The 72,089-nt window shown below is 43.4% G+C and overlaps 2 pseudogenes; one reads left to right on the top strand and one right to left on the bottom strand.

Annotated features, from left to right (window-relative positions):
- Positions 1-15,646: 15,646 nt before the first annotated feature.
- LOC125534706 (uncharacterized) lies at positions 15,647-19,646 on the bottom strand (annotated as a pseudogene).
- Positions 19,647-39,012: 19,366 nt separating this feature from the next.
- LOC125534718 (polycomb group protein EMF2B-like) lies at positions 39,013-54,717 on the top strand (annotated as a pseudogene).
- Positions 54,718-72,089: the final 17,372 nt, after the last annotated feature.

Raw genomic sequence — 72,089 nt, forward strand, 5'->3', positions numbered from 1 at the left:
ACTTCTAGAGCCTTGTGTTTTTCAAATTTTTGATTTATTTGACGATTTAATCTCTAATAACCCCTCATCACTGCTCAAGTGTGGAGCACTCATTCTAAACCATCTAACTTCCCAGCCGGTCACCCATTCTCTCACTACTCCAGCCTGAGCACGGTTAACATCCGAGTTCCATTTCATTTTATTCTGTTGTTGGTATAGCAGGAGCCAAGAAGTGGCTTCAATGCACAAAATAGAAGGAGCTATACCTATGCTTTCTGCCTCTTAAAGTTTATTACCTCACCGCTTGATCCAGATTCCGAGGCCCCACACTCAAAGTGGTGGTGCTACTGTGTTGCCATTCATCAAGAAGGCAGTTATGCTGTCAACGTCCATTGAGATCATGGGCACTGGAGCACGGGGTGATGCTACCACTGGATATGCAACTGGTGATTGGCCCAAGGACTCGAGCATACTGGAGGACCAAGACTGCAATGATCTAGGTGAAGAGAAGGAAGGACTTGGCATTCCTAGCAAGTGGGTTGACATTGTTCTGCTCATGAGGTGGTGGTGTTCTACTGTCTTCTTTCTATAATTGGTCTCTAAGTGGTACTCTCCTGGGCTATAGACTATCACCCGCTTCAAGGTATCCTGCTTTAGCCATAGTTGTTTGCCCTGACTGCAAAATGCTTGCATCTGCTGGTTTCTTTTGCTGTCTACTGCAAGTGAAAAAGGCTAAACACAGTAAGTAAATTGTGTAAGGGTAAGCATAATTGCTAATGAAGCTGGTTACTTTACAATGTTATCAACAAAAAGGAAGTATTATTTGAGCTATTAAGGATGACATGTTTTGTTGACAGATGTAGCTATTCAATATATCTAAAAAAATACATAGAATTGCAGCAAAAGGAAGAGTTGATCTTAATATCGCTTTTACCAACCTTTTATTACCACCACTGGTTGGGGATGCATTGCCAGTAAAATTGACGACTTTAGTCTGCTTTTCACAATTCTGCAACTGATATCCTGCACTCATCTTGGCTTGGCAAGTTTTATTCCTCTCAAGAAGAGGCAGGAAATGATGTATGTATTTTTCATACTTGGGGAGATCCACCTTCAAACCCTCGTGCACATCACTCTTCTGCAACAACATTAAATTCAGTATCCTTATGATTGATTTCTTGAAATTTGCTTTGCGTTTGTATTGATTAGCTTTTGCTTCAGATAATGATTGAAGTTTTATGGCATTCACATTTTTTGTTAAATAAAGCAGCTGAAGTACCTGGAATCTGAGAGTTCTGACAAAGCAAAGTGCTCTGTGGAGCACCGGGAATCTGTTGTACAGGTGGTGTCATTGGCTCAGTTCACATGCCTTGAATGGCGTATATAATAGACTTGTTTGCCTAGCACCCTGCTGATTATTCCATCTTGTAAGCTGACCAGGCTGCATCTTGGAGACATCAGTTTGTTGTGCTCCAAGCATTTGGTACGTTTGCATGCCCATCTCTTGTTGGTTGGCTCTCAAAATTTGATTCAACCTTGTCATCTGCGGCTGTCGCACTCCTATAGCACTATCATTTTTGCCAAGTAGGTGATTTTGCTGAGAATTTGTACCAATAAGTGGCTTGAACAAACGGCGGTATGTTTGTGTGCGGATTTTTGGAGGCCGAGCTCCACGGAGCTTGGTATTTTGAAAATATCAGAAAGCATATTTAGAAGTTCAAAAGATCTGAAAAAATCCATGGAAACATATATGTATTCCGCAAGAACGTTTTAAATTTCATTTAAAAATGTTGTGATTAGTAGGCTGTACAAAAAAAAGTCCAGCCCAACAACAAAAATGAAATGCCCATTTAAAAATGTGTATTTGTCTTTTTTCTGTATGCCACATGTGAAAGTATAATGCTATGAAATTTTGCGCATACATAGTATACATGTGTATGTGTGTTCACGAATAAATCCAAAATATTTGCACTTTGGAAAAATGAAATTTGAAAACGAGCTCCCGGGTGCTCAGCCTCCGTTGACATTTTCCGCGGTATGTTCTTCCTTCCTTGCCTTCTCGAGAGATCACTTGTGTCCTGATCCTACCGCTATTGAATTTCTGTACCTATATTCCGGAAACAAGACAGATCTTCCTGAAGACCTCCTATATTTGAATAAGATCGGACATTTCCACATTGAGGTGAAATGACATCGAGGAAAATAATACTGAGTTGAGCGTCTAGGCTCTAATACCAGATGTGGTGTCCTCTAGTCATGCATTATGTTTGCTATACCAAGGGTTGATGCGGATATGGATTAACGGAGGGATCTTGGAGAAGAAAAAGGGACGAAAAGATAGATATTTCCCTTCACGCGGGCCCAACAATGTGCACACGACTAACAAACAAGGAAACGCCATGCCGGTGGCCCAAGCACAGGCTACACAAACCAAGTTTTGACAAAGAAAGGATCTGCATCCCTGAAACACTATAGAAGGGCTCTGTCTAACTCACGTGTTACATCAACTTAGACAACACAAAAGTGAGAAGCAGCCAAAGATCCACTGTCGAGTGGACGCCTCAATCCTGGCTGCCTCTTGACCTAATGCCCCTGCCACTAACGGTCGTGGGTCATAGCCGACCGTTCTCCCAATTCACCCTCCAAAATCTTGATCGGGTATGATCTTCCTAATTACTCTCTACATTTTTAGATCCATAATTCTACATCTGTTTCGGGAACGAAACTGGATCCAGATTCTCGCTTAAGGATGAGCCCTATATCACCGATGCCGCGCCGGCTCTCTTCTCCTTTGTCTGTGACTCTTGTGGCTTGGCGGCAGCTGTCGAAAATGCCTTGATCAGAGATATCTCAGGTGTGATTTTGTTGTGCAATTATTCAGAGTTTGGGACCTTTCTCAAGAAACTGTTCTCTCTCGCTAGCGCGTCCACATGATTGTCAATGGTGCTTGTTGCCTCTTCTTTGCGGCCAGTCGTTGCTTCGCCTTTGCTAATGCGATCTGCAGGCCAGTCGAAGGCAACTGCTAGGTTTAAGTTCTTCATGTGCCTAGTTGTTCACAAGCACTGCCTCACCCCTGACAACTGGCTTTCTGAGCAACTCATCCTTCCTGGTCTGCCTTGCTGCATTGGTGTCCCCAAAACGTGCACTCACATGTTCATGCACTGCCTCTTCACGCACCAGGTCTGGCAGTGTTTCCATGAATGGACGACCACAGACTTCCCTATGCAAGAAATGGACTCCAATGATACTGAGAATTGGTATCTTAAGGCCAAAAAACTCCCTCCAAAGAATATGTGACACAACTTGGATACGATCACTATCCTAGTCCATTGGAGAACATAGAAGGAGCATAGTATGAGGATGTTTGAGCACACAAAGAGCAGTGCCGCCTGCCTAATGGCTCTCGTCAAGGAAAACATCCAAGCCTGGAGGGCCGCTGGCTGCATCATCACGAACTACACTGTTTTTGATCTGTCCTTTTGACAGTGGCCTTTTTGTGGGTGGCATCTTGTCACCCCTTTGAAAAAAAATATCTTCATAGGTCGACCTATCGCACACGGTTGTTCTGTACCGTGTGCTTTGCAACCACCTATCACACACCACTGCAAGGCGACAGTTTGAAACTGTGTTTGTGACAGTGGTTTTTAATCGTGTGTGATGACCCAATCTGCACTGGTGCTCGTATCAACAATTTCTCTCCACGTGGCCCCAACAATCACATGGCTAACGAACGCGAAAATGGACTGCAGCCCACACACAAGTTTGGGAAAGAACCGGCATCAGTCTTCTAAAAAATGACGAGGAAGCAGAAAAACCCTTGAACGCTATATGACTCCACTTTCACATGTTAATTACACTGAGTAGCAGAGCTAAGTACCAGATCCAGCGTCAAGATCGTTGTCTGCCCTAGAAGCTACCACCAACGCCTCAATACTGGACGCCCCTGTGGCGAATGTGCGTGGCTGCCCATCGTCGTTCCTCCTATTCACTAATGTCCACAACCGTTGCGTCTTCAAGGACCAACATCCGTGACTGTTGTGCCTTAAAAGTTGAGCCTTCAAGGTACGACTTGCTCATTACTCTCTAGATTCATAGATCCACGATAATTCTACATCCGTTTGGACACCTAAGGATCACCAAAAGGAAAATTATTGGTACTTTCCATTTCATTTTACTCCCTTCATTTACTTATACGAGTCCACTATGGAATATACATTTTGCATCTATACAAGGCCGCCAACAGTAATTGAGGCAAAATTAATGATATTTTCTTGTACTAGCAACATGTTTAATGCTTGCATGCATGTATTCATAATGAGAGCCAGCTACTTCCCCCCACTCAGATTCCTTGCATGCATGTGGCGTATTAATGACGCAAGTAGACGAAAACAAAAACTAACTTGCAAAGCAGCCATTAAAATTTATGTTGGTACTTGTAATCTGAGTTTGTGGCCTTGTATATAAAAATGGAGGGAGTATTGTGTTGGTTCTATAGCAGTATCCAAGAAGTATCTTCAACACACACAATAGAAGGAGCTAAGAGGTGGCTTCAATACAGAGTGGTATGTTCTTGCTTCATCGCCTTTCTTGAGATATCACATGTGTCCTCTTCGACTTGTAAGCCATACTTTTGCTCAAAACTCACTTCAGCGTTTGTATTTGGAAGGTCCATAAGCTGCCTACTCTTTGTCTATCGAGATCGAAGGATCACTAAGAGGAACATATCTTTGTGATAGAAATGCCATTGCCAATATGATAGCATCCTTTTCCCTTGGATCATATTCTCTAAACCAGTCAACAAAGACCATGGCTATTTATTCATCCGATTCATAACTTAGAACCAATGCTGAACTCCAAACTCTACAGTTCTGTTTTCCACTTTGTTTGCCGAAAATTAATAGGTAATTCTTACTCTTTTCTTACTTAATCAAAATTGCAAGTATCGTGCCTCGTTAAAAAGAACTTTACAGTCAAAGGTAGAGAGAGGGAAGCTATTAACAATATTAATGTATCTCTCTTGCATATGAGCATGCCATTATCTTTCGCAACTGTTTCCAGTTCGATGACTGTTGCACATTTTGTAAGTATATGTTTATCTTTTCACTGGTTTGGATTCGTGTACAAACAATTCACTATTGACAATTTTCATTACCTATTTACATCATCTTTTCTGTAGCAGGATGGAAGAAATGGCCTCAACACACAAGATAGCAAGAGCCAAGAAATGGCTTCAACACAGAAGTTGTGCTCGACTCGAGTTGAATCAACTATATGCATACCCATCATATCTTGTCTCAAAATATTTTAGAAACAAATAAATATGCAAGTATATTCTGCTCTCTCTCTGATCCCTCAAAATGAACCCGAGCATTTGTAGAAACTCCGTTCATATAATCCGTAGGTTTAGACTCATCACAAGTCCATCTTCTGTGCCAGCTAAAATTAATGGTCATGAATCTCCATTGAATATAGCACTCTTGCTTTCAAAACAAAGAACATGTCAAAGTTAACATGAGTGTTTATAATGCTTGACTTGTTGCAAATAGTTTATGACAAGATCAAGGAGTTGATTATGACGAGATTGTCTCATCATAATAATACTTAAAGTCAATTTGGATTAAATTAGCAATTATTAAATATTTTAGTTATGAGATATAATAGATGGATGTCGAAATGATTCCCATGAGCTGGAAATAGAACCAAGGATGTACATTTGATACGGCCCAAGGTAATTTTGTTGATCCAGAGGATGCTAGTAAGTGTGCAAACTTCAAAAGATCCTGTGATGATCTGAAATAAGCATAGTGGAGTTGGAATATTTATTTTGATGAATTGATCAGATAATATGATTTCTTCGATAGAAACAAAAATGCTTGTACTTACAAGAAAGTAAGTATGAGCATGATAATATTTCTAAACACTATGTGTGCATGACACATTGTTGATTGGAAATTATATAAATTTCTTGACACGGATTAAGACTTTATTGAAAATAGTTTTTCAGCAAAGTACTTAGGCAATATAGTCCTTTTATTATACATAATAATCTATGAAGATGATAGTGTCTGAACGGGCTTAGCCTAAATACATATTGACCAGAGTACTAAAGTAGTTTAGTATGAAAAATGTCAAGAAGAGTTTTCTTGTCAAAGTCACATGGAAAGAGTTCTTAGCAAGAATCGATATCTTAAAATACTAAATAGTGAAATACATGATTTCAATCACACTTGTGTTCAATTCAATGGTTTGTAATAACAAGATATGTTCAAGTACTCCAAGTAAGTTGTGAGTAAATTTACTAGTATGGGAAAATTGTTGATCATAGGACAACAATGAAGATATCGTTAAGTATTAACGACATGTTTCTCCCATATGGAGAGAATAAAGAGATTGTTGTAAAGAGTTACATGAATACATGTTTGATGTAAGTAGTACATCGACAAAAACTTCAATTGGTGCTCCAAGCGAATTTCAATTTCAATTAAATGATTTATGGTGGCACAACAAGTTAGAATTTGTCCAAGAAAGTTACCGTGGTGAATTCTATAATAGAAGGCTGAGTATATTGTCGCTTTAGAAGCAACAATAGAGGGTGATGAATCAACAGTTCATATATGAACTTAGTATGGTTTCTAGATGATTACGCAAATAGAACATTGTTCTCATATGGTGGTCTATGCCTTAATCTAAGGAATCAAAGGTCTTGCCAGTGATTCAATATATACTAAGCTTGTTTCAAATAAATTATGTATTCATGTGAAAGCATTACGGATGCATAGAAATGCAAATGATACAAACGGATCTGAAGTTGTCAGATTCGATAGGACGAAGTCTAAACCACAAGCAAGACATGTACTTACACCGGAATGCCATTGGTGTAAAAGTTAAAAGTACAAAATAGATTATTGACTCTAGTGCAAGTGGGAGACTGTTGGAAATATGCCATAGAGGCAATAATGTTTACATTATTATATTTCCCTATTCATAGTTAAGATTTTATATTTCATGCTATAATTGCTATGATGCTGTAATATGTGATTCAGTGAAAAATTCATAGGCACGTGTGCAATGATAAACGATAAACAATAGGTTCCCGGTCTCGCCTCTAAGACTGGCTCAAGTGTTGTTGTTAATCATGTTTTTCGGATCAAAGGATATCGGTAAGTGTAGTAATAGTCCTAAAACAACATTTAGGGGATGACATTAGAAGAACGATCATATTGAATCGACCCAATTCTTGTTTGTTATACTCTGTGATTACATCGTCTGAAATCATCTGTTACAACACAGAGTGTTAGCATGTGCTTTAATTCCTCTGGCCATGAGAGTGTCTCGATCACTTCCTACCGGACGGTGGGCTTTGGGGTTGCTCAAACATCATCTGTAACAAGGTGATCATAACGACTACTTTCAGGTACACCGGGAAGTTTGACAAGTGACCGGATAGCTCGAGGGTGGGATTTGCTCCTCCGGCAATAGAGAGATATTCTTAGGGATCCCTCGGTGTGACTGCATCCATCATCGTCTGGTCAGATAGTGGTGACTATGTCACGGGGATGCCTGAACACGTCAACGAGAAACAAGAACAAACTGGTAACGGGAGCAACAGTATAGTGAGCATGGTGACGACTCAGGAGGATACCGATGGACACCGAGTTTTGTAAAGTATCACGGAACAAAGGGAACATCACATGATAACCAAAGGTTCACTCGAATATCATTCGTGTAATCATAGGGACCGATATGGATGTCCACGGTTCCGCTATCGGTCATTGAACGAAGGGTTTCATTCATGTCTCTGATTTACCGAACCTACGGGGTCACAAGCTTAAGGTAATCATGATCTGTTGAGTGTTAGTAGGATGGGAGTGATGAGAATATATATGTGAAATTGTTTCATTAATATTCAGAATAGTTCCGAGAGGTTCCAGAAGCGTTCCGGGGTCACAGGAAGGGTTTCAGTGAATATCGAGTAATACCGGGTATTCCCGATTAATTATATATAGGTGAAAAATGTTTTCGGGGATGTTAAATTAAATATCAATGGGTCTTAAAAGACCAAGAGGTGAAACTCAAATGGGGCCACGAAGTGAAACATAGCCCTTATTTTTTTGACAGCCAATGAAAGTTGATGCTGGTTATACTAGTATAAGTAGCAAAGGGCTCACTGATCCAGGGTGTGTTCTATATATTTCACGGTGGAGGAGTTGTCCATCAAGTGTGCATTCATCATGTTCATTCAAACATGATCTAGTGGTCCAGGATGGTTCGGAGCATTGTATCACAAGAAAGACGGTATCCCTTGATATGTTCTCATCTGGTGTGTGCTCGTGAGGAGGTGGATGGGCAGTACCGATTGCTCATTCCACCACCAATGGTCCAGTTCTTTTCACCCGATTAAGGAGAATCATGGTCTCGATAATCATAAGCCCCAAAAGAATTTGATCTGTTTCTTTAGAATAGCGAGAATCAAACCAAAATTGGTAGTGCAGTCGAGAAGCAACAATCTGGGTCGATTCCGTCGGTTAGAGCATCTCTAGTAGACTCCTTATATCGCGGACCTTAAAAGTGTGTTTACAGTTCGCGGCATGCCCCGGATACGGGCCGAAAACAGCCGCGGCAGAACATAAACATTAGATGAACCAGTAAATTTTGAAATCAAAACTTCGCGTGAGAAATCGAACTACTCCAGTAGAACTACTAGCGTTCATAGTTACTTGATCATCATACAAAAGTCATACATAGTCGATATTTTACAAACTAGATCGGAGGAGCAACGGCCGCCCTAACCCTAATGCCAAAATTTGGCTCACCGGAGCCATCCAGTTGCGGAGGCGATGCTGTGGCGGTGGATGAGCTCAGTCCTCATCGTCGTAGCCGAGGTGGATTTAGATGTCGTCCTGCGCCTTGGCTTCGCAGTGCCATACTACCAAGTTGTCCTCGAACTCCTGCACCTTCGTGAGCCCCTGTTTTTATCGAGGTCGGTGTCCCATCGACGGCGCTGCTCCACCTCCTCCTCCCCCCCCCCCCGCACACTACGCGCGAGGATGGCGGCCTCGAAGGCGTCCGCCTTTGTCCCACCGCTCCGGCTCCCTCTTCACCGCGCGGAGCGGTAGGAGCTCCTCCGGCTCTTTTTGCACTGGCATGAGCATCGTACGGGAGCTCGACGCACCTGCGAAGGAGTTGCCTGTGCCGGAGGACAGAAGCGCCCGGTCCTACTCCTCCGTTTCATAACAGAGGAGCAAAGGCGATGGCTGAAGGCCTCGGTCGAGGAACCTCCGGGCACTCCGTTTCCTCGCGGCGTCAGCGACGACGCATCACTTCCGATCGGGGTCATCGCCACCGCCGGCGCCGCGGCCCGAGGACCATGTCCTACGCCACATGGTGGAGTTGGGTGGCGGATTGGAGCCGGCGGCGGCGAGAAATTGAGAGGGGAGAGAAGGGATTGCAGTAGCGCGGGGATAGGGTTCAGCCCGTATATCGGCCACAAACGCTTAGTTATACTGCGCGAGGGGGGCTGTTTTCGGGCCAATTTACGGGCCGGAGCGACTATAAAGGCTCTGGTCTGACCAAAAAAGGTCAAACCCGTAGAGTCACCGGAATTATACGGGGGGCGCGGTTAAGAGCATCTCCAGTTCTTCGGCCCCCCAGGGCGCCGAAAAAGAGCGGCCTGGGGGCGAACCGGCGCTACATTTGCCCCTGTGGGTGACTCCATTCCCAGTCGTCGGCCCGCAGGTCGCCGCGGGTTCGGCGATATTCCGTTCCAATTTTTGCAAACTCGATGATTTTTGCACGAACTCGGCGATACTTCATTGAAATTTGTACAAAAAATAAAAAAGACATGCAAACTACGCCTAAACTACGCCAAACTAATAAAAGCCTAGCCACCGCCGTCGCCGCCGCCATCGTCTACATGCCGAGAAGTCTGTAGAAGCGGGTGTAGCCACCGCCGTCGCCGTCGTCATCATCGTCGCGCGCCTCGCCTGCGCCGCCGCCGTCCCTGCTGCAGCCCTGGCCAGGGTCGCTGACATGCGGCGGGGCGCTGGACGGCCCGGCCTCATCCTCCTCGTCGTTGTCGAGGACGATGATGCCGCCCTCCTCGCGGCCGCAACAATGGGCCTGGAGCTCCAGGTACGCCCGGCGTTGGTGGTGCACCTGCTCGCGGACGTAGTCCTCCTTCGCCCACTTGAGGGCGGACGCGTTGTCGGGGGCCATGATAACCCACAAGTATAGGTGATTGCAATAGTTTTCGAGGGTAGAGTATTCATCCCAAATTTATTGATTCGACACAAGGGGAGGCAAAGAATATTCTCAAGTATTAGCAGTTGAGTTGTCAATTCAACCACACCTGGATAACTTAATATCTGCAGCAAAGTATTTAGTAGCAAAGTAATATGGAAGTAACGGTAACGATAGCTAAAGTAATATTTTTGGGTTTTGTAGTGATTGTAACAGTAGCAACGGAAAAGTAAAATAAGCAAAGAACAATATGTGAAAAGCTCGTAGGCATTGGATCGGTGATGGAGAATTATGACGGGTGTGGTTCATCATGTAACAGTCATAACATAGGGTGACACAGAACTACCTCCAATTCATCAATGTAATGTAGGCATGTATTCCGAATATAGTCATATGTGCTTATGAAAAAGAACTTGCATGACATCTTTTGTCCTACCCTCCCGTGGCAGCGGGGTCCTAATGGAAACTAAGGGATATTAAGGCCTCCTTTTAATAGAGTACCGGACCAAAGCATTAACACATAGTGAATACATGAACTCCTCAAACTACGGTCATCACCGGGAGTGGTCCCGATTATTATCACTTCAGGGTTGCCAGATCATAAAACATAGTAGGTGACTATAGACTTGCAAGATAGAATCAAGAACTCACATATATTCATGAAAACATAATTTGTTCAGATCTGAAATCATGGCACTTGGGCCCTAGTGACAAGCATTAAGCATAGCAAAGTCATAGCAACATCAATCTCAGAAAATAGTGGATACTAGGGATCAAACCCTAACAAAACTAACTTGATTACATGATAAATCAACAATAATGCTTATAAGAGCCACTTCAACATTTTAATCATGGTCCTCTCCTCTCGACCCCCAAAGAAAAGAAAAGAAACAAAACTATTTACACGGAAAAGCTCCCAACAAGCAAAAGAAGAACGGGAAATCTTTTTGGATTTTCATTTAACTATTACTACTACAGCATGAAAATAAGCTAGCTAAAAGCTACAACTAATTCTTTTTTAGTTTTTCTTAAGGTTTATCAAACACACAAGAAGAAAGCAAGAAAAGGAAAATAAACTAGCATGGATATTACAGTGAAAACTATGAGCACCGACAACTAGCAATGAGTGTGTGCACATGAATGTAATGTCGGTGAGAAATACGTACTCCCCCAAGCTTAGGCTTTTGGCCTAAGTTGGTCTATTGCCACGGCTGGCCTGGCGGATATCCATAGTTGTAGTTGGGGTCGTACTGTGAAGAACCCTCGGATTGCCACTGGTTGGCAATCAGCTCCGGATCCCACTGGTAATCAGACTGTCGTGGAGGATCAAATTGTGGTTCCGACTCTGGCTCTAGCTCTGTAGGGTTCCGGTAAGCCTGGATGGCCGCCAGTGGAACGAGATACTAGCCTGCAGATAAATCAAACAAGGAAGGAGCAGGCAAGGTAATAGTCTCAGGGTGATTCTTATCAAATAACAGTTTGTATTTAAGCGACCTTTCCCTATTCTTAACAATAAAATCATTGCGCTATCATAATCTTGTAATCTAGATAAACAGAAGGCAACAAGTTTTCTTCTTTCTCATAATGCCTAATAGGTATGTTATAGTATGCAGCGAGGTGTGAGGCGAAGATGCCTCCCAAGATGGGGCCCTTATTATGGTTAAGATTTAACCCTTTGCAACAATAGCACCCACACTAAATGTGTCATCACGAAACAAGGCATGGCACAAAATAATAATATCAGGGACACTCAGGTTTCCACAGTTACCGCGACCAATTAAGCATCTACTAGCAAATATAGCAAAGTAACGTAGAACAGGAAACCGTATGCTAGTGATTCGTACGTCGGAAACCTTCCTCGTTTCCCCTACAGCAATTGTATCAATAAACCCCCTCCACATCGTTACGATGTGGTTCCTCTATGAAACCCGGAAAAGGTAACTTGCAAACCTCACAGAATTCACGAAGGGTCATCTCCTTATACCCATCATATAAATAAAAATCCACTGTAGGTGGTGACCTCCTAGAATGGAAATGAAAATTTTCCACAAAGGTATTGGTGAGTAAGAGATACTGTTCGCATTGGTCACGGAGGAAATCGACGAGGCCTGCATTCTCAGCCAACTCATAAAAATCATCATAAATCGCGGCTGTTCTCCAAAAATCATCGCAAGGCCATTCACGCGGCCGAACCTCCACGGTACGAGGCAGATTATATTTGGGCCTCTCTTCTTCTTCACTTTGCTTATCCTTCGAGCTTCGGCTCGAAGAGCCCCTCAAAAATCTCTTCATCATTTTCTGAAAATTTCTGAAATTTTTAGTAACTTCAAATAAAAGTGAACCAAGCTCTACAAAATTGATAGCAACTACTCCTACAAGTGCCTAGAGCCTATATCATGCATTAGAACTACTTGGAACCATATAAATTTGACATGCAAGCTCAAGAACATGGTCACCTAGGAAACACAAATTTGCAATGAATAAAGCACTAGAACAAAAACTAATTGGACCATTGGAGGAGTCACATACCAAGGAACAATCCCCCAAAGCAGTTTTGTGAGAGGTGCTTTGAGCAAGGAGATCGAAAATTGCAGCAAAATTAGCTAGAACTCGTGCTTGAGCTGGTTGGTGATTTTTTTGGAAGGAAGAAGGAGTGTGTGGTTGCTGGAATAAGTGGAGGGGAGCCACCATGGGTCCACGAGGCAGGGGGCGCGCCCAGGGGGGTGGGCACGCCCTGGACCCTCGTGGCCATGCGCTTGCTCCCCCTGTTGTGTTCTCAGTGCCAGATATTCTCAAATGTTCTAGAAAAAATCATATTTCATTTTTGGGACATTTGGAGAACTTTTATTTTTGGGGTATTTTTTATTGCATGGATAATTCAGAAAACAGACATAAAATACTAATTTTACTTTATTTAATCTAAATAACAGAAAGTAAAAGGAGGGTACAGAAGGTTGTGCCTTCTAACTTCATCCATCTCATGCTCATCAAAAGGAATCCACTAACAAGGTTGATCAGGTCTTGTTAACAAACTCATTCCGAATCGCATGAAACCGGAGAAATTTCGAATAATACTATGTTACCTCAACGGGGATATGCACATCCCCAATAATAAGAATATCATATCTCTTCTTGACAGTAGGTAGAGGAAATTCAAAACCTCCAAAAATAATAGATGAAAATTTTCCAATAGAATTGATACTGTGGACTTGAGGTTGTTTCCTCGGAAAGTGTACCGTATGCTCATTACCATTAACATGAAAAGTGACATTTCCTTTGTTGCAATCAATAACAGCCCCTGCAATATTCAAAAAGGGTCTTCCAAGAATAATAGACATACTATCGTCCTTGGGAATATCAAGAATAACAAAGTCCGTTAAAATAGTAACGTTTGCAGCCACAACAGTCACATCCTCACAAATACCGACAGGTATAGCAGTTGATTTATCATCCATTTGCAAAATATTTCAGTAGGTGTCAACCTATTCAAATCAAGTCTACGATATAAAGAGAGAGGCATAACACTAACACCGGCTCCAAGATCACATAAAGCAGTTCTAACATAATTTCTTTTAATGGAGCAAGGTATAGTGGGTACTCCTGGATCTCCTAACTTCTTTGGTATTCCACCCTTAAAAGTGTAATTAGCAAGCATGGTGGAAATTTCAGCTTCCGGTATCTTTCTTTTATTTGTAACAATATCTTTTATATACTTAGCATAAGGATTCATTTTGAGCATATCAGTCAAACACATACACAAGAAGATTGGTCTAATCATTTCAACAAAGCGCTCAAAATCCTCATCATCCTTTTTCTTGGATGGTTTGGGAGGAAAAGGCATGGGTTTCTGAACTCATGGTTCTCTTTCTTTACCATGCTTCCTAGCAACAAAGTCTCTCTTATCATAACATTGATTCTTTGATTGTGGGTTATCAAGATCAACAGCAGGTTCAATTTCTACATCATTGTCATTACTAGGTTGAGCATCGACATGAACATCATTATTAACATTATCACTAGGTTCATGTTTATCACCAGATTGTGTTTCAGCATCAGAAATAGAAATATCATTTGGATTCTCAGGTGTGTCTATAACAGGTTCACTAGAAGCATGCAAAGTCCTATCATTTTCCTTTTTCTTCTTTTTAGAAGGACTAGGTGCATCCAAATTATTTCTCTGAGAATCCTGCTCAATTCTCTTAGGGTGGCCCTCAGGATACAAAGGTTCCTGGGTCATTTTACCCCCTCTAGTCATAACTCTAACAGCATTATCATTTTTCTTACTATTCAATTCATTGAGCAGATCATTCTGAGCTTTGAGTATTTGTTCTACTTGAGTGGTAACCATAGAAGCATGTTTACTAATGAGTTTAAGTTCACCCTTAACTCTAGACATATAATCACTCAAGTGTTCAAGCATATCGGAATTGTATTTCAATTGTCTACCAACATAAGCATTGAAGTTTTCTTGTTTAACAATAAAATTGTCAAACTCATCTAAGCATTGTCTAGCAGACTTATAACGAGGAATATCACCTTCATCAAATATATAGAGAGAATTTACCTTTACTACCTGTGTCGGGTTATCAAGACCATGTGTTTCTTCAATAGCTGTTGAATTAAGACCATATATTTCTTCAAGAGGCAGTAAATTAAGACCATGTATTTCTTCAACAGGAGGTAAATTCATAACATCTTCAGCATTAATACCCTTTTCTTTCATAGATTTCGTTGCCTCTTGCATATCTTCAGGACTGAGAAATAGTACACCCCTTTTCTTCGGAGTTGGCTTAGGAGTTGGTTCAGGAAGTGTCCAATTATTTTCAGTGTTGGCGTTAAATACGACCGCTGCGTTGGTTGGCCGGCCGACATGTGAGGCTGCGGCGGACACCGAGGGAACGAGCCGTGCGTCCGCTTCGTTTCCACGCCGGCCCAAATTTGGGCCTGAAATGCGTCAGCACGGACCCCAAGCGGATACATTTTGGGTTTGGGTCAGTGCGTTGTGCCGGCGTTTTTGTTAGTGGCTACCCAAGCAGACATGAGCAGACTAAATGAGTCGTCTGGTTGGAGTTGTTGTAAGTGTTTTGAATTGTGGCCGAATTTCGGCCATCTTGGATGGGCCCGGAAAATGCCATTGTCAGCCTAATATTTAGGCCCAGTTTGAATTTGGCTGGCCCGATCGAACTTCTAGAGCCTTGTGTTTTTCAAAAATTTGATTTATTCGACGATTTAATCTCTAATAACCCCTCATCACTGCTCAAGTGTGGAGCACTCATTCTAAACCATCTAACTTCCCGGCAGGTCACCCATTCTCTCACTACTCCAGCCTGAGCACGGTTAACATCCGAGTTCTATTTCATTTTATTCTGTTGTTGGTATAGCAGGAGCCAAGAAGTGGCTTCAACGCACAAAATAGAAGGAGCTATACCTATGCTTTCTGCCTCTTAAAGTTTATTACCTCACCGCTTGATCCAGATTCCGAGGCCCCACACTCAAATGACATGCAACCGCCATCCATGCTACCCAGTGGTAGTGATTAAGATCGCGACCCTGTATGATTGAAAACTCGCTTCACTTTGTTCACAGTATTAGATCCACCCTGCTGTTGCAAGGAGGATTTGGAATCCAACATTGTGCCGATTTTCCCATGTGGTACAATGTCAGTCATGCCGAGGAAAGACCAAATTGAATTAGCAGAGCTGCGTAGCACTGGAGGTGATGAAGATCTTATCTGAGGTTACATATCAAACAAGCACAGAACTGTCAGTACAAGTGATTGCAACAATTCATGAACTGTGACTGATCTCAGCATGTGGTACACTCACCGCATCCATTAGGCGGTTGATGGGCTTCTTAGTCACCGGTGTTCCGTCTCCACCTCGCGCCTGAACCTCTCCATGATCAGCTTCTATGTCTTCCTGAAGTGATGAGGCTGGTGTTATTGGTTCAGTAGGAGTTACTTGGTTAGAACCATTTGCTTTTGGTGGTGGTGGTGGTGCTGCTGTGTTGCCATTCATCAAGAAGGCAGTTATGCTGTCAATGTCCATTGAGATCATGGGCACTGGAGCACGGGGTGATGCTACCGCTGGATATGCAACTGGTGAGGGGCCCAAGGACTCGGGCATACTGGAGGACCAAGACTGCAATGATCTAGGTGAAGAGAAGGAAGGACTTGGCATTCCTAGCAAGTGGGTTGACATTGTTCTGCTCATGAGGTGGTGGTGTTCTACTGTCTTCTTTCTATAATTGGTCTCTAAGTGGTACTCTCCTGGGCTATAGACTATCACCCGCTTCAAGGTATCCTACTTTAGCCATAGTTGTTTGCCCTGACTGCAAAATGCTTGCATCTGCTGGTTTCTTTTGCTGTCTACTGCAAGTGAAAAAGGCTAAACATAGTAAATAAATTGTGTAAGGGTAAGCATAATTGCTAATGAAGCTGGTTACTTTACAATGTTATCAACAAAAAGGAAGTATTATTTGAGCTATTAAGGATGACATGTTTTGTTGACAGATGTAGCTATTCAATATATCTAAAAAAATACATAGAATTGCAGCAAAAGGAAGAGTTGATCTTAATATCGCTTTTACCAACCTTTTATTACCACCACTGGTTGGGGATGCATTGCCAGTAAAATTGACGACTTTAGTCTGCTTTTCACAATTCTGCAACTGATATCATGTACTCATCTTGGCTTGGCAAGTTTTATTCCTCTCAAGAAGAGGCAGGAAATGATGTATGTATTTTTCATACTTGGGGAGATCCGCCTTCAAACCCTCGTGCACATCACTCTTCTGCAACAACATTAAATTCAGTATCCTTATGATTGATTTCTTGAAATTTGCTTTGCGTTTGTATTGATTAGCTTTTGCTTCAGATAGTGATGAGAATTGTTCCTGTATGGAGATGGAACCAAGGGTTTAAGTGACAGAGATGTGCAAAATCATCAATGAATGAAGATTTATCTCTAGGAATAGGACGAGTGACCTCTGTTAGTGCTGGAAGAACGACTCTACGATCCAGTTCCAACAACTGAGGAAAATAAGCATCTTTCCAAGTCTTGATCTGCAATGAAATATTGCAACAATACAATTTGGATGAGCTCTGCAAATTTAACAAAAAACCATCAACAACTCATCAACTTGATTTGGTCATTCAGCTATTAAGGCTTCTGCATTGAAATATAAGTTCAAGTAAACACAATATCCCATTACATATACAAGAACCTTAATTACTAAATTGGCTTTACTAAAGCAACTATGCATAACTACCACATATTAGGAATATACTTATAGATATAAGAACAAATAATACACATATAGTCCTACGTCATATATTTTGATGCAGAGGGAGTATAAAATGAAGGATTCTCTCACCTTACAAAATAATTCCTCCTTGAGATCATATTCTCATACACTGCAACATGAGAAAAACCAACGAAGTCAAAGGAAAATAATGATTGAAGTTATATGGCATTCACATTTTTTGCTAAATAAAGCAGCTGAAGTACCTGGAATCTAAGAGTTCTGACAAAGCAAAGTGCTTTGTGGAGCACCGGGAATCTGTTGTACATGTGGTGTCATTGGCTTAGTTCACATGCCTTGAATGGCGTATATAATAGACTTGTTTGCCTAGCACCCTGCTGATTATTCCATCTTGTAAGCTGACCAGGCTGCATCTTGGAGACATCAGTTTGTTGTGCTCCAAGCATTTGGTACGTTTGCATGCCCATCTCTTGTTGGTTGGCTCTCAAAATTTGATTCAACCTTGTCATCTGCGGCTGTCGCACTCCTATAGCACTATCATTTTTGCCAAGTAGGTGATTTTGCTGAGAATTTGTACCAATAAGTGGCTTGAACAAATGGCGGTATGTTTGTGTGCGGATTTTTGGAGGCCGAACTCCACGGAGCTTGGTATTTTGAAAATATCAGAAAGCATATTTAGAAGTTCAAAAGATCTGAAAAAAATCCATGGAAACATATATGTATTCCGCAAGAACGTTTTAAATTTCATTTAAAAATGTTGTGATTAGTAGGCTGTACAAAAAAAAGTCCAGCCCAACAACAAAAATAAAATGCCCGTTTAAAAATGTGTATTTGTCTTTTTTCTGTATGCCACATGTGAAAGTATAATGCTATGAAATTTTGCGCATACATAGTATACATGTGTATGTGTGTTCACGAATAAATCCAAAATATTTGCACTTTGGAAAAATGAAATTTGAAAACGAGCTCCCGGGTGCTCAGCCTCCGTTGACATTTTCCGCGGTATGTTCTTCCTTCCTTGCCTTCTCGAGAGATCACTTGTGTCCTGATCCTACCGCTATTGAATTTCTGTACCTATATTCTGGAAACAAGACAGATCTTCATGAAGACCTCCTATATTTGAATAAGATCGGACATTTCCACATTGAGGTGAAATGACATCGAGGAAAATAATACTGAGTTGAGCGTCTAGGCTCTAATACCAGATGTGGTGTCCTCTAGTCATGCATTATGTTTGCTATACCAAGGGTTGATGCGGATATGGATTAACGGAGGGATCTTGGAGAAGAAAAAGGGACAAAAAGATAGATATTTACCTTCACGCGGGCCCAACAATGTGCACACGACTAACAAACAAGGAAATGCCATGCCGGTGGCCCAAGCACAGGCTACACAAACCAAGTTTTGACAAAGAAAGGATCTGCATCCCTGAAACACTATAGAAGGGCTCTGTCTAACTCACGTGTTACATCAACTTAGACAACACAGAAGTGAGAAGCAGCCAAAGATCCACTGTCGAGTGGATGCCTCAATCCTGGCTGCCTCTTGACCTAATGCCCCTGCCACTAACGGTCGTGGGTCATAGCCGACCGTTCTCCCAATTCACCCTCCACAATCTTGATCGGGTATGATCTTCCTAATTACTCTCTACATTTTTAGATCCATAATTCTACACCTGTTTCGGGAACGAAACTGGATCCAGATTCTCGCTTAAGGATGAGCCCTATATCACCGATGCCGCGCCGGCTCTCTTCTCCTTTGTCTGTGACTCTTGTGGCTTGGCGGCAGCTGTCGAAAATGCCTTGATCAGAGATATCTCAGGTGTGATTTTGTCGTGCAATTATTCAGAGTTTGGGACCTTTCTCAAGAAACTGTTCTCTCTCGCTAGCGCGTCCACATGATGGTCAATGGTGCTTGTTGCCTCTTCTTTGCGGCCAGTCGTTGCTTCGCCTTTGCTAATGCGATCTGCAGGCCAGTCGAAGGCAACTGCTAGGTTTAAGTTCTTCATGTGGCTAGTTGTTCACAAGCACTGCCTCACCCCTGACAACTGGCTTTCTGAGCAACTCATCATTCCCGGTCTGCCTTGCTGCATTGGTGTCCCCAAAACGTGCACTCACATGTTCATGCACTGCCTCTTCACGCACCAGGTCTGGCAGTGTTTCCATGAATGGACGACCACAGACTTCCCTATGCAAGAAATGGACTCCAATGATACTGAGAATTGGTATCTTAAGGCCAAAAAACTCCCTCCAAAGAATATGTGACACAACTTGGATACGATCACTATCCTAGTCCATTGGAGAACATAGAAGGAGCATAGTATGAGGATGTTTGAGCACACAAAGAGCAGTGCCGCCTGCCTAATGGCTCTCGTCAAGGAAAACATCCAAGCCTGGAGGGCCGCTAGCTGCATCATCACGAACTACACTATTTTTGATCTGTCCTTTTGACAGTGGCCTTTTTGTGGGTGGCATCTTGTCACCCCTTTGAAAAAAAATATCTTCATAGGTCGACCTATCGCACACGGTTGTTCTGTACCGTGTGCTTTGCAACCACCTATCACACACCACTGCAAGGCGACAGTTTGAAACTGTGTTTGTGACAGTGGTTTTTAATCGTGTGTGATGACCCAATCTGCACTGGTGCTCGTATCAACAATTTCTCTCCACGTGGCCCCAACAATCACATCGCTAACGAACGCGAAAATGGACTGCAGCCCACACACAAGTTTGGGAAAGAACCGGGATCAGTCTTCTAAAAAATGACGAGGAAGCAGAAAAACCCTTGAACGCTATATGACTCCACTTTCACATGTTAATTACACTGAGTAGCAGAGCTAAGTACCAGATCCAGCGTCAAGATCGTTGTCTGCCCTAGAAGCTACCACCAACGCCTCAATCCTGGACGCCCCTGTGGCGAATGTGCGTGGCTGCCCATCGTCGTTCCTCCTATTCACTAATGTCCACAACCGTTGCGTCTTCAAGGACCAACATCCGTGACTGTTGTGCCTTAAAAGTTGAGCCTTCAAGGTACGACTTGCTCATTACTCTCTAGATTCATAGATCCACGATAATTCTACATCCGTTTGGACACCTAAGGATCACCAAAAGGAAAATTATTGGTACTTTCCATTTCATTTTACTCCCGTCATTTACTTATACAAGTCCACTATGGAATATACATTTTGCATCTATACAAGGCCGCCAACAGTAATTGAGGCAAAATTAATGATATTTTCTTGTACTAGCAACATGTTTAATGCTTGCATGCATGTATTCATAATGAGAGCCAGCTACTTCCCCCCACTCAGATTCCTTGCATGCATGTGGCGTATTAATGACGCAAGTAGACGAAAACAAAAACTAACTTGCAAAGCAGCCATTAAAATTTATGTTGGTACTTGTAATCTGAGTTTGTGGCCTTGTATATAAAAATGGAGGGAGTATTGTGTTGGTTCTATAGCAGTATCCAAGAAGTATCTTCAACACACACAATAGAAGGAGCTAAGAGGTGGCTTCAATACAGAGTGGTATGTTCTTGCTTCATCGCCTTTCTTGAGATATCACATGTGTCCTCTTCGACTTGTAAGCCATACTTTTGCTCAAAACTCACTTCAGCGTTTGTATTTGGAAGGTCCATAAGCTGCCTACTCTTTGTCTATCGAGATCGAAGGATCACTAAGAGGAACATATCTTTGTGATAGAAATGCCATTGCCAATATGATAGCATCCTTTTCCCTTGGATCATATTCTCTAAACCAGTCAACAAAGACCATGGCTATTTATTCATCCGATTCATAACTTACAACCAATGCTGAACTCCAAACTCTACAGTTCTGTTTTCCACTTTGTGTGCCGAAAATTAATAGGTAATTCTTACTCTTTTCTTACTTAATCAAAATTGCAAGTATCGTGCCTCGTTAAAAAGAACTTTACAGTAAAAGGTAGAGAGAGGGAAGCTATTAACAATATTAATGTATCTCTCTTGCATATGAGCATGCCATTATCTTTTGCAATTGTTTCCAGTTCGATGACTGTTGCACATTTTGTAAGTATATGTTTATCTTTTCACTGGTTTGGATTCGTGTACAAACAATTCACTATTGATAATTTTCATTACCTATTTACATCATCTTTTCTGTAGCAGGATGGAAGAAATGGCCTCAACACACAAGATAGCAAGAGCCAAGAAATGGCTTCAACACAGAAGTTGTGCTCGACTCGAGTTGAATCAACTATATGCATACCCATCATATCTTGTCTCAAAATATTTTAGAAACAAATAAATATGCAAGTATATTCTGCTCTCTCTCTGATCCCTCAAAATGAACCCGAGCATTTGTAGAAACTCCGTTCATATAATCCGTAGGTTTAGACTCATCACAAGTCCATCTTCTGTGCCAGCTAAAATTAATGGTCATGAATCTCCATTGAATATAGCACTCTTGCTTTCAAAACAAAGAACATGTCAAAGTTAACATGAGTGTTTATAATGCTTGACTTGTTGCAAATAGTTTATGACAAGATCAAGGAGTTGATTATGACGAGATTGTCTCATCATAATAATACTTAAAGTCAATTTGGATTAAATTAGAAATTATTAAATATTTTAGTTATGAGATATAACAGATGGATGTCGAAATGATTCCCATGAGCTGGAAATAGAACCAAGGATGTACATTTGATACGGCCCAAGGTAATTTTGTTGATCCAGAGGATGCTAGTAAGTGTGCAAACTTCAAAAGATCCTGTGATGATCTGAAATAAGCATAGTGGAGTTGGAATATTTATTTTGATGAATTGATCAGATAATATGATTTCTTCGATAGAAACAAAAATGCTTGTAATTACAAGAAAGTAAGTATGAGCATGATAATATTTCTAAACACTGTGTGTGCATGACACATTGTTGATTGGAAATTATATAAATTTCCTGACATGGATTAAGACTTTATTGAAAATAGTTTTTCAGCAAAGTACTTAGGCAATATAGTCCTTGTATTATACATAATAATCTATGAAGATGATAGTGTCTAAACGGGCTTAGCCTAAATACATATTGACCAGAGTACTAAAGTAGTTTAGTATGAAAAATGTCAAGAAGAGTTTTCTTGTCAAAGTCACATGGAAAGAGTTCTTAGCAAGAATCGATATCTTAAAATACTAAATAGTGAAATACATGATTTCAATCACACTTGTGTTCAATTCAATGGTTTGTCATAACAAGATATGTTCAAGTACTCCAAGTAAGTTGTGAGTAAATTTACTAGTATGGGCAAATTGTTGATCATAGGACAACAATGAAGATATCGTTAAGTATTAACGACATGTTTCTCCCATATGGAGAGAATAAAGAGATTGTTGTAAAGAGTTACATGAATACATGTTTGATGTAAGTAGTACATCGACAAAAACTTCAATTGTTGCTCCAAGCGAATTTCGATTTCAATTAAATGATTTATGGTGGCACAACAAGTTAGAATTTGTCCAAGAAAGTTACCGTGGTGAATTCTATAATAGAAGGCTGAGTATATTGTCGCTTTAGAAGCAACAATAGAGGGTGATGAATCAACGGTTCATATATGAACTTAGTATGGTTTCTAGATGATAACGCAAATAGAACATTGTTCTCATATGGTGGTCTATGCCTTAATCTAAGGAATCAAAGGTCTTGCCAGTGATTCAATATATACTAAGCTTGTTTCAAATAAATTATGTATTCATGTGAAAGCATTACGGATGCATAGAAATGCAAATGATACAAACGGATCTGAAGTTGTCAGATTCGATAGGACGAAGTCTAAACCACAAGCAAGACATGTACTTACACCGGAATGCCATTGGTGTAAAAGTTAAAAGTACGAAATAGATTATTGACTCTAGTGCAAGTGGGAGACTGTTGGAAATATGCCATAGAGGCAATAATATTTGCATTATTATATTTCCCTATTCATAGTTAAGATTTTATATTTCATGCTATGCTATAATTGCTATGATGCTGTAATATGTGATTCAGTGAAAAGTTCATAGGCACGTGTGCAATGATAAACGATAAACAATAGGTTCCCGGTCTCGCCTCTAAGACTGGCTCAAGTGTTGTTGTTAATCATGTTTTTCGGATCAAAGGATATCGGTAAGTGTAGTAATAGTCCTAAAAAAACATTTAGGAGATGACATTAGAAGAACGATCATATTGAATCGACCCAATTCTTGTTTGTTATACTTTGTGATTACATCGTCTGACATCATCTGTTACAACACAGAGTGTTAGCATGTGCTTTAATTCCTCTGGCCATGAGAGTGTCTCGATCACTTCCTACCGGACGGTGGGCTTTGGGGCTGCTCAAACATCATCTGTAACAAGGTGATCATAACGACTACTTTCAGGTACACCGGGAAGTTTGACAAGTGACCGGATAGCTCGAGGGTGGGATTTGCTCCTCCGGCGATAGAGAGATATTCTTAGGGATCCCTCGGTGTGACTGCATCCATCATCGTCTGGTCAGACAGTGGTGACTATGTCACGGGGATGCCTGAACACGTCAACGAGAAACAAGAACAAACTGGTAACGGGAGCAACAGTATAATGAGCATGGTGACGACTCAGGAGGATACCGATGCACACCGAGTTTTGTAAAGTATCACGGAACAAAGGGAACATCACATGATAACCAAAGGTTCACTCGAATATCATTCGTGTAATCATAGGGACCGATATGGATGTCCACGGTTCCGCTATCGGTCATTGAACGAAGGGTTTCATTCAGGTCTCTGATTTACCGAACCTACGGGGTCACAAGCTTAAGGTAATCATGATCTGTTGAGTGTTAGTAGGATGGGAGTGATGAGAATATATATGTGAAATTGTTTCATTAATATTCAGAATAGTTCCGAGAGGTTCCAGAAGCGTTCCGGGGTCACAGGAAGGGTTTCAGTGAATATCGAGTAATACCGGGTATTCCCGATTAATTATATATAGGTGAAAAATGTTTTCGGGGATGTTAAATTAAATATCAATGGGCCTTAAAAGACCAAGAGGTGAAAGTCAAATGGGGCCACGAAGTGAAACATAGCCCTTATTTTTTTGACAGCCAATGAAAGTTGTGGCTGGTTAGACTAGTATAAGTAGCAAAGGGCTCACTGATCCAGGGTGTGTTCTATATATTTCATGGTGGAGGAGTTGTCCATCAAGTGTGCATTCATCACGTTCATCCAAACATGATCTTGTAGTCCAGGATGGTTCAGAGCATTGTATCACAAGAAAGACGGTATCCCTTGATATGTTCTCATCTGGTGTGTGCTCGTGAGGAGGTGGATGGGCAGTACCGCTTGCTCATTCCACCACCAATGGTCCAGTTCTTTTCACCCGATTAAGGAGAATCATGGTCTCGATAATCATAAGCCCCAAAAGAATTTGATCTGTTTCTTTAGAATAGCGAGAATCAAACCAAAATTGGTAGTGCAATCGAGAAGCAACAATCTGGGTCGATTCCGTTGGTTAGAGCATCTCTAGTAGACTCCTTATATCGCGGACCTTAAAAGTGTGTTTAAAGTTCGCGGCATGCCCCGGATACGGGCCGAAAACAGCCATGGCAGAACATAAACTTTAAATGAACCAGTAAATTTTGAAATCAAAACTTCGCGTGAGAAATCGAACTACTCCAGTAGAACTACTAGCGTTCATAGTTACTTGATCATCATACAAAAGTCATACATAGTCGATATTTTACAAACTAGATCGGAGGAGCAACGGCCGCCCTAACCCTAATGCCAAAATTTGGCTCACCGGAGCCATCCAGGTGCGGCGGTGATGCTGTGGCGGTGGATGAGCTCAGTCCTCATCGTCGTAGCCGAGGTCGATTTAGATGTCGTCCTGCGCCTTGGCTTCGCAGTGCCATACTACCAAGTTGTCCTCGAACTCCTGCACCTTCGTGAGCCCCTGTTTTTATCGAGGTCGGTGTCCCATCGACGGCGCTGCTCCACCTCCTCCTCCTCCCCCCGCACACTACGCGCGAGGATGGCGGCCTCGAAGGCGTCCGCCTTTGTCCCACCGCTCCGGCTCCCTCTTCACCGCGCGGAGCGGCAGGAGCTCCTCCGGCTCTTTTTGCACTGGCATGAGCATCGTACGGGACCTCGACGCACCTGCGAAGGAGTTGCCTATGCCGGAGGACAGAAGCGCCCGGTCCTACTCCTCCGTTTCATAACAAAGGAGCAACGGCGATGGCCGAAGGCCTCGGTCGAGGTACCTCCGGGCACTCCGTTTCCTCGCGGCGTCAGCGACGACGCATCACTTCCGATCGGGGTCATCGCCACCACCGGCGCCGCGGCCCGAGGACCATGTCCTACGCCACATGGTGGAGTTGGGCGGCGGATTGGTGCCGGCGGCGGCGAGAAATTGAGAGGGGAGAGAAGGGATTGCAGCAGCGCGGGGATAGGGTTCGGCCCGTATATCGGCCACGAACGCTTAGTTATACTGCGCGAGGGGGGCTGTTTTCGGGCCAATTTACGGGCCGGAGCGACTATAAAGGCTCTGGTCTGACCAAAAAAGGTCAAACCCGTAGAGTCACCGGAATTATATGGGGGGCGCGGTTAAGAGCATCTCCAGTTCTTCGGCCCCCCAGGGCGCCGAAAAAGAGCGGCCTGGGGGCGAACCGGCGCTACATTTGCCCCTGTGGGTGACTCCATTCCCAGTCGTCGGCCCGCAGGTCGCCGCGGGTTCGGCGATATTCCGTTCAAATTTTTGCAAACTCGACGATTTTTGCACGAACTCGGCGATACTTCATTGAAATTTGTACAAAAAATAAAAAAGACATGCAAACTACGCCTAAACTACGCCAAACTAATAAAAGCCTAGCCATCGCCATCGCCGCCGCCATCGTCTACATGCCGAGAAGTCTGTAGAAGCGCGTGTAGTCACCGCCGTCGCCGTCGTCATCATCGTCGCGCGCCTCGCATGCGCCGCCGCCGTCCCTGCTGCAGCCCTGGCCTCGGTCGCCGACATGCGGCGGGGCGCTGGACGGCCCGGCCTCATCCTCCTCGTCGTTGTCGAGGACGATGATGCCGCCCTCCTCGCGGTCGCGACAATGGGCCTGCAGCTCCAGGTACGCCCGGCGTTGGTGGTGCACCTGCTCGCGGACGTAGTCCTCCTTCGCCCACTTGAGGGCGGACGCGTCGTCGGGGGCCATGATAACCCACAAGTATAGGTGATTGCAATAGTTTTCGAGGGTAGAGTATTCAACCCAAATTTATTGATTCGACACAAGGGGAGCCAAAGAATATTCTCAAGTATTAGCAGTTGAGTTGTCAATTCAACCACACCTGGATAACTTAATATCTGCAGCAAAGTATTTAGTAGCAAAGTAATATGGAAGTAACGGTAACGATAGCTAAAGTAATATTTTTGGGTTTTGTAGTGATTGTAATAGTAGCAACGGAAAAGTAAATAAGCAAAGAACAATATGTGAAAAGCTCGTAGGCATTGGATCGGTGATGGAGAATTATGATGGGTGTGGTTCATCATGTAACAGTCATAACATAGGGTGACACAGAACTACCTCCAATTCATCAATGTAATGTAGGCATGTATTCCGAATATAGTCATATGTGCTTATCAAAAAGAACTTGCATGACATCTTTTGTCCTACCCTCCCGTGGCAGCGGGGTCCTAATGGAAACTAAGGGATATTAAGGCCTCCTTTTAATAGAGTACCGGACCAAAGCATTAACACATAGTGAATACATGAACTCCTCAAACTACGGTCATCACCGGGAGTGGTCCCGATTATTATCACTTCGGGGTTGCCGGATCATAAAACATAGTAGGTGACTATAGACTTGCAAAATAGGATCAAGAACTCACATATATTCATGAAAACATAATCGGTTCAGATCTGAAATCATGGCACTTGGGCCCTAGTGACAAGCATTAAGCATAGCAAAGTCATAGCAACATCAATCTCAGAAAATAGTGGATACTAGGGATCAAACCCTAACAAAACTAACTTGATTACATGATAAATCTCATCCAACCCATCACCGTCCAGCAAGCCTACGATGGAATTAATCACGCACGGCATTGAGCATCATGAAATTGGTGATGGAGGATGGTTGATGATGACGATGGCGACGGATTCCCCTCTCCGGAGCCCCGAACGGACTCCAGATCAGCCATCCCGAGAGAGTTTAGGGCTTGGCGGCGGCTCTGTATCGTAAAACGTGATGAATCCTTCTCTCAGATTTTTTTCTCCCCAAACACGGATATATGGAGTTGGAGTTGAGGTCGGTGGAGCTCCATGGGGCTCACAAGGCAGGGGGCGCGCCCAGGGGGGCAGGCACGGCCACCACCCTCGTGAAAAGGGTGTGGGCCCCTTGGCCTTGATTCTTTCGCCAGTATTTTTTATTATTTCCAAAAATAATTTCCGTGAAGTTTCAGGTCATTCCGAGAACTTTTGTTTCTGCACATAAATAACACCATGGCAATTCTGCTGAAAACAACGTCAGTCCAGGTTAGTTCCATTCAAATCATGCAAGTTAGAGTCCAAAACAAGGGAAAAAGTGTTTGGAAAAGTAGATACGATGGAGACGTATCAACTCCCCCAAGCTTAAACCTTTGCTTGTCCTCAAGCAATTCAGTCGATAAACTGAAAGTGATAAAGAAAAACTTTTACAAACTCTATTTACTCTTGTTGTTGTAAATATGTAAAGCCAGCATTCAAGTTTTCAGCAAAGATTATGAACTAACCGTATTCACAATAACACTTAGGTCTCATGTTTACTCATGTCAATGGCATAATCAACTAGCGAGCAATAATAATAAATCTCGGATGACAACACTTTCTCAAAACAATCATGATATGATATAACAAGATGGTATCTCGCTAGCCCTTTCTGAGACCGCAAAACATAAATGCAAAGCACCTTTAAAGATCAAGGACTAACTAAACATTGTAATTCATGGTAAAAGAGATCCAGTCATAGTCATACCCAATATAATTAACAATAATGAATGCAAATGACAACGGTGCTCTCCAGCTGGTGCTTTTTAATAAGAGGGTGACGACTCGACATAAAAGTAAATAGATAGGCCCTTCGCAGAGGGAAGCAGGGATTTGTAGAGGTGCCAGAGCTCGATTTTAAAGGAGAGATAAATAATATTTTGAGTGGCATACTTTCATTGTCAACATAACAACCGAGAGATGGCGATATCTTCCATGCTACACACATTATAGGCGGTTCCCAAACAGAATGGTAAAGTTTATACTCCCCCTTCACCAACAAGCATCAATCCATGGCTTGCTCGAAACAACGAGTGCCTCCAACCAACAAGAGTCCCGGGGGAGTTTTGTTTGCAATTATTTTTATTTGATTTGCATAAAGCATGGGACTGGGCATCGCGGTGACTAGCCATTTTCTCGTGAGTGAGGAGCGGAGTCCACTCCTCCTGAGAATAACCCGCCTAATAGGGAAGATACAGACAGACCTAGTTGATACATGAGCTATTCGAGCATACAGAACAGAATTTCATTTGAAGGTTTAGAGTTTGGCACATAGTACAAATTTACTTGGAACGGCAGGTAGATACCGCATATAGGAAGGTATAGTGGACTCATATGGCATAACTTTGGGGTTTAAGGGATTGGATGCACAAGCAGTATTCCCGCTTAGTACAAGTGAAGGCTAGAAAAAGACTGGGAACCGACCAACTAGAGAGCGACAACAGTCATGAACATGCATTAAAATTAATGAACATTGAGTGCAAGTATGAGTAGGATATAATCCACCATGAACATAAATATCATGAAGGCTATGTTGATTTTGTTTCAACTACATGCGTGAACATGTGCCAAGTGAAGTCACTCGAATCATTCAAAGAAGGATACCACCCTATCATACCACATCACAACCATTTTAATAGCATGTTGGCACGCAAGGTAAACCATTATAAACTCCTAGCTAATTAAGCATGGCATAAGCAACTATAATCTCTAATTGTCATTGCAAACATGTTTATTCATAATAGGCTGAATCAGGAATGACGAACTAATCATATTTACAAAAACAAGAGAGGTCGAGTTCATACCACCTTCTCTCATCTCAATCATTTGATCATATATCGTCATTATTGCCTTTCACATGCACGACCGAACAATGTGAATAATAATAATAGTGCACGTGCATTGGACTAAGCTGGAATCTGCAGGCATTCAATACAAAGGAGAAGACAAGATAATATGGGCTCTTGGTTAAATCAACAATAATGCATATAAGAGCCACTTCAACATTTTAATCATGGTCCTCTCCTCTCGACCCCCAAAGAAAAGAAAAGAAACAAAACTATTTACATGGAAAAGCTCCCAACAAGCAAAAGAAGAACGGGAAATCTTTTTGGATTTTCATTTAACTATTACTACTACAGCATGAAAATAAGCTAGCTAAAAGCTACAACTAATTCTTTTTTAGTTTTTCTTAAGGTTTATCAAACACACAAGAAGAAAGCAAGAAAAGGAAAATAAACTAGCATGGATATTACAGTGAAAACTATGAGCACCGACAACTAGCAATGAGTGTGTGCACATGAATGTAATGTCGGTGAGAAATACGTACTCCCCCAAGCTTAGGCTTTTGGCCTAAGTTGGTCTATTGCCACGGCTAGCCTGGCGGAGATCCATAGTTGTAGTTGGGGTCGTACTGTGAAGAAGCCTCGGATTGCCACTGGTTGGCAATCACCTCCGGATCCCACTGGTAATCAGACTGTCGTGGAGGATCAAATTGTGGTTCCGACTCTGGCTCTAGCTCTGTAGGGTTCTGGTAAGCCTGGATGGCCGCCAGTGGAACGAGATACTAGCCTGCAGATAAATCAAACAAGGAAGGAGCAGGCAAGGTAATAGTCTCAGGGTGATTCTTATCAAATAACAGTTTGTATTTAAGCGACCTTTCCCTATTCTTAACAATAAAATCATGCGCTATCATAATCTTGTAATCTAGATAAACAGAAGGCAACAAGTTTTCTTCTTTCTCATAATGCCTAATAGGTATGTTATAGTATGCAGCGAGGTGTGAGGCGAAGATGCCTCCCAAGATGGGGCCCTTATTATGGTTAAGATTTAACCCTTTGCAACAATAGCACCCATACTAAATGTGTCATCATGAAACAAGGCATGGCACAAAATAATAATATCAGGGACACTCGGGTTTCCACAGTTACCGCGACCAATTAAGCATCTACTAGCAAATATAGCAAAGTAACGTAGAACAGGAAACTGTATGCTAGTGATTCATACGTCGGAAACCTTCCTCGTTTCCCCTACAGCAATTGTATCAATAAACCCCTCCACATTGTTACGATGTGGTTCCTCTATGAAACCCGGAAAAGGTAACTTGCAAACCTCACAGAATTCACGAAGGGTCATCTCCTTATACCCATCATATAAATAAAAATCCACTGTAGGTGGTGACCTCCTAGAATGGAAATGAAAATTTTCCACAAAGGTATTGGTGAGTAAGAGATACTGTTCGCATTGGTCGCGGAGGAAATCGACGAGGCCTGCATTCTCAGCCAACTCATAAAAATCATCATAAATCCCGGCTGTTCTCAACAAATCATCGCAAGGCCATTCACGTGGCCGAACCTCCGCGGTACGAGGCAGATTATATTTGGGCCTCTCTTCTTCTTCACTTTGCTTATCCTTCGAGCTTCGGCTCGAAGAGCCCCTCAAAAATCTCTTCATCATTTTCTGAAAATTTCTGAAATTTTTAGTAACTTCAAATAAAAGTGAACCAAGCTCTACAAAATTGATAGCAACTACTCCTACAAGTGCCTAGAGCCTATATCATGCATTAGAACTACTTGGAACAATATAAATTTGACATGCAAGCTCAAGAACATGGTCACCTAGGAAACACAAATTTGCAATGAATAAAGCACTAGAACAAAAACTAATTGGACCATTGGAGGAGTCACATACAAAGGAACAATCCCCCAAAGCAGTTTTGTGAGAGGTGCTTTGAGCAAGGAGATCGAAAATTGCAGCAAAATTAGCTAGAACTCGTGCTTGAGCTGGTTGGTGATTTTTTTGGAAGGAAGAAGGAGTGTGTGGTTGCTGGAATAAGTGGAGGGGAGCCACCATGGGTCCACGAGGCAGGGGGCGCGCCCAGGGGGTGGGCACGCCCTGGACCCTCGTGGCCATGCGCTTGCTCCCCCTGTTGTGTTCTCAGTGCCAGATATTCTCAAATGTTCTAGAAAAATCATATTTCATTTTTGGGACATTTGGAGAACTTTTATTTTTGGGGTATTTTTTATTGCATGGATAATTCAGAAAACAGACATAAAATACTAATTTTACTTTATTTAATCTAAATAACAGAAAGTAAAAGGAGGGTACAGAAGGTTGTGCCTTCTAACTTCATCCATCTCATGCTCATCAAAAGGAATCCACTAACAAGGTTGATCAGGTCTTGTTAACAAACTCATTCCGAATCGCATGAAACCGGAGAAATTCCGAATAATACTATGTTACCTCAACGGGGATATGCACATCCCCAATAATAAGAATATCATATCTCTTCTTGACAGTAGGTAGAGGAAATTCAAAACCTCCAAAAATAATAGATGAAAATTTTCCAATAGAATTGATACTGTGGACTTGAGGTTGTTTCCTCGGAAAGTGTACCGTATGCTCATTACCATTAACATGAAAAGTGACATTTCCTTTGTTGCAATCAATAACAGCCCCTACAATATTCAAAAAGGGTCTTCCAAGAATAATAGACATACTATCGTCCTTGGGAATATCAAGAATAACAAAGTCCGTTAAAATAGTAACGTTTGCAACCACAATAGTCACATCCTCACAAATACCGACAGGTATAGCAGTTGATTTATCAGCCATTTGCAAATATATTTTAGTAGGTGTCAACCTATTCAAATCAAGTCTACGATATAAAGAGAGAGGCATAACACTAACATCGGCTCCAAGATCACATAAAGCAGTTCTAACATAATTTCTTTTAATGGAGCAAGGTATAGTGGGTACTCCTGGATCTCCTAACTTCTTTGGTATTCCACCCTTAAAAGTGTAATTAGCAAGCATGGTGGAAATTTCAGCTTCCGGTATCTTTCTTTTATTTGTAACAATATCTTTTATATACTTAGCATAAGGATTCATTTTGAGCATATCAGTCAAACACATACACAAGAAGATTGGTCTAATCATTTCAGCAAAGCGCTCAAAATCCTCATCATCCTTTTTCTTGGATGGTTTGGGAGGAAAAGGCATGGGTTTCTGAACCCATGGTTCTCTTTCTTTACCATGCTTCCTAGCAACAAAGTCTCTCTTATCATAACATTGATTCTTTGATTGTGGGTTATCAAGATCAACAGCAGGTTCAATTTCTACATCATTGTCATTACTAGGTTGAGCATCGACATGAACATCATTATTAACATTATCACTAGGTTCATGTTTATCACCAGATTGTGTTTCAGCATCAGAAATAGAAATATCATTTGGATTCTCAGGTGTGTCTATAACAGGTTCACTAGAAGCATGCAAAGTCCTATCATTTTCCTTTTTCTTCTTTTTAGAAGGACTAGGTGCATCTAAATTATTTCTCCGAGAATCCTGCTCAATTCTCTTAGGGTGGCCCTCAGGATACAAAGGTTCCTGGGTCATTTTACCCCCTCTAGTCATAACTCTAACAGCATTATCATTTTTCTTACTATTCAATTCATTGAGCAGATCATTCTGAGCTTTGAGTATTTGTTCTACTTGAGTGGTAACCATAGAAGCATGTTTACTAATGAGTTTAAGTTCACCCTTAACTCTAGACATATAATCACTCAAGTGTTCAAGCATATCGGAATTGTATTTCAATTGTCTACCAACATAAGCATTGAAGTTTTCTTGTTTAACAATAAAATTGTCAAACTCATCTAAGCATTGTCTAGCAGACTTATAACGAGGAATATCACCTTCATCAAATATAGAGAGAATTTACCTTTACTACCTGTGTCGGGTTATCAAGACCATGTGTTTCTTCAATAGCTGATGAATTAAGACCATATATTTCTTCAACAGGCAGTAAATTAAGACCATGTATTTCTTCAACAGGAGGTAAATTCTTAACATCTTCAGCATTAATACCCTTTTCTTTCATAGATTTCATTGCCTCTTGCATATCTTCAGGACTGAGAAATAGTACACCCCTTTTCTTCGGAGTTGGCTTAGGAGTTGGTTCAGGAAGTGTCCAATTATTTTCATTTGTCAACATATTATTCAATAGAATTTCAGCTTCATCTGGTGTTCTTTTCCTAAAAACACAACCAGCACAACTATCCAAGTGGTCTCTAGAAGCATCAGTTAGTACATTATAAAAGATATCAAGTATTTCATTTTTCTTGAGAGGATGATCAGGCAAAGCATTAAGTAATTGGAGAAGCCTCCCCCAAGCTTGTGGGAGACTCTCTTCTTCAATTTGCACAAAATTATATATTCCCTCAAAGCAGCTTGTTTTTTATGAGCAGGGAAATATTTAGCAGAGAAGTAATAAATCATATCCTGGGGACTACGCACAGAACCAGGATCAAGAAAATTAAACCATATCTTAGCATCACCCTTTAATGCGAACAGAAATATTTTAAGGATATAGTAATAGCGAGTTTTCTCATCATTAGTGAACAAGGTGGCTATATCATTTAATTTAGTAAGATGTGCCAGAACAGTTTCAGATTCATAGCCATAGAAAGGATCAGATTCAACCAAAGTAATTATATCAGGGTCGACAGAGAATTCATAATCCTTATCAGTAACAAAGATAGGTTAAGTAGCATAAGCAGGATCATATTTCATTCTAGCATTCAGAGTTTTTTGTTTCAGCTTAGCTAATAATTTCTTAAGATCACTTCTATCATTGAAAGCAAGAAAGTCTCTAACAGTTTCTTCATCCATAACATAGCCCTCAGGCACAACAGGCAATTCATATCTAGGGGGAGAATCTTCATCATCACTTTCATCAATATTATCAGTTTCAATAATTTCATTATCTCTAGCCCTAGCAAGTTGTTCATCAAGAAATTCACCAAGTGGCACAGTAGTATCAAGCATAGAAGTGGTTTCATCATAAGTATCATGCATAGCAGAAGTGGCATCATCAATAACATGCGACATATCAGAATTAATAGCAGCAGCAGGTTTAGGTGTCACAAGCTTACTCAAAACAGAAGGTGAATCAAGTGCAGAGCTAGATGGTCGTTCCTTACCTCCCCTCGTAGTTGAGGGATAAATTTTAGTTTTCTCGTCTTTCAAGTTCTTCATAGTGACCAGCGGATATAAATCCCAAGTGACTCAAAGAATAGAGCTATGCTCCCCAGCAACAGCGCCAAAAAATAGTCTTGATAACCCACAAGTATAGGGGATCGCAACAACTTTTTAGGGTAGAGTATTCAACCCAAATTTATTGATTCGACACAAGGGGAGCCAAAGAATATTCTCAAGTATTAGTACTTGAGTTGTCAATTCAACCACACCTGGATAACATAGTATCTGCAGCAAAGTGTTTAGTAGAAAAGTAATATGGAAGTAACGGTAACGATAGCAAAAGTAATATTTTTGGGTTTTGGAGTGATTGTAACAGTTGCAACGGAAAAGTAAATAAGCAAAGAACAATATGTGAAAAGCTCGTAGGCATTGGATCGATGATGGAGAATTATGCCGGATGTGGTTCATCATGTAACAGTCATAACATAGGGTGACACAGAAGTAGCTCCAATTCATCAATGTAATGTAGGCATGTATTCCGAATATAGTCATACGTGCTTATGGAAAAGAACTTGCATGACATCTTTTGTCCTACCCTCCCGTGGCAGCGGGGTCCTAATGAAAACTAAGGGATATTAAGGCCTCCTTTTAATAGAGTACCGGACCGAAGCATTAACACATAGTGAATACATGAACTCATCAAATTACGGTCATCACCGGGAGTGGTCCCGATTATGGTCACTTCGGGGTTGTCGGATCGTAACACATAGTAGGTGACTATAGACTTGCAAGATAGGATCAAGAACTCACATATATTCATGAAAACACAATAGGTTCAGATCTGAAATCATGGCACTTTGGCCCTAGTGACAAGCATTAAGCATAGCAAAGTCATAGCAACATCAATCTCAGAACATAGTGGATACTAGGGATCAAACCCTAACAAAACTAACTTGATTACATGATAAATCTCATCCAACCCATCATCGTCCAGCAAGCCTACGATGGAATTACTCACGCACGGCGGTGAGCATCATGAAATTGGTGATGGAGGATGGTTGATGATGACGATGCCGATGGATTCCCCTCTCCGGAGCCCCCAACGGACTCCAGATCAGCCCTCCCGAGAGAGTTTAGGGCTTGGCGGCGGCTCCATATCGTAAAACGCGATGAATCCTTCTCTCTGATCTTTTTCTCCCCGAACACGAATATATGGAGTTGCAGTTGAGGTCGGTGGAGCTCCAGGGGGCCCACGAGGCAGGGGGCACGCCCAGGGGGCAGGCGCACCCCCACCCTCGTGGAAAGGGTGTGGGCCCCTGGCCTTGATTCTTTTGCCAGTATTTTTTATTATTTCCAAAAATAATCTCCGTGAAGTTTCAGGTCATTCCGAGAACTTTTGTTTCTGCACATAAATAACACCATGGCAATTCGGCTGAAAACAGCGTCAGTCCGGGTTAGTTCCATTCAAATCATGCAAGTTAGAGTCCAAAACAAGGGAAAAAGTGTTTGGAAAAGTAGATACGACGGAGACGTATCAGGCCACCATGTCGATGTGCTCTGGCTTCACGCGGAGCAGCCCCGATTCGGGCTTCGGCCGGATCAGGCAGAGGGAGCGCCTCGCCGGTGCCGGACCAGGCGGGGAGGGCCGGGAACCCTCGTTGATGACGTGGGTGCCGCTACGAGTGCGGCGCCCGAGCGGCGTCTCCTCCAGCTCAGGCTTGACGGGACGAAAAGCCGGTGAGCCGGAGCCCGACAACAAGGGCGACCCCGGCTCCATCCGCCACGGCGTCCAGGAGCTGCCACGGCAGTGAGAGAAGGATGGCCGCGGCGGGTACTCGTGGCACGACACGTTGTCGATCTCGATATGGTCGAGGACGGGCTCGAGGGTGCGACCAGGCAAACCCCACCACTCACGCTGCCCGTCGGCATTGAGGCGGCTGCGGGGGATGACACCGTTGGTCGAGGCGATCTGCTCCTCGTGGCGGCGCGCGAAGTACATGGACCACATGGTGTGGTTGTCGGCAGCATACCGCGGCTTGTTCCGCTGCTCCTCCGACAGGGACGAGCGGGTGCGGGCGATCTCGGCCCGCCACGCCGCCCCTTCGGGCACAGGCGACACCAGGATACCGCCGGCGCTCAGCCTCCACGTCCCCGGCACCTGCATGTCCGGGGGCGGGGGGTACTCGGCCTCGTAGAGGAGGCGCGCCTCCGGCTCTTTGAGGTGGCGGCAGCCGAAGCCGTTCGCCGCCGCGCCGTCTCCTAGAAACCTCTCGGCCATCTGTTCATTGACGGGAAGGCGGGGAGGTGGGGAGAGTGTAGCTTTGTGCGCCGGAGTGGGGGGAACTGAGAATTTTGCTGTCCATCGGCGGGGACATCGCCTTTTATAGCCGAGCGGGAGCGGCGAGAGGCTACATGTCGAGCGACGCGTGGCAGGTGAGGGCGGGACACGCGTCGTGGCGCCTTCACTGCGCCGCCCGTGTGGCATCAATGGAGGCTGACCAGCGCGGCAACGTGACAACCTTGGCCAGCCGCATTGATTCCCGCGGGAACCGAGGCGATGAGGGCGACGAAGCAGTGTCTCGCTGACTCGGCGGGCCCATCCTCTTTCGTGCCAAAATCATTTGCCCCGGCGCCCCCGGGCGCCCCCAGCGCACCGGGTTCGGCCTGGGTCCGCCAGCGTCAATTTCGGCCCAAACCGCCGAAAAACGGCCTCATGGGGGAGCGGCTGGGCCGATTTTTGTGCGCCGGCGCGGAAAAAACGCCTGAGGAGGGCCTGTTGGGGGCGCAGCTGGAGATGCTCTAAGGGGCTTGTAGAGATGCTCTTATGGAGTCCCCTCAAAAGAAAGCGTTTGGCTTTTAGGAGTCTGCCCTTATTTCAGCCCGAATTTATCAGGGAAATGCCCACCCACTGCCGAACCTGCCTCCCCTCGAGAAAACGATTGGGCCCGGCCTCTACTGCCTCCTCGCTCTATCCCCACCCGGCGCCGAACGAATCGAGTGGCGAGCTAGGGTTCCTTGTTGTGCTACCCGTCCTCTTCTCCTCCCTTCCGACGAGCGACGGCCGACCCTGCAACAGCCGGCGAGCGCAGCTCGACGCGCCCAACCCGGTGGGCCTTGCCGTCCTCCGCCCGGCCTCCTCTGATCCCTGTCGAGCTCCGCCCTGCAACTCTCCACCCGGCCTCGTCCAACCTCGGTGGTGACCCTTGTCGCCACCACCTACCAGCAATTCGTCTCCTTTGATTGCTAGCTGGGGTGAGCCTCTCTTCATCTCTCTGTCTCTTGTTTGTTCCTTTCTCTTGTACATGGATAATTGGATGTTTGTTAGATGGATGTATGTTGATTTTTAGTTGATGATTTGCTTGATGAATGGATTAATTGTGCTAGTTTTTCCTAGATGCATGGATGAACGGTGCAAGTATGTAAAAAAATTGATATCGTGAATGCACGATGCTACTGTGAGGTATTAATGGATGAATGGTGCAAGTATGTAAAAATAAAATTGCTACTATGAACGGAGGAATGGTGCAACGAAGTGTTGGCAATTCAACATCCAGCTTTAGTTCAGGGACATTATAGACATTTTAGCACACAACTCATCCCACAATCACTAACTACAATCTCAGAAAATAACTCGATGATTGATTCTACATAATTTTGTGGGAAGTTTCCCAAAAGCTGATTCTGGAGAATCAAAAGCTCAAAAGGACTGAACCTTAGGGGTCATGTGGTAATGGGCATGCAGGGTTGCAACTATGATATCAACCCTGGGGGACAAGATACATATTATGTTAGAGCTCCAGTCGGATAGCGGGCTGCATCATGATACCTGATGGGGGGTATTTTGTTGTGGTAGATAGTGAAGTCTCCTTATGACAGTAAGTAGTTCCAAAAATTAATGGTTGCTTAGTTCAAGTATATATGTTGCTAACCTTGTTTATATCTGGAAATTAATAAATGGTGATTGTCTAATTGATTCATCACTGGTTGATAATCTCTATGGATAAATATAATGGTCGCACATCTAGATACTAGTATATGGAAAGTTCTGACTTCCATGAATTAATGACTCCCCACTTCAAATCTAATTTGCGCTGTTTGGTCGCATCCTGATTCTAGAAACTAATTGAGTTGATCTTATGCAACCATGTAAATATGGTGAATGATTTTCTTGTTATTAATAGTGAAAAGATATTACTTGTATCTTCTTTATTTGACGCTGTTGCAAATTATGTACAGGGCGTCAAGTGCGGATTTCGTTAATCTCGTCCGCAAACCAGATGTGCCCTCAATTGTCTCCAGCTGAGAAGCTTGCTTCAGAAGAAAGTCTCAAGTTGTACTACAAACCAGTTGAGTGGTACAATATTATTCAACATCGAGCCGCTAAAAATGTAAGTTTCTTTTTATAATTCTGGCATCATTCGACACGGATTGCATGTGCTTATTCACTCACACCCTTCACCATGTAAGTGATCACGTAACAATGATGTCTCACTGACCTTTGCAGCCCACTTTCCTGCAAAGATGCCTTGATTACATGATAAAAGCAAGACGAAAGAAGAGGTATACTACAAGCTTTGACTATAATCTATTGCAGGACATGTGTAAATATTGTTCTGATTCAGATCCAAATGTCAAAAGATTAACTGTTCCATTTCAGAAAGTATTTTCTTTTCCAGCATATCAGAGACTTCACTATTACTCCCTCCATTTCAAAATGCATAGCGAATTTCGTTATTATTATGTACATTTTTATCAGAAAAAATCATAACCACAAAAAGCTAGTACTTTGGAATATGAATCTAATGACATCAATTTTATTCAACAAAAATATATATGAATTGAGTAGTTCCTGGTCAAGGCTTGCCCTAATGGAACCTGATAGCCAATGTAGGTTACCGCCATAAAGATTAAATAAAAATGTAAATGCGCATGATGAAATCGTAGAATCGATCTGATCATAACTGAGACTGCCCAATAATTTGAAGAATGTAATGCACCTCATCATTAATGTTAGTGCTTGTCTAGTCATTTGGTAGCCAATTTTATTCATTATTGCCATTCCTAATGACATGCCTAGGTTGGCTATATAACATTTCAGACAAATATGATAATGAAATGTAGAGTAAACAACCATAATTAAGTTAGTGAAAAGTAGAATATATAGGGATCCAAGGTTTTCAGAATGTTACACTCCACCAGATTTGTGTGTTACCCATTTTTGGTGCATTGATGTACACATGGAAGCATTAATAAATATCCGCGCAAAGATCACTAAGGTGGAAAATATCATCAGATCGCTGATGTGGCCCTGCCCGACATCCTCACGTAGGATGATATTTTCAAATCGATGCATCTTTGCAATAGTCATGAGCTAATTGATAGCATATGACTATATCCCACATCTATTGCAAGATTGTGACCATATTAATATTCTAGCAAATTAAACATGTAACTGGTATATGTTGTTCCATTCAATTAAATATCATATATTTATAGATTATGGCAGCATATACAACACAGTGAGCTTATTAGATGCGATACAAGCTGTAAGTCGAAATGTACACATGTTATAAAATATTGTACACAAAGTCGAGTATTATTTTTTCTCGGTGCGGCAATGTAGGACACAACTCAACAAGGAATAATCACTATATTGATATTGTAGGGCAACTACTTTTAGTTAGCAATATTTGACATAGAGCTAGATGGTTTCTGCCCCTATATACACCAAAATGGCAATGTGGCTAAACAAGGACCAAGAAATAGTAGCTTGGTTGCTGCCCTACATACACCAAAATGGTAGCTGGGCTAAACAAGGCCCAGGAAATTAAGTTCTTTCATGTGTAATCTCTGTGATACTACAAGTACTAACCACTATCGAAATTTAATCTTATGTGTTACATCATGCAAAAGCTGACCAATTTTGTGTTATGGATGTAGGATTCAACTAACTGTATCACTTTCTCGAGGTACAAATACTGCATGTCGAGACCAGAATATCTCCCCTCTTTATGTATTGTTAGCTACACCTACTAGTAACATTTCACTTGAAGGGGTAAGTATACCTATTCTTTGTTTCAATCAATATTTTGTACCAAATTATCTCTTATTATTGACAAAATGTTATGCACAGCACCCTCCCATATGTCGATTCATCCGGGCCTATTTTCTTACAACTTTTAGTGGATTTGGTAGTAAAGATCACACCAAAGCTACATTTGTAATTCCAGACATCTAGAATTTAGCATCCTCCGGAGCTTTCAACCTTAACATTATCCTTATCAGTCGTGGTATGATGTGCATCATATGTTATTCCGTGTGTTCTACAGTTCTTCACAGCCATCACATTTTGATTCCCTTTAGTTTCAGCAGGACAAGTTGGAGAAGATATTGGTGAAAACAACTGCATCGGGGGCCATTTGGAACGATCTGCTCTCCAAAGTAAGCTTCTGGTTTCATTTCTTTTGAAAGATGCTAAATAGTTTCTAGAACAAGCGCAAGATGCAGTTGTGTGTAGGACTTAGAAATTAGTACTTGATACATTTAGCTACACAACACATTAGTCAAATGGATTGAGCTATTCGCTAGCTGGCAACTTATATTGCTTATTCATGTGGTTGAAGATACAACTGTTCTCCCAAACTCCCATTTCTTGAATGAAACCCAGACCAATGGCCAAACTACGACTATCTCATAGTATATTCGAATCTAGTTGACGTCTGTATTTTGGGCCAAACCATGAACCTTGCAGCGACCTATCTCCAGGTGGTAAACAGCTGACAACAGTATGCCGAACCTTTTGTTGCATAAAGATTAGTGTTACAGTTTTCTGTTTTCAAAGAATCATTAGTATCACAGTTATACTCATAAACCAACACTAATAATTCACAAAGAGATTCCTTTAATACATGGATAACTTGTGAACATAGTGCTGGTAAGCAAAGTATTGGCTATGTGTATGGTTGCCTTTAGTTAGGAGATCCAAAAAATATCTTTAAACATTGTTTGCCAAGATTTTTACAGGGGAGGGGGGGATACTATGCTCTCTGCATTACTAATTTAGATTATTTTCTTCTGCTTGGGGAGGATCCTTATTATCACACGTACCGCTTCTAGCCATAACACCTTTTCCTTCTAAAAATAAGTGTCAAGACCAACATTTTTAAGCTCAGAACGCAGTTATGGTTTGTAGGATTGTTGAGTGCAACTATTTACTAATACATTTTGATAGACCTTGAAGGGAAATGTTTCTGGGGTAATGTATCAATTAATTTACTTCGTTTGTCATTCGAGAATCATGCGACGACTTTAAATTTGGGACATACCATGAAGTTAACTCCTATGGTTGAAATGAGACAAAGCTTCTTAGAGGTACTTTAATTGAACTTCTCCATAGTATTAAGCTTGAATGTTCTTAATTTATGTACCATAACTTTTCTATAGTAGTTAACCATAGGATGGATTGTTAGCATAATTTTGATTAGTGTCAAGTCTGATTAGTGTCTAAGTTGTAGTTAAGTTAGTTTCCATGTATTAGGAATACATGGTCATGTGTAGTAGTAAAACAAGAGTTTTGAGTAGTACTAGGTTTTGGTTAGTCCATGTCACGTTAGGAAATCACTAGTCGGCTAGGATATATACGTGGTAGTACAAGTAGGAGTCATAGTCGTGTAGTACTAGGCTAGCTGTACTAGGTTAGTTCGATTCGGCTGTTTAGAGTCCGTGTAGGTCTAGGAAACCACTACATCCCCCATGTATGTATATACACAGCCAGAGCAACATCATGAGATTTTTATTGAAGGGGTGAAAAGAGAAAAGAAATTAAGGGAAAAACAAGGGCACGATACATGATCTTGGCTAAAAGTTTCGGTGCGTGTGTGTTTTGATGTGATCGATCCTTTGGGCTGAATTCCAACATGGATGAAGCACAATCCTTTGTAGGACCTGAAGTTTCAGACTGAATAAATTAGCTTAGCCACTTGTATTTGGATGATTAACATGTCATGTACTTTTAGTTTTCTAGAATATTGTAGTGCTTGTCTTTAATTAGAAATCACCTTCCAAAAGTTCTGGCAGTGAATTGCCACATCAGAAGTAGCGCACTTTGCATCTTTGGTAAGAGAACATGTTACAAGATTAATATTATCAGTAAAGGATGGAATCTTCAGTGTATGTAAGCTTAAGTGATTCTGCGAATCTGCTTTTCTTCAGTTGTTCCTCTGATTTCACAATCATGGTTTTACAAATTGAAAAATGAAGACTATTACTGGGGTGTAGTGGAAATTAGTTGCTTCAGCTGTATGTTGACCTTACTTATATTTCCTTTTGTTATGCATGCATTAAAAATTCTTGAGCAAGACAATTGCTTGACATTTTGCTCTCACAAGGTTGATGCTACGGTAAGGATATCCTTGTACCTTTTTTGAGCGGTCTCCTACCTTTATTTATTGATCTACTCTCATTTCCATATTTAAGGGACTAATAACTGTTGTTATCCAGTGTGGCAATGGATTATGTTGGAAACTGCCTATCAGTTGCTCCAGCAGCTTGTCTAAGTTTTTTTATTTTGTTCCATGGGTTCATATAAACTCCAAGTTGGCATATCTGCTCAAGAGGCTGGGGCAAGAGACATCCGTGAAAACCCATATAGTAGTTACTCATACAGTAATGTCCCAACTCCGTCATTACCTCGTATAATAAGGTAACACTAGTACATCTCTAGCTAAACATAATAATCGCATGCATTCCTTAGGTGTTTTTTCTCGAACATAAACTTGACCCATCGCCACTAGCACTTGGGGAATTTTCTTTCTTTGAAGAAATTAGCCATCCTGCAAAGCCTGCGCCTCGAATGCAGGTGGGTGAGCGTGCATACTTGCACTATAGGCAACCGACTACTGCCTGGTTCTCTTCCTTAGGTAGTTTAGTTTGAAGGTATTCATTTTGATTTTGATTTTTTCGATAAGGCTGAGTAAGTTCTAGCATTGTGGAGCCAGAGCTTTTCTATGCAATGAATACATTTTCTCCATGTGTGTGGCAATTGTCAAAACTAAATATGGGGACCATTTAGGCTGCATCAGGCCCTATTTTGAATATTTACGGTGTTAACTATCGATTTTATATATAGCTAAGGGTGAAACCTGGACGTTTGTCATAGTTGAGCAGGTGAAGATGAACATATTCATTGTTGAAAGACGATTTCAATCACCCAACTGTTCCAACGCTTGCATCAGCCGCTTCCCTTGTCTACCACTCGTCTACCACATACCTACCATTTCCAGAAATTTCGTGGCGCCATTGGCCTTCCTCCAATTCGAGCGCATCACAGTCTGCCCCTATCCTCTCTTTTCTCTCCATTGTCTCAGTCAATAAATTGAGCCCTAAATGCTGTGAGCCCTACTCCAGACCAAGAGCATCGCATGCTTCGTTTTCTTCCACCATCGCCACGTTGCAAGCAATGTTGCATCCTGCTATCTCCGCAGCTGTTTGACTGCAAACGATGCCGTGAGCACTGTTGCACGCTGTCGCTGCAAGCACTGTCGCCACTAAACGCAAGCAATACCACTGTTCTGCTGCCGCTGCTGAAAGCTTACCACTTCGCGGTTGTAAGAATATGCTGCTGCTCCTGCAAGTCTGCTGGCAATGGACGCGAGGTCTGCCGTCGACGCTGCAAAACTAAAGATAGACGCTCCAACACAGTGGACAGAATGATGGCATTGCTGGTGTTGCGAGTCGGTTGCTGCAAAACTGTAGCCTGAGGCTCCAAAATGGCAGACACTGCTGCCATCTGAGCTCTGCTGCTGCAAGCGGTAGACAAACTGCTACTAACACTAGCAGTGCTGCTGCTGACTGCCTGGTTTTGTGAGTTGGGGTGCTGCAAAGGGGAGGTCCTCGGTGCTGCATGCGGCGCAACCCACCTGTGCCCCAAGTGTAGTCATCACGCTTCCATAATAATTGTAGCGACAATTGATATAGATCAGAGGGAGTAATAATGTTGTAAACACAACTCATTTCCATCCAAGTAGTAATCACACACATGCGACACACATATCCATTACTACATATCAAGTTGAGCATACTTTATGGACAACAGAAAGTACATCTTTATCATAGTTTAATTTATCAAACAATATTCTTAGACGAAGAAATATCTGGAAATATCCTGAAATAAAATTTCCGAAAACATTCTAACTGACCATTAGATTATTAGCATGGCTTCCATGAACCATACATGACCATTTAAATATATGTGGCAAATGCACATGATTCATGAATAGGTTGGAAATAACATCATCCTTGTGACCGTATTACGAAATACAAGCTGCAAACAAAGAAAAGATTAGTCTGATTTGATACATAAGTTACAGTACCGGAGAAACTGGGATTTTGAAAATCATAGAATTAAATAGTGAAGCAAAATAAAGTTGCACAATCACTTTTTTCTCTTCTGAAAAATATTTCTGTAAAACACTAAAATAACAATAGAATTCATACAATTGAAAAAACAAGTTTGTAGTTGTACCACACTTGAATCATATTACAGAGAGGATGCTCAGACTTGTAAAGGAGGTCATTATCATATATTATATGTCTCTGTTCCTGAGATAGATCAGAAGACTGTTTAAGCGCGTAGCTATGACATTTCAGTAGAGAATGAATTTTAAAATTGTTTTATAAAATACAATTGTGATGTACCCTGTAAGCATGCTCATATTCGTCTTCGATAACAAACATCTTCTGGGTGAACCAAGCTGGAGGACACTGTCTGTCCTTCCTGGAAGAAACTAGTATACGCGTCTCATGACATTAGATAAGTGGTGTTGGAGCTGTGAATGAACTGAAGGATGAAACATAACTTAGAAAGTTCTTTATGCGATAAACTAACTTTGACCCATTCTTTATCTATTGTCGTGACATTAGAGGGGAGGCCATGGAATTTGATATATCATTGAGCAGTTTTAGCCTATGAATGATGCAACTAAGTTAGATTAGATGCATGGCAACCATTAATAACCTGACTTACTTTTTTTGCCATATAAAAATCGGAATGATGAACACTCACACGGTGGTAGAAAAAAAACATGAGCCTGGGTGCACAAATTAAGAAGTGACATTGTCTACTCATATGTGGAGTGCTATTATAATTCTAATTCCAACACTGCAATCGGCAAAAAAAACCACATTTCAAGGATGATGGTAATCTGAATCTCTAGAAATTCTGCAATATGGACCAAAAATATTTGTAATAAAACAAGCGCCTCCTGATTGTGGATGGATACAGAGGTACTCTATCCTGACTTCACGAGCTTACTCTTATACACAATAATTAAGCAAACAACAAGCCCGAGAAACAGCTCCTGTGGATACACAATAATTTCATAGCACCATAGCTTCCTTAAAAAAGACACCATACAATTCTAAGTACTGTAGGATATTTGTATGTGTCAACACTCATTACTCTTAGTATGAAGTACTTTGTGGGGCACACGATGGTGCGAACCCGCAAAAGAGAGGGAGGGAGGGCGGGAGGGAGGGAGGGAGAGGGAGAGAGAGAGAGAGAGAGAGATAATTTTAGAATTGTTTTATAAGATACAATGGTGATTTACCCTGCAAGCATGCTCATATTCGTCTTTGATAACAAACATTTTCTGGGTGAACCAAGCTGGAGGGTACATTGTCTGTCCTTCCTGGAAGAAACCAGTATACGCGTCTCATGGCACTAGATAAGTGGTGTTGGAGCTGTGAATGAACTGAAGGATGAAACATAACTTAGAAAGTTCTTTATGCAATAAACTAACTTTGACCCATTCTTTATCTATTGTTGTGACATTAGAGGGGAGGCCATGGAATTTGATATATCATTGAGCAGTTTTAGCCTATGAATGATGCAACTAAGTTAGATTAGATGCATAGCAACCATTAATAACCCTACTTACTTTTTTTGCCATATAAAAATCAGAATGATCAACACTCACACAGTGGTAGAAAACAAACATGAACCTGGGTGCACAAATTAAGAAGTCACATTCTCTACTCATATGTGTAGTGCTATTATAATTCTAATTCCAACATTGCGATCGGCAAAAAAAAGCTACATTTCGAGGATGATGGTAATCTGAATCTCTAGAAATTCTGCAATATGGACCAAAAAAATTTGTAACAAAACAAGCGCCTCCTGATTGTGGATGGATACACAAGTACTCTATCCTGACTTCATGAGCTTACTCTTATACGCAATACTTAAGCAAACAACGAGCCCGAGAAACAGCTCATGTGGATACACAATAATTTCATAGCACCATAGCTTCCTTAAATAAACACACCATACAATTCGAAGTACTATAGGATATTTGTATGTGTCAACACTCATTACTCTTAGTATGAAGTACTTTGTGGGGCACACGATATGGTGCAAACCCGCAAAAGAGAGGGAGGGAGGGAGGGAGCGAGAGAGAGAGAGAGAGAGAGAGAGAGAGAGAGAGAGCAGAACCTTTGTAAGCTGGTCCGAAATCTATATCAGTTTTGGTCCGAATATTATATTAAGAGAGATGTAACATCTTTTAGAAAAATGTGTCCTCGGTAACATATCAAATATGTGTGCATGTTTACGTATGAAACCTGACCACAAAAGTGTATGCTCCACAATTTATTTACTTGAAGAATTTAGTATGTTTCTACTGCATACAACACATACATACAACAACTGTGTGTGTGTGTGTGTGTGATATTCCACGGATATTCAACCCTGTGATCATAACAAACAAACCAATAAATATGCACAATAATATTTGGAAATAATGAACACTAATTCTCTGTACAACGAGTAAATGTTATGCCCTTATGGATGTTTTATATAGTCCGCCGGCAGTGCCCATGATTAGCCAACAACTAGGATAGATTTCTCGGTTTATGAGGTCAAGTGTGGGCATGTTAAAATTCTATTTCTCGATTTTTCATACCACTAGTTCTGTCATTCTGTTGCTTGGGGATCAAATCCATGTGGTGAAGGTAAATGTACTTGTGCTGATCATGTTGCTAGTTTGTTCTGCCATTTGTCCATCACGTAATAATGGCAGGATAAAAACTATACGGGTTTTATTAATAGGATTAGTGCGCAATTAAAGCTAAGTTTATAGGGTTCCAACTAAATTGTGAGTTATTGGATGGAAGCTATACCTTTCAAAATTGTCATGGATGTGGACTTGTAAAAGGGCAAGTAAAAATATCTCAACATGAAAAACAATTTTGTTAATCCTTAGAGTTTGTACTTGGGGCTTTGGCTAGCGAGGCTGGTTTTATCTGGCTTGTGAGCCTGGACTTTTGTGGTCAGGATAGTCAGCCTAGAACTAAGCCTGGCCGATCTAGTGTTTCACTAGAGTTTACCATGACAGATTGCTCTAAGTTTCAGCTTTGTTAACACATTTTTATTTTTGTATCATAAAATGAGAAAGTATTTATTTATATTTCTCCAGATTAAGAGCTGGCAATGTGCATTTCAACTACACGTATTACAACAATACTATGGAAAAGACTGAAGGTTCTTTCTTACACAACATTTGGGCTAGCACATTTTTCATTTTCATCGACATTTGTTAGCATCATATACTGACATTTTCCCTAGGTTCTCTACTTTTCCTAGTGTAACTAAGTATAAATGTTTGATTTTAATAATAATAATAATAATATCAATATGTATGCAACTAAGGTAGTAATTAAATTTTGCTAAGATTCTTGGTAAGCATGTTATTGGTTGAAAGCTTCTGATGTTTATGGGGGTAAGTAATCTTATTAATTACTTTGTCCAATTAGTTATGGTGCCGTAGCGAGGTAAAAAATGTTGAGAATATATTCATTATAGGAATATTAGGGTATCAATACAAAAGGAAGTAACATAGTGGATAATTTATGCTGTTAATGGTTTTGAATTTGATCTTAGAACTTAAGACGGGGACGATATTAATGCTTTTTTTTATGTGCCATCATGCTTTGAATGTTTATAATCACAATGATCTTGTGTTAAATGCTTTGCGGTTACCTATGTGCAGTTTTGCACCACTGCATAATATTTGTTGTTGAAGTTAAATATTGTTGTTCAGTTCATGATTCTTATATTGATCCCTTCTTATGAGTCACTGAAGATTTGCTTGCCCCTTTTGCTTCGTAAAGTGTGGAAGCTACAAGGTAAAATTTGAAGATAACTTGCATCTTGTTTATTTATTTAAATGTTGCTTATTGCTGCTAAGGCTAGGGATCTGTGTCATCTACTACATTTGGGGAAAAAAAATTGTTATTTCACACTTCACATTTGTTATTTATTCAAATGTTGCTTATTGCTGGCTTGTTCTTGGGAACAGTTATTACTCTATCCACCCTTTCTTATTTATTTTTATGGGAATAGTTTTTATGCACACTTTCTCAAGGCACACATCTGACATTGTGATTCTCGTGATATATACTAGGGCCTAAGATGTCACCTAAAATCATCACATGACCTATTCCACTTTGAGTTTTGGGTTCGTAAACTTCTAGATTTTTCATTGTAATGTTATTTTTCAACATTGCAATAGTTTGATTGTTGATTTGTTCTTTTCATTCATGCAGATATCTAAAGAACGCCAGGCTGTTGATGTTAGTATCAAGGTTGATGCATGGAGAATAGAGGTAAATTAGTGATAGAACTTACAAAATTTCCTCATAATAAATGATAGATTTAGTAACTAAGCCGGGCTGTTCTAATTTACCCCTGAGTTGTTTGAAGAATGTGCAGGATACGTGCAGAATCCGCATTGTGTATCCTTTTACATGCTTAGCATAGTAAATTTATGAATACTGTATATTGATTTAAATTGAAACATTTTGTTATTAGCTCCGGGAACTAATATTCCCATTTATTTCTCAGCTTGGGCCTATGGGAGTTGATCCAATACGTCAAACATTTTCCTACTGGTATGCTATTTCTAAAGCAATTTGATCAGTTAGTTCATTTGTTTCTATTTGATTTTCCTAACTATGTTGCATCATCAGCTCAAGGTTTAAGACTAGAAGGTCGGTAACCACATCTGCGAAAATAAGCCTTGAAGATGGTACATTCTCATCTTATGAAACTTTAATTTCCCTTTTTCTTTTGTGGTAGCAGACTTATGGTTTCTCACTGTGGCATAACTACATTAAATTGGTAATGCCATATTACATTAAAAAATGGTACCACAGAAAGGTGGTGTTGTTTCTATCCTTGTCTCCTGTCTGCTACATAATTATATAATAATAGTTCAAATTTTGTTCCTCATGAAATCGGTTAGAGTTATATATATTTAGTTGTGTATCCCTTTGTAATTTCTCCATTCTATAAAGGGGTTTTCTATATTGACCTATGCCCACCTGAAAATACAAATTGAATATTTCTTATAACCATATTAGAGTTTATGTCTCTTTAGCACTTGCATCTTCTTATGACATGGTATATTAGAGCCATGTGTCCCTTTGTATTTCCCCCATTCTATAAAGGGTTTTCTTCATATACATACTGGTCTATGCCCACTTGAAAAATGCAAGTTCCATATTTCCAAACATAATATTAATGCCTAGGTATTTTTCCGCATGTGCAACTCGTGCTAAGATCCCGTCGTGCTGCCGCTGATTTCTTCTCTCACCGCCGCCATCTCTTTCCCGTGGCTGCTGCTGCTAGCCCTGCTAGCTGCCGCCATTACCTTCCGCCATCACCCATCTCCTTCACGAATCAGCCCCATCTCCACACGCCGGCTGCTGGCCCTTCCCTTTGCCCGCTGTTTCCACCCTGCTGCCAGGTTGCCGCTGCCTGGTGGCTGCCAGGAGGCCGCCGCCACCCGATCCAGGAGGCCACCACCCCATGCTGTCTCGCTCCATCCTCCGCTGGCCTTGTTCCACCTGTCATGCGACTGCGGGCTTGCTCCGTCTCACCACTGGCGCACGCTTGTGCAAGTCTCCCAGGCGGCCTGTGAACCACGGATTTTTATATACGGCCCTATGGCACCGGAAATACAAGTTGCATTCTTGCTAAAAAAAATTAACCAGAAAATCTATTCCTTAATAATTCAGTTAATTTGGATCTCCAATATTACTTTCAGAATTTGTTGGCGCCGCCTCTCTCTGCAGCGCCGCTTCTTCTTCTTCTTCTCATGGTTACTCTCAAGAACACTCTGATGAACACGAGGACACACACACCAGGGAAACACACACACACACACACACACACACACACACACATGTACCAAGGAAGAAAACCAGCCAGCTTTGCTGTCAGGCACTTCCTTGGCAATCACAAGTGTTACATCTTTTTGCCCAGCCCTCTCGGCTACCTTTTCTATTACTCAATGCAAACTATATATACACACGGCCAGCACCAGTGCCACCTAAACTCACGCCACTACTTTGACCCACTAACTACCTAGCTAGCATGCACACAAGCGCACCACTCCTGCCATGCATGCACACCCCACGGCCAGCCACACACATTGGCTTGATCCGGTTATTCCTCCACTAGCTAACTGCACGTGCATGCTTGGACGGTCAAAAAATTGGTTGTTGACCGTGTGCGTGGGTGTATCTTTGGATGACGGCCAATAATTTGGATCACCCAAATTATTGGGGTGTTCGAGCATTAAACTGTTCTTATATGAGTACCTAGCTGTTCTTGTATGTTCCACATGAGTTTTGTGTAGTGTATACCACATTCATGAAATATTATCTCTACTATTAAAGCAGAATCTCCCTCCTCTCGTCGGATTCCCACGCAGAAAAAGGTTGAGGAGGAAAACCCCACTCAACGAACCGTGAAAAAACAGGAGAAGAAAAACTCTCACGGCACGACCTCCACTTATGCCACAACCTGCCAGTCTCATCTCCCATCTCCTGATTTATCCCTCCCGCCTCCTGCCTGCCGACCCCGAACCATCCCAGGACCCTCCCTATCCATTGCTCCTACCTACTACCTCCACCACCACCGCCCCAATCAGTGGAACCGCCGCGCATCTGCTCTGCGTATCCATCTGCGCCTCGCCGTCCAGAGAAGCCAAGGAACCACTGCCACGCCTCTGACTCCCTGCGAAGATGGCACCTTTCCTCCGCCAGCCAGGAATCACCGCCATGTGCGGCCTGAGATCTACGATGATGGGTGCATCCAGGGCCTGGGTGCATCAGGAGGTAGGGGGCCGCGCCATGGCGCCGAGAACTGCATCAGCACCATTGTCTCACACAAGGACGACCTCTCTCTTCCTCCTCCACGCTCGATTTTTTTTACGGCGACTGCGCCGCTGACACCCAGCGGCCAGAATCATTACTCCATGTATTCGAAAATACACAGGTAATAGGGTTCTGTTATTACGATGTACTTTTATGATATATAAAATCATAACCAGGAATAAGCTTCTTACACTTCGATAATTTGGACGCCGGAGGATCACCAAGAGGAAAACTATTGGTACTTTCCATTTCATTTATTGTGTTGGTTCTATACTTCTATAGCAGTATCCAAGAAATATCTTCAACACACAAGATAGCAGGAGGTAAGAAGTGGCTTCGACACAAGTCGGTATGTTCTTCCTTCCTCTGCTTTCTCATGAGATCACCTGTGCCCCTTGATCGAGTTGTAAGCCATACTTTTGCTCGAAAATTACTGTAGCCTTTGTTTTGGAAGATCCATTAGCTACTCACTCCTTGACAACCCAGACACTGGAGGATCACTAAGAGGAAACATATCTTTGAGATAGAAATGGTTTTGTTTCATCCGATTCATAACTTAAAACAGACGATGAACTCCAACCTTTACAGTTCAGTTTTCCGCCCTGTTTGCTACAAATTAACAGGGCAATTCTCTCTTTTCTTAATGAATGAAAATGCAAGTCTTTTGCCTCGTTAAAAAAAACTTTACAGTCACAGGTAGAGAGAGGGAAGCTGTTAACAATATTAATGTATCTCTCCTGGCATATGAGCATGCCATTATCTTTCACAACTGTTTCCAGTTCGATGATTGTTGCACATTTTGCAAGTACTTAAGTTTATCTTTTTTGCTGGTTTGGATTCCTGTACAAACAATTCACTATTGATAATTTCCATTACATGCTTCCTGGATTTTTGCTATAGCAGGATCCAAGAAGTGGCATCAACACACAAGATAGCAGGAGCCAAGAAGTGGTTTCAACACACAAGTTATGCTCGACTCGGGTTGACTCAACTATATGCATATCCATCACATCTTGTGTCGAAATATTGTCGAAACAAACACATATGTAATATATTCATCTCTCTCTGATCCCTAAAATTAATCCGAGCATTTGGAGATAGTCTGTTCATAACATCCATAGGCTTAGATTCCTTAGAAGTCCATCTTCTGTGCCAGCTAGAAGGGATATGAAACTCCATTAAGTAGAGCACTCATGCACAAATAAAGAACATGGCAAAGTTAACATCTTCTATGTTATCTGGATAGTTTCTCACTACTACTAGCTAGAGATGTTTATTAATCCACTCACCCGTACTATCAACTGGATTGCCGTTCGGCTTGGTTGGAACAAGGCTCATCGATGACTTAAAATGATGCCAGATGTGGCAAATAAATAATTTTGAGTAGAACTCAACATAAGGATGAATAGAGAGTAACACCTAAGGTGGTAGAAACAAATAGTCGGATAATTTCAACTGAACAGTATGTGAAGCTGGTGTAAGTAGGGAAAGCATTTAATGACGTCAATGACATGATTTTGCCTCAGAGCCTCGCTTCCATGATCATGAGCTACAAGATCTTTACGTTAAGCGACAATGATGTCACATTGTTGTCAACCATTGCCTGGATCAAACATGAAAAAAAATAGAAGGTTGCAAGCAGATACATAGAAAACTAGGTTTTAGGAAATAAACTGACATCATGTTGATTTGGTCCAGCCAACCCAAAATATGATGTTTTGGTGCAACCATGACATGTATGATTTGTGGACCGTTACCTTGCCAGTGCTACAATCAATGGAATCGTTTTCCCTTATATCTGATTTGGGGCTTCACTTTTGGCTCAACGTTTACTTTGCTTTAATTCGGAGAGTGAGTATGTCTATTGTGCTTTCAAGCATTATGCTCTTCATACTGCATTCATGTGAAGTAAGTCTCGTGATATATTAAACAGTGATGTCGAGCAGGCCATATAAATTCTAAATAGTCACAGAGGTATGTTTTTTTCTTATTTGCCTTCTCAAGAGATCACTTGTCTCCTGATTGAGTTCTAAGCCTTACTTTAGCTCCAAAGTTACTGCAGCCTTGGTATTTGGAAGGTCCATGAGCCGCTCACTATTCGACACCATGGAAATGGAGGACCAAAAAGTGGAAAACTATTCAAATTTCCATTTCATTTTATTCTGTTGTTGGTATAGCAGGAGCCGAGAAGTGGCTTCAACACACAAAATAGCAGGAGCTATACCTGTGCTTTCTGCCTCTTAAAGTTTATTAACTCACTGCTTGATCCAGATTCCGAGGCCCCACACTCAAATGACATGCAACCGCCATCCATGCTACCCAATGGTAGTGATTCAGATCGCGACCCTATATGATTGAAAACTCGCTTCACTTTGTTCACACTATTAGATCCACCCTGCTGCTGCAGAGTTGATCTTAATATCGCTTTTACCTACCGTTTATTACCACCACTGGTTTGGGAAGCATTGCTAGTAAAATTGATGACTTTAGTCTGCTCTTCACAATTCTGCAACTGATATCATGTATTCATCTTTGCTTGGCAAGTTTTATTCCTCTCAAGAAGAGGCAGGAAATGATGTATTTGTTTTTCATACTTGGGGAGATCCACCTTCCAACCCTCGTGCACATCACTCTTTTGCAACAACATTAAATTCAGTATCCTTCTGACTGATTTCTTGAAATCTGCTTTGCGTTTGTATTGATTAGCTTTTGCTTCAGGTAGTGATGAGAATTGTTCCTGTATGGAGATGGAACCAAGGGTGTAAGTGACAAACATGCACAAAATCATCAATGAATGAAGATTTATCTCTTGGAAAAGGACAAGTGACCTCTGTTAGTGTTGGAAGAACGACTCTACGATCCAGTTCCAAAAACTGAGGAAAATAAGCATCTTTCCAAGACTTGATCTGCAATGAAATATTGCAGCAATACAATTAGGCCGAGCTCTACAAATTTAACAAAACAACCATCAACAACTCATTTACTTGATTTGGTCATTCAGCTAGTAAGGCTTCTGCATTGAAATACAAGTTCAAGTAAACACAATATCCCAGTACATATACAAGAACCTTAATTACTAAATTGGGTTTACTAAAGCAACTGTGCATAACTACCACATATTAATCTATACCCATACAGTGCCAGGCAGGCGGTGGACTCATTTTTGGATTAGGGAAGGGAAGAAGGGGCCTAAGCACGGCAGATGCCGTACACTTGAGTGGCAAAGGAAAGCGATACCGTACTTCTTTTGCCAGGCCTGTTCTTACATAAGGTTCCGGCAGAAGATCAAGTTGGTGAGCTGTGTGATGGGAAACCTTACATATTAGGAGTATACTATAGATATAAGAACAGACAATACACACATACTCCCTCGTACAAAAAAATATAGGACTTTTTTGTAGGCTAAACTAGTCTACAAAAACGTCCTATATTTTGATGCAGAGGGAGTAGAAAATGAAGGATTCTCTCACCTTACAAAATATTTCCTCCTTGAGATGATATTCTCTGGCACACCCCATCGTAGCTGAAATATCAGACACTGTAACTTAAGAAAAACAAACGAAATCAAAGGAAAACAATGATTGAAGTTGTATGGCATTCACATTTTTTGTTAAGTAAAGCGGCTTAAGTACCTGAATCTGAGAGTTCTGATAAAGCGAGGTGCTTTGCTGAGCACCGGGAATCTGTTGTCCAGGTGGAGTCGTGGGCTCAGGTTCACATGCCTTGAATGGCGGACCTGTTTGCCTAGCACCCTGTTGATTATTCCATCTTGTAAGCTGACCAGGCTGCATCTTGAAGACATCAACTTGTTGTGCTCCAAGCATTTGGTACCTTTGCATGCCCATCTCTTGTTGGTTGGCTCTCAACCTTGTCATCTGTGGCTGTCGCACTCCTATAGCACTATCATTTTCGCCAAGTAGGTGATATTGCTGAGAATTTGGACGAGTAAGTGACTTCAACAAATGGCGGTATGTTCGTGTGCGGATTTTGTGAGGCCGAGCTCCACGGAGCTTGATATTTTGAAAATATCAAAAAGCACATTTAGAAGTTTCAAAAAATCTGAAAAAAAAATCCATGGAAACAATATATGTGTGTTCCGCAAGAACGTGTTAAATTTCATTTATAAATGTTGTGATTTGTAGGCTGTACAAAAACAAATTTCAGCCCAACAACAAAAATAAAAGGCCCGTTTGAAAATGTGAATTTGTCTTTTTTCTGTACGCCACATGTTAAAGTATAATGCTGTCAAATTTTACACATCTGTATGTGTGTTCACAAATAAATTCAAAAATATTGGCACTCTGGAAAAATAAAATTTGCAAACGAGCTCCCTGGAGCTCAGCGTCCGTTGGCATTTCCCGCGGTATGTTCTTCCTTGCTTGCCTTCTGGAGAGATTACTTGTGTACTGATCCTATCGCTATTGAATTTCTATACCTATATTTTGGAAACAAGACATATCTTCGTGGAGACCTCCTATTTTTGAATAAGATCAGACATTTCCACATTGACACATTGACACATTGACACATTGAGATGAAATGACATTGAGGAAAATAATACTGAGTTGAGCGTCTAAGCTCTAATACCAGACGTGGTGTCCTCTAGTCATGCATTATGTTTGATATAGCCAAGGGTTGATGCGGAGATGGATTAATGATCGGAGGGAGCTTGGAGAAGAAATAGGGACAAAAAGATAAATATTTCCCTTCACGTGGGCCCAACAACGTGCACACGACTAACGAACAAGGTGGCCCAAGCACAGGCTACACAAACTTAGAAGGACCTGCATCCCTGAAACGCTACAGAAGGGCTATGTCTAACTTACGTGTTACACCAACTTAGACAACACAGAAGTGGTTTGCCCATAAGTTTGCGTGAAATTGAACTAACACTGCTCATGCGGACAGGGTGAGCCAAATTATTGGCCGTCATCCAAACATGCGACCAGTAAGATCAACTCCAACGCGGCAACCCAAACTGACGCGCGCTTTATCCGCTTTTCGTCCATTCGGGTCATTCAGGTGGATGGGCGCGTCCGATTTTCGATCTGGAACAGCTAGTGCGCCCAACTAGAGGTAGACCAAAATTGCCCGTGTCAAAAGAAAAAATATAAATGATAAACATGTGGCCAGAATGAAAACATAATTAAACATAAACAGCCGGTCAATCGCCGGTCAAAGTCCACTTAAACATTAATTAACCACTAAAAAGAATTTTGGCGCAAGCTGCCTTAGGCGTCCACGTCGCCGGCGGTGAGATCGATGAAGAGGCGGGGGGGGGGGGGGGGGCAACCCAGACCACCCGAACGCTGCTTGATATGCCGCCAGGGCTGCCTCCTCCGATGTCTGCTGCTATGGCGACATTGCGGCGAGGCGGCCGCACTCCTCCTCCTCCTCCTCAAGGCGCAGTGCCTCCTCCTCGTGGCGCAGCTCCTACTCCCGGGGCATCTGTTGCTCGCCGTCGGTCTCCTCGTCGGCGAGCCAATGCGTCTTCCGGCGCTCAACATGGGCCGCCTCGTCCTCCTGTGTCGAGGCGTTGTGGGCGGGAGGCGCTCACCCACTCGCGGAACTGTCTGGTCCATGAGTAGGACTCGTCGGGCCAAGTGGGCGGCGGTTGTGACCGCTTCCATGTGGGCGTGGGATCGGGTTTCGGCTCCTCCTCTGGTTTGTCCTTGGGCTCGGTGAAGGACGACGATGGTGGAACAAACAACGAAGCATGGGCGGAGTCCCCTGCGGCCGACAAGGCGAGTGCCTAGTCAAGCCCATCCCAATGGGCATCCTCCTCGAGCCGGCTTCGCCTCCAGCGCGTGCTCCAGGGCCTCCTCGAGGCTGGCTTGGTACGCCTCCTCCTCCTCTGGCAAAACCTCTAGGGGCGGCAGGGGAACGTCGTGGTCGATGTGGACAACCCGGTGGCGCTCCTCCTCATGCTCTAGCGCAAACTAGCGCTCCCAGTTGGGGGAGTCTGGCACGTAGGCACGCATTGCGCGCTACTCCGATATAAGGAGCTCACGACGCCGGTGAACCTCCTTGGCGTGCGCCCGCGCCGTGCACGGCACCGCGAGAACCGGGATTCGGCGCAGGTTCAGATGCCAGCGCGTGGCAGGTTGACATCCGTATACTGCAGCGGCCGGCGGTACTACCAGTGCCACAGCCCCTGGTAGACTGGTATGTACAGCCGCTCCCGCTCCCACAGTGGTGAGCCGCGTCTAGCCGGCGGAGGAGGAAGCGCGTGGGAAGAGCTCGCGCCGGAGTTGAACCTCCCCTTCCCCTTCTCGCCGAGGAAGTTGATGGCTGGTGGCTGGCTGACTAGGGTTTTCAGCTGGCTGGCTAGGGTTTTCTGGTCGTTGGCGAGGGAGCAATCGTGGCCAGATGTGGACAGGGAAATGGAAGTGGATGAGGCCGGCCCCTTCACATGCTTCCATTGAAAAGGACGGGCACACGACTCTTCCACACACTGCTAGGCAGACCCGAGGTAGGTGCTGGCGTTAAATACGACTGCTACGTTGGTTGGCTGGCCGACATGTGAGACTGCAGCGGACACCGAGGGAACGTGTGGCGCGTCCGCTTCATTTCCATGCCGGCCCAAATTTGGGACTGAAATGCGCCGACGCGGACCCAAAGCAGATACATTTTGGGTTTGGGTCGGTGCATTGTGCTGGCGTTTTTGTCTGTGGCTACCCAAGCAAACATGGGCGGACTAAATGAATCGTCCGGTTGGAGTTGTTGTAAGTGTTTTGAATTTTGGCCGAATTTCGGCCATCTGGGATGGGCCCGGAAAATGCCATTGTCGGCCTAATATTTAGGCCCAGTTTGAATTTGGCTGGCCCGATCCAACTTCTGGTGCCTTGCGTTACGTTCTCCTGAGTTACAACCATCGAACAGGACGCCCTAACCCTAGATAAACCGTTTTCTTTCCCCAGCTCATCTGCTGCGTGTCCGGCGGCGCCGCCGCGAATAGGGCAATCGCACCTGACGCGCCTTCTTTACCCGTCAGCGCCATCCTTTCCTCCCCCTCTGCCGGCTGCGGCTTAAGCTGTCGACAAGTCCTTCCTCGACTCTGCACTTCTGCATTGTCTGGCTAGCAGATAGGTAATTGCATGTCTTCTTTGTGAGAGATGTTCGTGAGTCCTTTTTCTCTCAAAGGTCTATGCAATTAATCAACCATTTCCTTTGCGTTGGTTCTTGAAGGTTGTGGAATGGTGCTCCATTGGTTCTGCTTGATCTCAATTTTTTGTCAAATTTTGGATTTGCAACTTCGTCCGAGATTTTGCCGAAATTTTCGAAATGCCCGAAATATGGCCATTTCGCTCATGGGTGAAAAAATACGCAAACCAAAAACCAAAACACCCACGCCCCGGTCGACAACCAATTTTTTAGTTGTGCTGCTGTAGTAGGCTCCAATCCAAACAACCTCTAATACCCGCCCTACCTGTGCTCGTCCCCTAGGTGGCTAGCTGTGTTCAGAAGCGCTGCCTCACCGGCACAGCCTACAACCTGAAGCGTAGTGGCTGGCAGCGCTTCTGTTGGGCTTCCCTAGCTTACGACCAGAAAGCTCCCTCCACAGAATACCTTTTTTCTTCTACTTAACTATCCAGGTGACCTTTTGAGATTGTGTAATGCTAATTTATGAGACTGAAAACTAGGGCGAGCAAGTGCAGAGCTATGCCTTTGGGCACGACGGGCTCATCCTATCTGGTGTGTGCTCGTGAGGAGGGCAGGATGGGCAGTACCGCCTGCTCATTCCACCAGTACACTTAGGGGTTATGTGGTAAGCGGCATGCAGGGTTGCAACTATGATAGCAACCCTGGGGAGAAGATACATACGATGTTAGAACTCCAGTCGGATAGTGCGCTGCATCGTGATACCTAATGGGGGGTAATTTGTTGTGGTAGATAGTGAAGTCTCGTTATGGCAGTAAGTGGTTCCAAAAATTAATGGTTGCTTAGTGCAAGTATATATGTTGCTAACCTTGTTTGCATCTGGAAATTAATAAAATGGCAATTGTCTAATTAATTCATCACTGGTTGATAATCTCCGTGGATAAATATAATGGTTGCACATTTAGATAATAGTATATGGCAAGTTCTGACTTTTCATGAATTAATGACTCCCCACTTCAAATCTAATTTGCGCTGTTTGGTCACATCCTGATTCTAGAAACTTATTGAGTTGATCTGTGTCTACTTAGCTGCTTTTAAGTTATGCAACCATGTAATTATGGCAAATAACTTTCTTGTTATTAATAGTGAAAATAGATTACGTGTATCTTCTTTATTTGACGTTGTTGCAAACTAAGAAGAAAACTACTTGGTACTTTCCATTTTGTTTTATTGTCTTGTTGCTGTCACAGGATCCAAGATGTGGCTTCAACGCACAAGATAGCAGGAGCTAAGAAGTGGCATCAACACACAACGGGATGTTCTTCCTTGCCTTTTTCGAGAGATCACCTGTGTGCTGATCAAGTTGTAAGCCATACTTTTGTCCAAATTTAGTGCAGCCTTTGTATTTGAATGGTTCACAAGCTGCTCACTCTTTAATAACTTGGAGAGTGGAGGATCACTAATAGGAGAACTATCTTGCTAATAAAAATGTCGTTGCCACTACATGATAGCATATTTCAGTTCGTTATCCGTTGGATCGTACTCATTTATTAACCAGTCAACAAGACCATGGATTTCTTTATCTGATTCAGGAAGTGGCTTCAACACACAAGATAGCAGGAGCTAAGAGCATCTCCAGCCATTCGGCGCCCCAGGGACTGAAATAGCGCCTCCTAGGGGCTAACCGGTGCTATTTTCGCCATGGGGGCGCTCGGGTTCCCAATTGCTGCCCCAAGTTGGCCCCAGATGCCGTTTTTTGAAATACAAATTAGGCTAAATTTCAAAAAAAAATTACACCAACTTGGACGAAATTCAGGCGGTTCATTCATATTTGTACAATTTTTAAAGGCATAATAAAAAACTTAAGAAACTATGCCGCCGCCTAGAGCCTAGTCCATGTCGAAGAGCTTGTAGAAGGCAGTGTAGTCGCCGTCATCGCCGCCGCCGCCGTCGTGGTTGTCCTACACGCCGCTGTCCTTGTTGCTGTCCTGCCCGAGATTGCCGCTGCGGATGGGGTTGGGCGGCTCCGACTCCTCGTCGTCGTTGCTGTCAAGTATGATGACGTGGCCCTCCTAGCGTCCCCGGCACCGCTCGGCGATCTTCTAAAGAGGCGGCACTGCTGCTCCATTTCCTCCCGGGCGTAGTTGTCGCGCGACCACTTCAGGCTGGTGTCGAGGTCGGCAGCCATGTCGACGTGCTCCTGCTTGACGACGACGAGCGTCGCCGGCTCCATCTTCGGCCTGACCAGACGAATATGGCTGCGGGGAGGAGGTGAAGGTTGGCGGCAGCCCTCGTTTATGACGAGGTTGCCGCCGCGGCTGCGCCGGCGCTCCGGCGTCTCCAGGGGCTCGGCCTTGACGGTGGCAAGCGGCGTCGTGCCGGAGGAGGAGGAGGACGCCGCCATGCGCCTCTGCAGCCATGAGCTGCCCCTACGGCGCGAGGAAGAGGACGCCGCCGGGTACTCCAACGACGGCTCATTGCCGCCCTCAAGGTGCTCAAGGACGGCGTGGAGCATGCGCCCGATGACGCCCCACCACTGACGCTGGCCCTTGGAGTTGTGGCGCTCCCTTGGCACTGGAGTGCCGTTGGTGGACGCGAGCTAGTCGGCGTGGCGACGCTCGAAGTACACAGTCCACATGATGTAGTTGTCTGGTGCGAACTTCGGCAGCTGCCGCACTTCCTCCGGCAGGGACACCTGGACCGACGCGATCTCGCCGCGGCCTTCGTGCGGCGGGGGCATGGGGACGCCTCCGGCACTGAGGCTCCATGAGCCCGGCATGCACATGTCCGACGGCGCCGGGTAGTTGGCCTCATGGAGAAGACACGCCTCCCACTCGTGCAGATGGCGGCGGCCGAAGCCGTTGGCCGCCGCTCCGTCCCCGGGGAGCCTCTCCGCCATTGCTCGGGATTGACGGGAACAGGAGAGAGGGCGAGAACATGTGCATGCCGAGAGAGATGGCTGTGGCGAGGCGAGTGTGCGGCCAACGGCGACAAAGGCGGCTTTTATAGCAGCGAGTGGGAGGCAGCCGTGCGGACGCATGGCTGGAAGGGGCGGGACGCCCGGCGGCTCACCTTCACTGCGCTGTCCGTGATCAATGGAAGGCCAACCGGCGGCAGACTTTGCATTGATTCACGCGGGAGCCGAGGCAATGAGATGAGGACGACGATGCAATTACTGACTCGGCGCGTCCACCGGGTGGGAATCTGGCACGGAAAGTTTTGGCGTATTTTTTCTTTCCCCGGTCGGCTCCTAACGTGTTGGGTTCGTCCTGGGTCAGCCGGCGCCAATTTTCAGCCTGCAATAAAAAAGGGGCCTGGGGGCCTGTTGGGTATACTTTTGCTTCCTTGCCTTTCTCGAGAGATCACATGTGTGCTGATCTAGTTGTATGCCATACTTTTGCTCCAAAGCTACTGCACCCTTGGTGTTTGAATGGTCCATAAGCAGCTCGCTATTCGACAACTTGGACACCGGAGAATCCACTAAGAGGAAAACTACCTTGGTGCTAAAAGTGCGGTCGCCACTGCAGGTATAACGTATTTCAGTTCCTTCTCCCTCGGATCATATTCCTTTACCTTAATTAGTTAACAAGGCCATGGAAGTCTTCATCTGATTCAAAATTTAAATGCTGAATTCCATCCACAGTCAAAAGTAGACAGACTATAGCTGTTAACCATACTAATGTGTCTCTCCTTGCGTATTAGCTTGACAATATTCTCCACAGTCCTTTCCAATTCAATGGTTGCTGGGCGTTTGGTTATTATTATGTTTAATGTTGTTTTAGATTAATATACAAGCAATTACCTGTTAATAATTTCCATTTTATTTTATTGTTCGTTGACGTTGCAGGAGTGAGGAAGTGGCTTCAACACAAGATCTTATATGTACACAATCAGGGGCACCATAGGAGCTCCCACAGTTATCGTAGGTAAAGTCAGAAAAAAAGAGATCTACCCGTTTAATTCAACGGATCAATTGGTTAGTTTAAGTTTCCAACAGCTTATGCCACCTATGGTTGTGTTGTGCTGTGCCGCTGGCAGGCAAGCAGGCCCCACCGTCGGCTGCCGGACATGTCTGCTCAGTTCCTCATCACGGATTTAACCCTGTTAGAGGGGAGGTGCTCATCTCCACATCAGAGAAAGGGAAAAGATCAAACACGACAAGGAACAGGTATGCTGGTCGGTTATTTGTCTAAGATTGATGGGTTACCTATATTGATCGCAGCTTTTTGGGTGCTTCATTGTTGGAAATAATCACGATTAGGTAAGTATAGTCCGGCACGGACTTGTAGTAGTAACCGAGTCGTACATGTACTAGGTAGAATATTGGTAATATAAATACCAGTGCGTGTATCCCCTGTAACACCAGATCAAATCAAAGCAATAAAGTGCAAAGGCTCGACACGAGCCTCTTGGCCAACTCGGCGAGTCTGCGTATTGTGTTTCCGACGAACTTGGTCTACGATAGCTAGCTAGACACGAGAATCCATCCACCAGGGTGCTTGCCTGCTTGTGTACCACTGTACGTGCACGTCTCCGTCGAAGCAGCCGGAAGCAATCGGCTGTAGCTTGTACGTCGCTGCGTATTGTCGGAAAGTACTCGACAACAGCGTCATCAAGGTCGGGACTGGGCCAACAATTGGTATCTAGAGCAAGGTTGATCTTCTAGTAACGGAGGATCATGGCGGACGACGAGAGGAACAAGCAGCTGGCGGAGTACTCCGGTGCGGCTAAAGTATTTGCTGCTCTGGCGAGTTCATCGTACCCACGATTTGATCGCGAGAACTTTGGGGTCTGGAAGGCCCTCATGGAGTGTGGTCTCCGCGCCAACGAGCTATGGGACGCGGTCGACCCAGGAGGCGACGCGTTCAAGAAGGAGGGAGCCGAGCACCGGAAGGATCGGCAGGCGGCGTCGGCGATTTATTCGGTGATGCCGATGGATGTCCTCCAGCACCTAATCGCCAAAGAAACGGCGAAGGAGGCGTGGGATACTTTGAAGCTCATGTTCGAGGGACACACCCGCGTCAAGCAAGCCAATCTCCAAACTCTCCTAAGGAACTACGAGACTTTGGTCATGGGCGACAATGAGTCCGTGGATGCGTTCGCTTCACGGGTGGCTACTCTCGTCAATCGGATCTGCGCGCTTGGAGAAAACCTCACAGAGACCTCGGTTGTTCGGCGGTTCTTGCGCGCGGCTCCTCCCCGGTACCTGCAAATTGTCACGGCAATCGAGCAGTGCGTCGATCTCGAGACTCTCTCCATCGACGATCTCGTCAGGCGCTACAAGGCTCACGACGAGCGTATGCGGTACAGTCTTGGGGATGGGAGGAACGATGAAAATGTCATGCTCACACGGGCTCAGTGGATGGCGCTGGACTCAAGGAGAGGAGGCGAGGGCTCTAGCAGCAACACTCGCCAAGATCGTGCGCCAAAAGAACAAAGTAAGAAGAACGCCGGCGACGGCGCTCCGAAGAAGAAGAAGAAGTTCGACAAGCGCAAGATCAAGTGTCACAACTGTGGCATCATGGGGCACTTCAAGTCGGAGTGCAAGAAACCACCGAAGGAGAAAGCTCTCCTGGCCAAAGGAGGCGATGATGGAGACATGATGCTCATGGTCGAAGTATGCGAGCTAATGGACGAGGATAGTCCAGCTCCAAAGGCGCCGGCTACAGAGGTTGTCACGCTCATAGAGGAGGCAGTTTATCTTCACGATAAGAAGAGGATGAACACGTCGAGGCACGTGTGGTACCTCGACACGGGCGCTAGCAACCACATGACCGGCGACAAGGACCAGTTTTCTGAGCTCAGTGTTTCGGTGGGAGGCACGGTTCGGTTCGGCGACGGACGGACCGTTGACATCGCAGGGCGAGGTACTGTCCTGTTTGAGTTGAAGAGCGGCGGTCACAAGGTACTCACAGATGTGTACTATATTCCCAAGCTAAAGAGCAGCATCATAAGTCTTGGTCAGCTCGAGGAGCGTGGTTGCAAGATTGTGCTCGAAGATGGCTATCTATGGGGGTATGATCGTCAGAGGATGCTAATTATGAAGGTGCAGAGGTCACCTAACAGGCTTTACGTCCTCAACTTGGATCGTGTGGATCCAGTATGTCTCTTGTCAAGCATGGACGACTCGGCATGGAAGTGGCACGCGCGCTACGGTCATCTAAATTTCCAGGCTCTTCGGCAACTTGGACAAAAGGAGATGGTACGTGGTCTACCGTGCATCAATCATGTCGACCAAGTGTGCGACGGTTGTCTCATTGGGAAACAAAGGCGAGCCCCGTTCCCAAGAGAGGGAAACTTTAGAGCGAGTAAAGCTCTTGAGTTGGTCCATGGAGACTTGTGCGGACCGATTACACCGGCCACCCCTACCAGAAATAGATACTTCTTGCTCGTCGTCGACGACTTCAGCAGATTCATGTGGATCGTGTTGTTGAAGACGAAGGACCAAGCTTTGCAAGCCTTCAGGATAATAAAGATGGCGGCTGAAGTAGAATCTGAAGCCAAGCTGAAGGCCCTCCGTACCGATCGGGGGGGTGAGTTCAAGTCTCGTGCATTCACGGAATTTTGCGAAGCTCAAGGGATCAAGAGGTATTTTATGGCACCATATTCACCGCAGCAAAACGGTGTTGTGGAACGGAGGAACCAAACCGTGGTGGCGATGGCACGAAGCATGTTGAAGAGTAAAGGCATGTCGGGCAAGTTTTGGGGTGAGGCGGTCAATACAGCCGTTTATTTGCTGAACCGGGCTCCAACCAAAAGTGTGGTTGGGATGACGCCGTACAAAGCATGGTACGGACACAAGCCCACGGTTGATCATCTTCGCACTTTCGGGTGCGTAGCGCATGTGAAGACAGTGACCGGGCATACTAGCAAATTGGCGGATCGGAGTACTCCAATGGTGCTAGTTGGCTATGAAAAGGGCACGAAGGCATACCACGTGTGCAATCCCTCTACCAATAAGGTGGTTGTGACACGCGATGTGGTCTTTGAAGAAGCAAGATCATGGAATTGAAACTCCATTGAGCCGGTATACCTGTCTTCTGATGAAATATTCAACGTTGTTTACGATGATTACGAGCATGCAGATCGACCGGAGACGTCGGCCGCAACAAACGGCGCGGACGGCGCAGCAGAAAAAGAGGGCGCACCAGCAGCCGACGCGCCCGAGGGCACGTACGACACGCTTGGCAGCAGCGCGCACAGCGCTCGTCCTGGTGGCGTTGTTACGTCAGGACCAGAACATGCCACCCCAGCTCGTGGCCCCGGAAGCCCAGCACCAGCCAGCCCAGGCACTAAGAGCCTGTCCGCTGGAGGTGTTTCCAGTAGGCTGCAAAGCAGCCCACGTGCTGCACCACGAGCACATGAAGGGCACGTACGTGAAGGCCATGTACCTGAAGATGGTACACATATTTTGGATGGTTCATCTGATGAAGCTGCAACCAGTTCGGAGGAACAGGATTCACCAGAAATTGGGAGTTTGGCAACTCCCGATGAAAATCCATCGTCTTCGACTGAACAGGAGATAAGGGAACGTCCGTCGACACCAGTACGTCTTCGACCAGTGGTGGATTTATATCCGAAGAAAAATCCGGTGAAAATTAAAAGAAGAGGTCGACAGTGTTTGCTTAGCGTCGAGGAACCGACAAAATTTGAAGAGGCAAACACGGAGGAGTGTTGGCGTCGTGCTATGGACGAGGAGTTGGGATCAATCCAAGACAACAAAACATGGGAGCTCGTGGATCCTCCACCCAACGACCATAAAATCATAGGGCTTAAGTGGGTGTACAAAGTCAAGAAAGATGCCGAAGGAAACTTGGTGAAGCATAAAGCAAGGCTCGTAGCCAAAGGATATGTGCAAGAGCAAGGTGTAGACTTCGAGGAAGTGTTCGCTCCAGTCACAAGGATGGAATCAGTGAGGCTAGTTATAGCTCTCGCGGCTCAAGAATCTTGGAGGCTACATCACATGGATGTAAAATCCGCTTTTTTGAACGGGGAGTTGAAAGAAGTATATGTGAAGCAACCACCGGGTTACATCAAAAAAGGAGAGGAGCACAAGGTGTTGAAACTACACAAGCATTGTACGGGCTATGCCAAGCTCCTCGGTCGTGGAACATCAAGCTTGATCGTACACTAGTTTCTCTTGGTTTTGAGAAACGTCCACTGGAGCATGCTATGTATAAGCGAGGTAAAGGCAAGGATCGTCTTCTAGTGGGCATCTATGTTGATGATCTCTTGATAACTGGAGCAGATGAGGAGGAGATTGCTAGATTCAAGCTACAAATGAAGGAGCTTTTCAAGATGAGTGATCTAGGGCTCTTGACTTACTATCTCGGGATCGAGGTACATCAAAAGCCGGAGGGAATCACACTATGCCAGGAGGCATATGCAAAGAAGATTCTTGAAAGCTGTAGCATGGAGGACTGCAATCCAAGTCATATTCCAATGGAGCCTCGACTTAAACTTAGCAAGAGGAGCCAAGCACCCGCGGTTGATGCAACGGATTATAGAAGTGTGGTCGGAAGCCTAAGGTATCTTGTGAATACACGACCAGACTTGGCCTATTCCGTTGGTGTAGTGAGTCGCTTCATGGAAGCACCCACGACGGAACATTGGGCAGCTGTGAAACAAATACTCAGGTACATCAAAGGGACAACTAACTTCGGTTGTGTCTATTTGAGAGAGAAGCAGAAGGAGATGGTGGAGCTACTTGGCTACAGTGATAGCGACTTGGCAGGAGATATTGACGACCGTAAAAGTACCTCGGGCGTGGCATATTTCTTGGCAAGAAGCATAGTGAGTTGGGTATCACAGAAGCAGAAGGTGGTCGCATTATCATCCTGTGAAGCGGAGTATATTGCAGCTGCAACCGCGGCAGGTCAAGGTGTGTGGCTAGAAAGGCTACTCGGTGACCTCACTGACAAGGAACCGGAAGGAGTGGTGCTCTACGCTGACAACAAATCCACGATTGCCCTATGTAAGAATCCAGTGCATCATGACAGAAGTAAGCACATTGATATAAGGTATCATTACATACGGGATTGCGTGGAAGAAGGTAAGATTGAAGTCAACTACATTTGCACCGACGATCAGCTTGCAGACATTCTGACCAAGTCTTTGGGGCGACAGAAGTTCACGGAGATACGGAGAAGGATCGACGTCCAAGCTGTAAAGTGAGGACATCGTGCTTAGGGGGGTGATTGTTGGAAATAATCACGATTAGGTAAGTATAGTCCGGCACGGACTTGTAGCATTAACCGAGTCGTACATGTACTAGGTAGAATATTGGTAATATAAATACCAGTGCGTGTATCCCCTGTAACACCAGATCAAATCAAAGCAATAAAGTGCAAAGGCTCGACACGAGCCTCTTGGCCAACTCGGCGAGTCTGCGTATTGTGTTTCCGACGAACTTGGTCTACGATAGCTAGCTAGACACGAGAATCCATCCACCAGGGTGCTTGCCTGCTTGTGTACCGTTGTACGTGCACGTCTCCGTCGAAGCAGCCGGAAGCAATCGGCTGTAGCTTGTACGTCGCTGCGTATTGTCGGAAAGTACTCGACAACAGCGTCATCAAGGTCGGGACTGGGCCAACATCATCTAACAGAAATATTGTGCGTAATTCGAGCGTTGATACCTTTGATAATGGCACATCTTTCTCATAACTAATAGTCCAGGTTGTAGCACTCGGTGGCAGGTGGTGCAAGTTCAGCTACATATGAACTAATTGGTGCATCATATATGGCACACGCCCCTGCAGAATAGCATATCGATCCCACACTGCATACGCACAAGGCACATAATCACATATATTTCTTCCTTCGTCCAGTATCGTCACCCTGTGTTGTTCCTCTATAAGATCATTTCTCTTTCAGGTCAAGCCCTTCTCATGAAATCCTCAGGTATAATTCCATATGATTGCAAATAAGCTAAACACAAGAAGCTAGAAATATTCGTTCTAAAAACATAGTATCCATCATGCCACTTTTTATTTCATCTGCGAACCTGTGTGGTTCCAGTATGAATTTCTCTATCTTTTTCTGCTCCAGTGTTATGAACGTTTAGTCTACTAAATGCTGCATGTGCTCAATCTGCAACTTAAAGTGTTAATGAGACGTATATTGTGACGCAACAGTGCTTAAAGTATATTATTATATGCTCCACTGTTATGAACGTTTAGTCTACCAAGGTTTGTGCAATGCAAAGCAGTAGCATAATGGAAGTTTCAAGATTTGGTCCAAGCAAGGTATATTGTGATGCAACAGTGCTTAAAATATATTATTATATGCTTTGTTGCTTGCAAATCAGGTTTGTTTTACTTTGTTGCTCTCTGTGTGACTGCCACTCATTGGCAGCGGCCCTGCATTATCCGGCCGCTACCAGCACACAATTCTCGAGATTTGTCATCTCTCCCGAGCGCGGCGACTCACTGTTTTACCGTAGACAATGCTTTATCGCTTCTTCATGGCTAATAATTGTGTTGCATGTGCTAGTCCTCTAGGTGTAAGTTCTTCACCTGGCTAGCTCACAAGCGGTACCTCACCGTCCACAACCTGGAGCGCAGTGGTGTGCACCGTTAACATGGAAAATTATTTTCTCGATATTAATAGTGAAAAGAGATGAATTGTATATTATTTCCTTGATGCTGGTGCTAATTATGTAAAAGGAATTCAGGTGCTCATTTTGTTATCCCCGTCTGCAGACAAGATGTTCCCTCTATTGTTTCCAGTTGAAGAAAGATTGAAGTTGCACTGCAAAGCAGTTGAGTTGTACATTATTATTCAACGACAAGCTGCTAAAAATGTATGTTCTCCCTTATATCTGATTTGGGGCTTCACTTTTGGCTCAACGTTTATTTTGCTTTAATTATGAGAGTGATTATGTCTGTTGTGCTTTCGAGCATTATGCGCTTCATACTCCGTTCATGTGAAGTAACTCTCGCGACATACTCCTATAGGTCTTGCACGCTATAGCTATAGCTACAGGGGTCTACACCTTCGTCGCATCTTTATACGCTGCATCTTCTGTCACTCTTGGTGGTAGTCAGCGGACGGACTGCACCACGCTCAAGAGCTTGTGCATCTGTCACATCGATGTAAAATACATTTAATCATGTCAGACCCCACCTGTCATGGAGAGGTGGTCTGCACATAGTTTGGACCCAATTTGGCGTAGGCGCGAGAAGGCAGTGAAATAATATCTCTTGTTCGACAGTGCTTTGAGAAAGTAACGAATTGAAATAAAGAAAATGAGCGAGTGAGTGTAGCACGCATATGTTCAGAGAGAGTATGGGTTGCAGGCAAAGGTCAAAGGCAGAGAGAGAGTCGTATGTGGTACACGCTGAGTTGTTTTACACGCTGGGACAGAGAAAGAGTGTTGCATGCAGCTCAGGTCCTGACACAAACACACTGTTCACATCTTTTTTTATTGGCAAGACACTATTCACTCCTGTGTCCTGCATGCAACGGAGGAGACTGCTGTCTCTCTTTTTTTTTATTACAAATGGTCTGACATGTTTATGATCAACTGCATATGACCTTGTCTAACTTGACACACATCTCAAGAAACAGTGCAAATGAACGACACAAATAGAAGGTGCCATGTAGCCCGAACTACAAAAAACCACTCTCATAAACAAGCACAGAACTGTCAGTAGAAGTGATTGCAACAATTCATGAACTGTGACTGTCCTCAGCATGTGGTACACTCACGGCATCCATTAGGGGGTCGATGGGCTTCTTAGTCACCGGTGTTCTGTCTCCACCTCGCGCCTGAACCTTTTCATGACCAGCTGCTATGTCTGCCTGAAGTGATGAGGTTGGTGTTATTGGTTCAGTAAGAGTGACTTGGTTAGAACCGTTTGCTTTTGGTGGGGGTGGTGGTGCTACTGTTGCGTTGCCATTCATCAAGAAGGCAGTTATGCTGTCAACGTCCATTGAGATCGTGGGCATTGGAGCACGGGGTGATGCCGGTTCTACCACTGGATTTGCAACTGGTGAGGGGCTCAAGGACTCGAGCATACTGGAGGACCAAGAATGCAATGATCCAGGTGAAGAGAAGGAAGGACTTGGCATTCCTAGCAAGTGGTTGACATTGCTCTGCTGATGAGGTGGTGGTGTTCTATTGTCTTCTTTCTATAATTGGTCTCTAAGTGGTACTCTCCTGGGCTATAGACTGCCACCTGCTTCAAGGTATCCTGCTTTAGCCATAGTTGTTTGCTCTGACTGCAAAATGCTTGCATCTGCTAGTTTCTTTTGATGTCTACTGCAAGTGAAAAAGGTTAAACACAGTAATTAAATTGTGTAAGGGTAAGCAAAATTGCTAATGAAGTTGGTTACTTTACAATGTTATCAACAAAAAGGAAGTACTGTTTGAGTTATTAAGGATGACATGTTTTGTTGACAGTTTTAGCTATTCAATATATCTTAGCGTTCTATTTTGACGTCTCAAAAAAATACATAGAATTGCATCAAAAGGAAGAGTTGATCTTAATATCGCTTTTACCTACCGTTTATTACCACCACTGGTTTGGGAAGCATTGCTAGTAAAATTGGTGACTTTAGTCTGCTTTTCACAATTCTGCAACTGATATCCTGTATTCATCTTTGCTTGGCAAGTTTTATTCCTCTCAAGAAGAGGCAGGAAATGATGTATTTATTTTTCATACTTGGGGAGATCCACCTTCCAACCCTCGTGCACATCGCTCTTCTGCAACAACATTAAATTCAGTATCCTTCTGATTGATTTCTTGAAATATGCTTTGCGTTTGTATTGATTAGCTTTTGCTTCAAATAGTGATGAGAATTGTTCCTGTATGGAGATGGTACCAAGGGTTTAGGTGACAGAGATGCGCAAAACCATCAATGAATGAAGATTTATCTCTAGGAAATGGACAAGTGACCTCTGTTAGTGCTGGAAGAACGACTCTACAATCCAGTTCCAAAAACTTAGTAAAATAAGCATCTTTCCAAAACATGATCTGCAATGAAATATTGCAGCAATACAATTAGGCCGAGCTGAACAAATTTAAACAAACAA

This window comes from Triticum urartu, chromosome 2A, assembly GCF_056163025.1.
Source record: "Triticum urartu cultivar PI428250 chromosome 2A, HENAU_Tu73, whole genome shotgun sequence".
Lineage (NCBI taxonomy): Eukaryota > Viridiplantae > Streptophyta > Magnoliopsida > Poales > Poaceae > Triticum > Triticum urartu.